The sequence below is a fragment of the Narcine bancroftii genome, chromosome 9, assembly GCF_036971445.1.
Source record: "Narcine bancroftii isolate sNarBan1 chromosome 9, sNarBan1.hap1, whole genome shotgun sequence".
In the NCBI taxonomy this organism is placed as follows: Eukaryota; Metazoa; Chordata; class Chondrichthyes; order Torpediniformes; family Narcinidae; genus Narcine; species Narcine bancroftii.
The window spans coordinates 92,370,801-92,442,889 of record NC_091477.1 but is presented as its reverse complement, the minus strand read 5'-3'; positions in this window follow the sequence as shown (position 1 = coordinate 92,442,889).

Genomic DNA, 72,089 nt, shown 5'->3' with positions numbered 1-72,089 from the left:
AAATATTATCAGATATCCTTGCTGGATGGACCCTTTTTTCTGAGACCCCTTTTGCACATGACACCATTATAGCTTCTGGCAGATTGGTCGCCATATTTTCCTGAACATGCTGTGCTTCTTGTGGAATTATCTCAAGAAGTTAATTGGGTTTAAGTTGGCCGGCATGGCTTGTGGGCCAAAATGGACTGTTACCATTCTGTATGTCTAAATTTAAAAAAAAATAACAGCTTTCTATTAAAGCCTGAAGTCAGCACATATTCACTTTCTTCCATAAAACCAACATAGAGACCAAAATTGCCACATTTACTGGAAAAAGGCAATGTCAATATCGTCAGGATAATGTGAAATATTTTGTTACTGCGTACACCCTTCTCAATGTAGTAACTGTACACTGTGGGGCATAGGTATTTGTATATGTGAGTGTGTGAACAGTTCCCTGAGATGGTGGAAGACATCAGTAGGTAAAATTCTCTTCTGTTATTTGAATCTTGCATTTTTAGGTTATTTAAGAAGCCTCCCAAGTAACCCAGAGACTTAACAGGCACCAATGCTTACTAAATCTGCAAATAATTGATAATACGTTTAAATAATGCTGATAAATTCCTTGCTCTTGCTAAATGAAGGTGCTATCTCTGATGGTTGAATGTGTATGAAGTCCAATTTGATTGCACTGAAATGACATCAGTTTTACAGATTGAATATCATTATTTTCTACTCATTTCATTAATTAGCATGTGTGTCTGAGGGTCACATACACTACTGCCCTTCCCAACTTCAAAGAAGATGAATATTTTGAACCATCTGTGCCCATTCACATTGAGCAAGAAACCAGCAACTTACTGGAAATTATTTGACATCTCCAAATAATGTCAGCAAGCAAGTGGTCCTAAATATTTATAAACTGCTGATTACCTTCTGCTGAGTGCAATGTCTTCTTTTCTTCATCTTTGGCTTGGCTTCGCAGACGAAGATTTATGGAGGGGGTAAAAAAGTCCACGTCAGCTGCAGGCTCGTTTGTGGCTGACCAGTCCGATGCGGGACAGGCAGACACGATTGCAGCGGTTGCAAGGGAAAATTGGTTGGTTGGGGTTGGGTGTTGGGTTTTTCCTCCTTTGCCTTTTGTCAGTGAGGTGGGCTCTGCGGTCTTCTTCAAAGGAGGCTGCTGCCCGCCAAACTGTGAGGCGCCAAGATGCACGGTTTGAGGCGTTATCAGCCCACTGGCGGTGGTCAATGTGGCAGGCACCAAGAGATTTCTTTAGGCAGTCCTTGTACCTTTTCTTTGGTGCACCTCTGTCACGGTGGCCAGTGGAGAGCTCGCCATATAATACGATCTTGGGAAGGCGATGGTCCTCCATTCTGGAGACGTGACCCATCCAGCGCAGCTGGATCTTCAGCAGCGTGGACTCGATGCTGTCGACCTCTGCCATCTCGAGTACCTCGACGTTAGGGGTGTGAGCGCTCCAATGGATGTTGAGGATGGAGCGGAGACAACGCTGGTGGAAGCGTTCTAGGAGCCGTAGGTGGTGCCGGTAGAGGACCCATGATTCGGAGCCGAACAGGAGTGTGGGTATGACAACGGCTCTGTATACGCTTATCTTTGTGAGGTTTTTCAGTTGGTTGTTTTTCCAGACTCTTTTGTGTAGTCTTCCAAAGGCGCTATTTGCCTTGGCGAGTCTGTTGTCTATCTCATTGTCGATCCTTGCATCTGATGAGGCCAAAGGGAATAAATAGGAAGTGGAGCAGTGTTTTAGTTTTCTGTAAAGGATGGCCAAAAAAACTTATTAAGATAAAGGAGGAAAATAACGTGAGAGAAAATTGGAAAGAAACATAGAGAAAAGATAGTTGAAGTTTCTATTGATGTGTACATTGAAAAAGACTAACATGGGCCAATCCAGGTTGTTTATAGGCAGAGGTAGAGGATGATGGCAGGGGAATTTTGTCTGTTTTCATGGAGGAGGATATATAAAATCCTCAGAAATATTGGAGAACAAGTTCAATGCAAGGAAGTTAACAAAAAGAAATGGTATTTGTTTAAAAAAAACGTGACCAGAGAATATAATGAACATAGAGGTAATACAAATGCCTGCAGATGCTGAGATTAAAGTAGCAACATAATGTTGGAGAAATACAACAGGTCAAACCCCGTATTTATATAGCAAAGATACATAGCCAATGTTTTGGGCATGAACCTTTCATTAAGGTAATCATGATGAAGAGCTCAAGTCCGAAACTTTGGTTATCTTTATCTTTGCTATATAAGATGAGCTGCTTTACCTGCTGAGTTTCTCCAGCATTGTGTTCTCACTTCAATATAATTGAATTGAGCTTGGTAACTAATAAATCCCAAGGATCAGATGACCTACAATCCAGAGTTTTGAAAGAACTGGGTTATAAGAAAATGACATGATCTGGCTAGCATCTTGCAAAAATCTACAGATTCTGGAATAGTTCCGAGAGGATTGGGTGTCTCTAATGTAACTCAACTATTTAAGACTGGTGGGGGGGGGGGGGGGGGGCGGAAGAGAGGAGTTAAAAAAATGCTAGAATCTATTACAAGGTAAGTGATATCAAATGATAATATGATTGAAAAGAGTCACCTTAGAGTTTAGAACAAAAGAAAATCATATTTGACTAATCTTCCCGGGGAGTAACTGAGGGGAAGCCAGTGGATATGATGTATTCACACTTTCAGAAAGCTTTTGATGAGGCCTGAAAGTTTAAGTCAGTGAACAAAGAAAAAAAAACTGAAGTGGGTAAGAATGTAAGAGTGCATAATTGACTGAAAGCAAAGAACAAAGAATCAGAAGAAACTTTTTCTGCTACCAGAGATCACAGGCTGCCCATTATCTTCAAGTCTCCAAAATCTCCTGTTTCCTCAGCAATGCTTTTCTGCCTCACTGCATCTAGTGACTGTTCTTCTATAAGCTGAATCAAGGACAGTATATAAATCACCTACACATAGACCATTTGGTTTCTATCAGTATATTATAAAAGATTGCATTTTAAAAAAATTATTTTTAGCAGTACTGATATCCTTTTTCAAGAGTGTGTAGCTTGATTTGGAATGCTGAGGCAAGCATCAATTTCATGTGATTTATGAAGTTCTAAACCGATTTGAATTGATTCTGTTAATGACTATCTCACAAGAAACATAATGATATCATATTCATAGTGGACTAAACCTATACGTAAATGAAAATTGTATGTAGCTTGTTCTTGGGTTATAGCTTGGTATTCTGGTAGCACTGAAGTGGTTTCTATCTGAGGGAGTCATATGTTTCAATTGTGATAAATTGAGTACTTTGATGCAGCAATTATTTTTCTCTTAAGTTACTTAGTGTATGTCTGCTCCAATTGGTTGTGTCTACTTTTCATAGTTGAAACACTTTCAGTTTGGATACATTTGCAGTAATTTAATTTACAGGATTCCATGTCCTGGGATATTGATTAGCAGTGCTGAGCAGTTGAAATTGGATGGTGCCTGAATTGTTCCAGCAGTTTATTTTTAACTTTTTATTGCTGCCTAACAGGAATACTCCATTGGGTTTTCAGAGGAAAAACTCCACCAAGAACTGATTTTAAAAAAGTAGCTTCAATTAACAAGATATTTAACCATTTTCATTGAGTATTGAGACGAGTGTGTAATAAAATTAGTAAATGCCCCTGAACAATAAAGTCAGCTAATAACCAGCCTTTATACAATACATCAGAATTTTCAAATATGAATTGGCTCTTTCAACCATCTCTGCTGTTCATATTTAAAAATGACAACGGAGACCAGTGGTGGTACAAGCAAAAAAAGTCCTGGTCTCAAAATACATTGGGATAGGTTGCAATAAAATATAAAGGGCCTAAAAATCCTATTGTTTGGAGCAACATTTTTGTAGGTTACACAATAGAATTTCTTCAAGATCCAAAGATCAACAAACAAGTGCACAGAAAATGCATTCCCAAAAATTAATTTTGCAAAGGAAAAATATAAAGTTGATGGCAGGACACTTAACAGCTTTGACCTGCAAAGAGATCTGGTGTCCAAATCCACAGCTTCCTGAAAGGGGCCATCCATACTGATAAGACGGTAAAAAAGGCAGGTGCATGCTTATTGGTTGGGGTATTGAATATGCAAGTAAGGAAGTCATGCTGCAGCTATTTAAAGCTTTGTTGGGACTGCACTTTCTGTGCTGTACCATTTCATGTTCTCCATGTCTTTAATTTGTATAATGATGGAAGCTGGTGAGAATCTGCAGTGGTATTAAATCCTGAGTAATACATATATTTAGTGTTGCAAACAAAATCCATCAGCATAAATGAGGCATGTAAATAGACTGCATTCCCATGCTGAAGCAGACCTTAACTTCAATTAGTTAAGGGGGTCTGAGCTTATCAGGTGAATTCTTGGTCATCCAAGATGCCCTTCATCTTCCAGATAAGCCTTGTTTTATCTTATTTTCTTAATGTTTGCTTCCACCTATCAACCACACATATACCTTCACTGCTCTTTGTAATTTTTTTAATAAATGACCTGGATGAAGAGGCAGAAGGATGGATCAGTAAGTTTGAAGATGACATGAAGGTTGTGGATGGAGCTGAAGGTTTTTGAAGGTTGCACGAGGATATAGACAGGATGCAAATTTGGACAGAAAACTGGCAAATGGATTTCAATCTGGATAAGTGTGAGGAGATGCATTTTAGAAGGACAAACTAGAAGACTGAGTATAGGGTTAATGGTTAGTTACTTAAGAGTATGGATGAACTTTCTCTGCAATTTTAAAAGTTTTCTTATGGCTAAGCAGATGTGTTGCTCAGATGGGGGACGTTACCTTGCCTAATCATGCTTAATGGTTATGTGACATCATGTCATGTTTAAACTTACAGAAGATTAGATTCTCAATTTCTGATTTGAATGTAAATTTTCAAACACTGTGGGGACCTTTTTTTGAATTACTTTTATAATCTTTGATTTGTTATGAAGGTAGAAATGTTGACTAATCAGGTAATTTATCACTGATAAGAATTCTGCCTTTTTTTTGGTCTTACAAGTTCTTTCTTAGTAGTGGGTTCAGACTTTCCTTTTTTTAAAATAATATAATGTCAATATAATATAATCTGTTTGATTAAAATGTGGAGTACCTTGGATGAAATTATATGATTTAAGTATAATGTATCTTTTTGAATTTTAACATATACCAATATGTACTCTGTATTTTTGGATGTGAAATTTCAAGGTTAATAAAAATATTGAAAAAGAAGAAGGGTGTGGAGGAACAGATGGACCTTGAGGTCCAAATCCACCCATCTCTCCAAGTTGCTGTGCAGGTTGATAGGATAGTTAAGAAGGCCTATGGGATGCTGGGAATCATTAAAAGAGGAATTGAATTCAGGAGTAGAGAGGTCATGTTACAACTCTACAAATCTCTGGTAAGACCACAGAGTACTGTTCTGATCACCTCATTATAAGAAGGATGTGGAAGCTATGGAGTGGATGCAGAGGAGATTTCCCAGAATTATGCCTGGATTGGGAAATATTTCTTATGAAGCAAGGTTAGCAGAACTGGGACTTTTCTCTTTGGAGCATAGAAGGATAAGAGGAGACTTGATAGAGGTCTAGAAGATTATGAGAGGCATAGAGAGAGTGGACAGCTAGTACCTGTTTCCCAGGGCATGATCAGCAAACACCAGAAGATATATGTACAAAATGAAGGGAGTGAAGTTTAGACGAGACATCAGGGGTAAGTTTTGTTACACAAAGAATTGTGCATGCCTGGAATGCCTTGCCAGGGATGGTGGTGGAGGCTGAAACATTGGAGGCAAAGAGACTCTTAGACACATGGAAGAAAGAAAAATAGAGGGTTATGGGGAGAGTTTAGTACTTTTTTAAAGAGGAATATATGGGTTGGCACAATATCAAAAGTCTTGTACTGTGTTGCATTGTTCTATGTTCTATATATTCCCTATTCGACCTGTTCCCCTATTTACTGTTTGCATGAACACTCAGATCCTGACTTTGTTCCAACTGTCCCAATGCTCCAACTATTGAAAGATTGACTAAAGTCATCTATGCAGCTGATCGCACACCTTCTCTGAGTTTAAACATGAAATAAGGAATGATTATATTGCACTGTGAGTTGCTATTGTTGCAAGCCCAGAGGGCCCCAAAACCCAGCAGCAATAGATATTTACCAACAAATGGTTACTTAAACAAAAGTTGTTTTTAATTATCTTTAAACATGAAAACATAGTCACACTTTAACTTAACTAACCTAACTTAACCCCTTTCTAATTCTAAGTGCATGTGTATGAAATGTGTGTGTAAGTCCAGAAAAGTTCTTTGGTTCAGAGTCCAATCTCACTTCTCACTCCTCCAAGTACACTGGTTGCAGGCAATTCTTATACTACACACAGAATTTAACATTTATAAAGTTCACCAGGCTTTGGTGCTTGAAAAGTAAATGGTTACCGTTCAGGAAGGTTGTTGTTGGTTTTCAGAGAGAGATTTGTTGTTCCTTTTTAATCAGCCACTTCAGTGTCTTGCCAAAGAAACTTGCCCCATCAGGGTTATCCAGATGATAACCTCTTTTTTTCAGATCACCACAGAGTTCCGTTTTGTTTCTCTTATTTCAAGTGAAACATTAGGCAACCAGTCCTCTCCTCTTTTATGGACCACAAGGGCTTTGACCAGGCTGAATTAAGCACTCACAACCCATCTTCAAAATGGGGTTTTTCCACAGGCTTGCCAGGTTCAAGTAACAGCTGTTGCTGCTAAGAAAAAGCATGTTTAACTCTCTCTGCTTGCAAAACTCTTAGAACAACAAGTTATCTTCCAGACAATCTGCAGCTTCAACAAGATCTTTCATCTGTTGCCTTTTGTAAACAACAATCAATTTGTGAAGTCTCTTGAGCACTCTTCAAAGCTCTTGCAAAAGCTGTGGAGCCAACATGTCTAGCATGGGGCAGAGCTCCTGTATTTTAAATAAGATCTGTTTTAAAGTTTTTGCATATAACCTACTCTAACAAACCTTTCCCAAATTATATCCCAAAAACATATCTATATCTGTCACACAACGTTCTGGTGCTACTACTCCCAAACTACTTACAAATAGTTTTCACCAATTTCATGTTGACAAGGACATGAACTTTGTTGGAAAGTGTGTCTGCAATAAAATAGGAATTCTCTGGTGAGATAAATCTGACTGGTTTTTTTTCTAATATGTCATCAGTAAATCACAAGAGGTTTTTGAATGTGCTTTTATTTAATATTATTGACTAAAATACAAATTTTGTTTAATATCATTAACATATGTGGAGAAATTCAAAAATAGGTTTATGCACATATTACAAGCCTATTGGAACTCATTTTTGTGACACTGAACAGCTGAATCTAGGTCAATAATATAAACTGAATGGCTAATATGAGGAAGTATTCTGTGTAAGTATGCCTAGGATATGAAGAATTGAGATAATAACCTAGATTAAAATGGGAGTAACATTTCTGCAAGTAGTCATGGAACATGACTGTCGAATGAAAAATATTTGCTATTATTTCCAATATTTTTGTAATCTTTTGTAGAGCACATACACTATAGCACCTTGCCATAAATATGAGTTCATCATTTTTGCAGCACAAAGATTAGACTCTTGTTGAAATATGACATTCCAGTTTCGCATTAAAGTTTTCGGTAAAAGATCCATCTCAGATAACTTCATAATATATTGCAAATTACATTTCAGTATTTTTCAAATTGCTGTTATTTCCAAATCATATTACTAGATATACAATCTGAAAGGTCAACTGAAGCACAAACTCCAAACTTCCACCTTCAAATGTGACAGATAGGACAACTTATGTAAACCTCATGCTACAGACTGATGTAGCATGCTGAATTACTCTCAGGAAGATGTTTAATGGCCTATTGGGAATTTCATTGAGCTTAATTGTGAAAAGCTTTGAAGTAAAGCAATGGTAATAAAAGACTGTTCATTTTATTTGACACCTAATAATATAAGACCTTCATAAAATTAAGATGAAGCAGACAACATATATTTTGAAAAGTGACTGCAATGTATTCTTTGTCAAGATGGTAGCTAATGAGAGCCAGTGGTGAACCTTTCCTGAGACCAAGGATCATTCAGCTTCACAAATTAGGGCATAATTTCTGAAAATATCCATCATCATGTATACTAATAAAAGACATGATGGAAAACAAGTTATCCAACACCCTGCCCCTCCATCCCCCGCCCAAAATACCTGGATTCTCTGATTAAAAATGTAAAATTTACTCTTTTCTTTTCTAATCTCTTCACTGATCCTGCCCAACATTTTGTATATTTTGCAGCGTGGTTTGTCTCTGATTATAGAATTTTAATATAACAAGAAGTCCAGGTATGACCTGCGGAAGGCCATCTCTGAAGCAAAGTGGCAATACCGGAGGAAGCTAGAGACAGAGACATGTCAGCTATGGCAGGGAGTACAGGACATTACAGCCTACATTAAGTCCTTAATGCACTGAAGGATTGAATGACAATTAAGTTTTGAACCACTGTCTCAATGAAACATATTTTTGGAGACTTTTTAGAATGCTTGAAAACAGGTCAATGTTTATTGTCTCCATAAACTATTAAGGATCTTATTCGAAAGGCAAATTAAAAATTCAGTCTTATTTAATATTCAGTCTAAAATCCAGTTGCATAATTATCAATAAATTAGGTACGATTTGTCCTCAAACTTTTCTGTTATCTCCTCATACAATACACATTTTCATGACAAGGAAATCTTTATCCAATGCTTTTTTTAAATTATTCTTGCAACCTTTGCTGCAGCTTCTTAATGAATGTCTTCAGGAAGTCATAGAAAAGTACATTCATCAATTACTCCTCACTTTAAAGCTATATTTTCCATTAGACTTAAGAGCAGCTTTGAGAAACTGTTTAAGTTACCATTCTGGAAAATTTGTCCATTTCTATGCAGAAAATAATATAGATATACGTTACTTCTAAGCTGAAGTTTGGGTAATCAGTCAACATCTATCTGACTTTGTGAATGGGAAATTGTGCTAGATAATTATTATTATTAGGGTTCTTTGAAGGAGAGGAGATTCACCGGACGATTAGTTTGAATGGAAGAGAAGAGAATGGGGAGGCTGAGTTTATTTTCCTTGGAGCTGAGATGGGATCTGATAGAAGTGTAAATAATTATATGTGTGCATAAGGTAGATAGCAAAAAATAACATTTCTCCATGGCACAACTGTCTAACGGAAGGCATAACTTTAAGGTGAGGAGTAATTGATGAATGTACTTTTCTATGACTTCCTGAAAGCTTTCATTAAGAAGCTGCAGCAAAGGTCGCTGTGGAAAATTAAAGCTCGTGGTTTTGGAGTGACACATTGGAATGGATAGTAGATTGGCTGCCCAGCTAGAAATAGAGACTCGGCAGAAATCAGTCTTCTGACATACAGCAAGATGTAATGAATGGTTCTCAGGCCTCAACCTATAATTTATAATTGGAACTTGGATATAAGCACAAAAGAAGCGGTTCCTTCCTATTCTAATGACACAGACAGAGTAGGAAAAACATTCTGAGTTGGACATAAGGAGGTTACAAATCAGTTAGATGAGTGGGTGAAGATCTGGCAAATGGAGCATAATGTACGAAAATGTGATTTTTAAAATTAATTATTTATGATTCAATCATATTATAAGATTGAAAGGAACAGTGCACAGACCATTTAAACATTACAGGAACTATCATCAGCGGACCCACAGGCCAGGTAAAGAAGGCCCGACCAAGTGGACGTGGGGAGAGGGGGTGCTACAGGTCAAACTGAGATGCTGGGCCCCGAGGCTTCCACTCCCCACTATCCTCCTGCCCAAAGTACAATCCTTGGAGAACAAACTTGATGAACTCCAAGCCAGACTTCAACATCAGAGAGTCATTAGGGAGTTCTGTGTGATGTGCCTTATGGAAACATGGCTGAACGCAGACATTCTGGACACACCACTGCAGCCCAAGGGCTACACCCTCCATTGTGCTGAGTGAACACTGGCGTCTGGGAAAACCAGGGGAGGCAGCGTTTATATCATCATCAATTCATTGTGGTGCACAGACATGACAGTTATGTCACAGTCTTTCCCCCCACCCCCCCCTCCCCCACAACCTTGAACATCTGGCAATCAAGTGTCGCCCATTCTACATGTGGAGGGAATTCATCACCATCATTCTGGTCACAGTGTACATTCTGGGTCAGGCTAATGTCAGAATGGCACCGGAGATTAAAAGCCATGAAACAGCACATCCTGATACCTTCCCATTAATTGTAGGAGACTTCAATAAAGCCAACCTGAAGAAGTCTCTGACAAACTACCACCAACACATCACATGCGAGACCAGGGGAACGAACACACTCATCCACTGCTACATCACCATGAAGAATGCACACAACCACACATTAGCAAGTTTGATCACGTGGCTGTACTTCTACCACCGGTGTACAAGCAGAGGCTGAAGACCACAGCACCAGTGGTGAAGATAGCGAAGGTATGGTCAAGGGAGGAGGAGAAGCATCTGCAGGATGGCTTTGAATTGGTGGACTGGAACATATACAAGAACTTATCCATAGATTTGAATAAATATTCAAAAGGTGTCATCAAGTTATTCAAGACCTGTGGGAATGAATGTGTGCCCTTGTGCACATACCGGACATTCCCCAACCAGAAGCCCTGGATGAATCAGAGAATTCACAACCTGCTGAGGGCGAGATCATGAGTGTTTAAAGCCGGGGATCGGGATCTTTACAAGAAGTCCAGGTATGACCTGCGGAAGGCCATCTCTGAAGCAAAGTGGCAATACCGGAGGAAGCTAGAGACAGAGACATGTCAGCTATGGCAGGGAGTACAGGACATTACAGCCTACAAAGTGAGGGTGAACACTATAGATGGCTGTAATGCTTCATTACTTGATGAGCTGAATACCTTCTATGCCTACTTTGAGAGGGAGAAGCAAACAATGCCTACTAGAATCCTTGAAAAGGCTGAGGACTCTATGATATCTGTCTCTGAGGGTGCCATCAGAACATCATTCAAGAGGGTGAACCTTGTAAGGTGTCAGTCCCTGATGGCGTACCTGGCAGAGTACTGAAAATCTGCCAACCAACTAGCTGGAATGTTCATGGACATTTTCAACCTCTCACTGCAGCAGTCAGAGATTCCCACCTGCTTCAAAAGAACATCAATCATCCCAGTCCCCAAGAAGAGTACCGTGGGCTGCCTCAATGACTACCGCCCAGTACCACTAACTTTTACTGTGATGAAATGCTTCAAGAGGCTGGTCATGGCCAGAATTAACATGTACTTAAGCAAAGATCTGAACCCACTGCAAATTCACCTTTTGTCACAATCGCTCCAAAGCAGATGCAATATCGCTGGCTCTCCGCTCAGCTCTGGATCACCTCGAAAGCAGCAATTCATGCATACGACTGCTCTTCATCGACTACAGCTCAGCCTTCAATACCTTTATTCCCCCAGTGCTGGTCAAGAAGCTACAAACTGTAGGCCTCTGTACCCCCATCTACAATTTGGATCCTTGACTTTCTCATCGGAAGACCATAGTCATTATGAATTGGAAACAATGTCACCTCCTCACTGATTATTAACACAAGTGCACCCCAAGGATGTGTGCTTAGCCCACTGCTCTACTCATTATACACCCATGACTGCATGGCCAGCTTAATATCTGGTTCTACAAGTTTGCTGATGGCACCACGGTTGTCAACAGAATCACAAACAACAATGAGGAAGTGTACAGGAGGCAGATAGATCAACTCATTGAATGGTGTTATGATAACAACATTGTGTTCAACATTAACATAACTAAGGAGATGATTGTGGACTTCAGAAAGAAATCAGGAGAACACGGACCAGTATTCATCAATGGTTCAGTAGCGAAGAGGGTCAAGAACTTCAAATTCCTGGGTGTCAGTATCTTTGAGGATCTATCCTGGAGCTCCATGTTGATGCAATCTCAAGGAAAGCTCGCCAGTGGCTATACTTCGTGAGGCATCTGAGGAGATTTGGCATGTCACCAAAAACTCTTGAAAACGTCTGCAAGTGCATTGTAGAGAACATTCTGGCTGTTGCATCACTGACTGGTATGGAGGTGCCAACACTTTGGACAAGAATAAACTCCAGAGGATATCACAGACACCAGTCTTCACTCCATCAAGGGCATCTACATGAGGTGATATCTTTAAAAGAAACATCCTCTATCCTCAGAGATCCCCACCATTTAGGTTATGCCCTCTTCACTCTGCTACCATCAGGATAAAGGTACAGGAGACAAGCACTCAACAGCATAAGGACAGCCTCTTCCCCATTGCCATCAGATTCCTGAATAATCAATGAACCAAAAACACTGCCTTAGTTTGCATGCACTGTTATTTTTTAAATTTATAATGCAAGATGGTTATAATATGAATGTTTGCACCATGATGCTGTCGCAAAACATCGAATTTCATAACTTGTTCATGACAATAAATTTTGATTCTGATTCTGATTTTTGAGGGATTATTGACTTCCAAGATTAAGGTTCCAGTGCATTATTTCCAAAATACTGGCATACAATGTGTACTAAGTAATTAGAAGAATTTAAAGACAATTGAAAGTAAAAGTGGGAAAGTTTTCCTTGCAATACACAGGCAGGCGACCAGTGGGACTACATCTACCATAGTGTTTTGTACTGAAATCTCTATTTCATTGCATGAATACTTTCTGACATAGATCTTGTCTTTTTGTGATAATGTGAAAAAGATGTTAGCAAGTTGGAAGTATGTTTTTATTATCTCTTCTGATTTCATTTCCATTGTTTTTGAAACTGATAGCTTTACTGAAAGAAGATTAATATATGGAAAACAGTTGGGCAGAGTTAACTAGAACTGGAATGAGCAAGCATTCTCTGAGGGAAGCTTATTTCGTTTGTAGTTTAGAGTGAGAGGAAACAAGATTGAAACATTTAAAAATCTTACGAATCTGGACAGGATTATATGAATGGGATACTTCCTCTTGTGTAAAACTAGGGATGCAGTTTAAAAATAAAGGGCTATTAGGCAGAGATGATAGCACCTAAAGCAATATGAGTTCGGAGGAGGTGATTGTGGATTTATCACTCCTGGAAGGTCTGGATGTTCCCACGTTCCCATTGACATTACTGGGGCTCTGTTCTTGCATTTTCCTTCAACTGACCAGGTTCCTGTTTTCTGTGCTCCTGTTAAACCAGTAGTTCTCAACCTTTCTCCTTCCGCTCACATACCACTTTAATCAATCCTTATACCATTGGTTCTGTGTGATTAGCAAGGGATTGCTTGAAGTGGTATGTGAGTGGGAAGGGAAAGTTGAGAATCACTGCTCTAGACCCAGTTGTTACTGAAATATTTTGCTTGAGAAAAATTGACGTTGGCCCATGCACATAACGAGTCAATTAGGCAGGATTAAAAGTGGTTTTCAAACATTTTCTTTCCACCCACACCGTAAGCAATACCTTACTAATCACAGAGCACCTATGGCAGAGGGAATACTTAAAGTCATATGTGAGCGGAAAGAAAAAATATTGAGAACCACTGCTTTAAACATACCTTGTGCTCTGGAAAATGAATTATAATATTGTAAAACATCTGAAACAAGAGAATAAAAAATATGCCCTGGGACATTTGCAGCAGGAATAACATCCAATAGTCTAGAAAATGTGTAAATCTGGCATTACCAAATTCCCGTGTAAGCCAGATTAATGCAGTAAAACTAAACCATTTTGCTATTTCAAGTCATTCCAACATTTATAGGTGAATGGAAATAAAAAATATTGAGAACCACTGCTTTAAACATATCTTGTGCTCTGGAAAATGAATTATAATATCGTAAAACATCTGAAACAAGAGAATAAAAAATATGCCCTGGGACATTTGCAGCAGGTATAACATCCAATAGTCCAGAAAATGTGTAAATCTGGCATTACCAAATTCCTGTGTAAGCCAGATTAATGCAGTAAAACTAAACCATTTTGCTATTTCAAGTCATTCCAACATCTATAGCTAACATAAGAACATCAGAAGTAGGAGCAGGTGTAGGTCATCTGGCCTGTCAAGCCTGCTCCACCATTCAATAAGATCATGGCTGATCTAGCCATGGACCCAGTTCTATCTACCTGTCTTTTCTCTATAACACTTAATTCCCCTAATATGTAAAGATCTATCTAGCTCTGTCTTAAATATATTTAATGAGGCAGTGTCTATTGCTGCCTCATTAGTGAATTCCTTAAATTCACTGCGAGAAGTACTTTCTCCTCATCTCCATTCTAAAACTACTCACATGAATCTCGAGGCTATGGCCCCTAGTCTATTAGCACCTAGCAGTAGAAACAACATTTCTCCTTTTATCTTATCTATCCCATTTATAATTTAATATCCCTCTTTAATATCCCTTCTCAATCTTTGAATTTCCAATGAATATAGTCCCAGGCGACTCAATCTCAACTCGTAAGCTAGCCTCATCTCTGCAATCAACCTTGTGAACTTCCTCTGCACTGACTCTAAAGCCAGTAAATACTTTCTCAAGGAGACCAGAACCTTACACAGTACTGCAGTTGTCTCTAGCACTGAAGGCCAACATTCCACATACCTTCTTAACTTGTTGCCACAGCAAATCAATGTTTTGTGATTCATGCACAAGCACTCAGACTTCTGTCCTGAAAACTTTTACCATTTAAATGATAATATGATCTACTGTCCTTTTTTCTAAAGTTGATAACCTCACATTCACCAACATTGTACTCCATCTGCCAGACTCTTGCCCACTTAACCTCTCCATACCTCTCTGCAGACCTCTTTGAAAAGCAACTTGGAAGAGGTGAATACGTGGTTCTCATTTCTGGAAAATTACACTCCTCACTTTTCCCACCAAAAAAAAATCTTTACATCTACCCAAGCGAATATCCATCATTTAAAAAAAAGTTGTTAAAGTAATCTCTCAACCTTCTGAAATCATGGGACTAACCAGATGTAACTCATCCTCAAATTAATCCTTGAGACTGTTGTAGGATTCTTTGCAGCCACTTAATGCTCCAGTCAAAGATGCTTGGGAATTGTTCAAAGGCTGTTCTGCTTTGTGACTGAATAAATGAATGAAGTTTATTGTCACATACAAACTACAAAGGATAGATATAATGAAAGTGCTTCACGCTGTAACTTCCATGTAAATAAAACACACAACACATATGTATAAGTCAAAATAATATATATGTAAAAGGAAGAGAAATATAATAAGTATTCATATTTGGTCATAGTGCAGACAGATCTTGAAAATTATGGTATGGTTTGACTTACGTGCTCAGGTTCAAGTGCTTGACAGGTGTTGAAAAAAATACTGTTCTTGAACTTGAGGTCCCACACTTCTTGCTTCTGTATATTCTGCAAAGAGAGCATAGTCAGGATGATGGACGTCTTTTATGATGCTGGTTAAAAAATATTATTTTTTATTTTAAAATTTAAAATCACATAACATAACATTAATTACTACATATTGATACATAGTGTGATTAGTTATTTATATAAAAAAAACCAACCTCACTAAACCACCCTACTAATACCCTCCATCCTCCCTTCCCCACCAACAAAGAAAGAAAAAGGCGATTATCATCTACTACAATCACATTTAAACTTTTTGGCTGCAAGAACAGTGGCATCTATCAGAGCGGACTGAGAGATCAAATTTTAACACCAATAATTTTCAAATAAGGGCTCCAAACATTAGTAAAGAAAAAATATTTATCTCTTAAATTATATGTAATCTTTTCTAAAGGAATACAAGCTTTCATTTCATTACGGCAACTTTTCATACCTAAAAACGAGTCAGATTTCCATGTAATAGCTAAACACTTCTTAGAAACATCCAGAGTCAAATGCAAAAATACAATTTGATACATAGTCAATTTCAATCTTAAAGCTATCGACTTAATATCTCCCAATAAAAACAACAATGGATCAAAAGTTCACTTTTAATATCCGTTCCAAAAACGATTTAATTTGAAACCAAAAATTTTAACCTTAGTCCATGTCGAATAGAAAAAAAAATCTGCTTCTCGACCACACCTATGGGTAAAGTGGTTACTAACAGGCAACTTTCTTTGCCTTTTCCTTTAACAAGGTCGGCAAGGCAGAGTTGTCCCTTATCTCCTGCGTTGTTTGTTTTAGCAATTGTGCCATTAGCGCAATTGAAAAGACAAGAAGCTGAAATTAAGGGGAATATAGTAAATAAAGAGGAATATAAAATTAGTCTTTTTGCAGATGATGTATTAACAGACCCACAAAATTCTTCAGCTACACTGTATAAAAAATTGCAAGATTATGGCATAATATCAGGATATAAAATTAATTGAGATAAAAGTGAAGTCATGCCATCGATAGAAGGAAATTATGAAAAATGTAGAGGTTGTTCAACTTAGATGGACAAATAATCCAATTATGTATCTAGGTATAGAATTGATAAAGTTGGTAACTTTCTTGAGGCAGTGCCTCATGTCAATGTCTTCCATGGCTTGGACTTGAAGCCTGTGATAGAAATGGCCAAATTTGCCTCTTTCTGAACCCTTTTAGTGTTTCTTTGCACCCAAGTGTCCAAACCAGGCTGTGATGCAACCAGTCAATACTCTTTCCACAGTATACCAGTAGATGTTTGATAGAGTATTCATCGAAATGGATAATCTTGTCAAACTCCTGAGAAAGTTGGGGAATTGGTGTGCCTTCTTCACAATTGACTTGATGTCTAGGTCCCAGAAGAGGTTCTAGTATATGTGGACTCACAGGGACTTGAAGCTATTAACCTTCTCCACCACCATTCTGTTAAAGAATCCAGGTGCATGGTCCCTCAGCCTTCCTTTCCTAAAGTCCGCGATAAGCTTCTTGGTCTCACTGATGTTGAGAGAAAAATTGTTGTTCTGGCACCATACAACCAGATTGTTGAATTCCATCTGATGTTCTGATTTTCAGTCAACAATGCTGGTATCTTCAGCAAATTTATACAAATATTTGGAGTTGATCTTGGCTGCACAGTCAAGTGTTTAGAGGAAATGAGCATGCAGGCTTGATTGTCTGGTGATGAAACAGGCTATTCAACCCAAATTTTCCATGCTGACCAAGCTAGCCCCATTTGCTTGCTTTTATTCCCCACATCCCTCTAAATTTTCCCTTTCTATTTACCTGTCTGTTGTCTTTTGGACATTACAATTGTACCTGCTTCTATCACTTCCTCTGACAGTTCTTTCCATATAAGCGCAGTCCTGTGTGTGAAGAAGATGCCCTATAGGGCCCTTTTAAATTATTCTCACTCACCTTAATTGAATGCCTTCAAGTTTTAGATGCACCAACTCTGAGAAAGAAAGGCTAATACTATTTACTATACCAATGCCCCTTATTTAATAGCCTCAGTGAGGTCCTTCCTGAGCTCCAGGGAGAATAGAGCTGGCCTATCTAGCCTTTCTTTATAATTCAATCCTACCAGTCTTGGCTACATTTTCGGAAACTTTTCTGTGTAGTGGCAGCTGCACTGCTATTGAAAGAACACACAACCAGATGGATTGACCTCAGTGAGCAGAAAACTGGTTTATTGCTGGCTGCTGGGCTGGACTTATACTCCCATCCTGGACCTGGTTGAGAACTGCACTTGGGGGCACCGATGTCACTTGGGCATCACGTGGTCCCCCAGCACGGGCTTCTGAGCCTGGTGCTAAGAAGAAGGGGAAACCCCCGACAGCACCATTTTGGCCGGTTGTCCCGCCGCGTGGATTACAAGCGGGGCCGGTTTGCCTGCCTAGTGCCATGCTGCCACATCTGCACCTTTTACAGCTTAATATCTTTCCAAAAGCTAGGTGACCAAAAACTGAGTGTAATACTCTAAGTGTGATTTCACCATTATCTTATATAATGTCCTTTTAAAGCAGGTAAGGGACCTCAATCTTAGGAACAAGAGGTTGAAAAACTTTGCAAAAATTCCAGCCAGTTGCTCCATGCAGGCTCTCACTCAGAGTTGATGTCTGTGCTCAGCTTCCTGGTATTAATGTTGATCCAGGAACTTCGAGGAGTTAATCAGCTAACTGGTTGGCTGGATGGTAAGATTTTTTATATTGACCCATTGCCTATTTCAGATGGATGCCTGGGATGCCAAATGAGTACCTTAACGAATAATACTAAATGTAAGAGACAAAGGCTTTTTGTTTACCGTTGTTGGTATGGCTGCAACCGTTGGCAGCGTCCTGGGGTCTAGAGGCTGTGTGAGTTCTGTTTGTTCAATGGGCACACGATATTCACTGGTGTTGTTGGTGTATGCACAAGGGTTCCAGTCAGTCAGCTTTTAGTTAGCCCACGTTGACTGATATGGCAGGATAGACAGTGGATGAGTGAAGCTCCAATATTTTCTGTTGACCGTTACATGTCACCAAAGAGACTGATCGTTACTGTTAGTCATGTTAGCAAGGATGTTAACATTACCAAATTATAATGATCATTACCACATTATCAGTAATTTTGTGTTCACTAATAAATCATTTTAAAAAGCATCTGGACTTGGTTAAGTATTTAATCGAACATATCACAGTAAAGAGCCCACTTAGCCTCCGTGGCTTTTTTATGGATAGTAATCGCTACATTTTAGTCAACAGAAAATATTGAACAGGAATGAATTGGACATTGTTGGAGCATCTTTCTTTGGTTTAGAGCAATACTGAAAGCAATATGGTGGCCATGCTGGAAATGCCGAGCACAGGCCACTGACAGCAATCCATCTCCATTGGTCTGAGCTTCAGTCACAGAGGAGTCCAGGGCTTCTAATCCTAGAGCAGAATATCCTTGAACATGCTAGTAGAGTTATTTGCCAGGAATCACAGCACTATCGTTGACAGCAGCGCATCACAGCCATCAGAAGTGATAGGATTACATTTGTTGATTGCTTTTGTGCATTTCTTTACTTTGAAAACAGTTTGGAGGAGCTGCCACTCGTCCATTGGGGATTCGTTTGAAAATGGCAGTAGCATGGATGCTCAGACTTAAAGGACTGCTTCTGCATTGTAGCAGAAAGAGGAAATGAGCACACACTGTTCTTGCTCAGTTTCATCCAGATGAGATCCATCAGAGATGTCTGCCACAGAAGGAGACAGGAAATCTTGGTCTCACAGTTGAAGAACTGCCTGATGCTGAAGTGAAAATAATCTGGTTTTATCGGAAGAAGAGATTTGCCTGATGAAATCTTAAGTCTGAGAAAGGGAATGAGTGTTAAGAGGACCAGCCACATTCATAAACTCCACCCCATTCTAGAAAAGGGTGTAGTAAGAGTCGGGGGGTAACTTAGCAGACCAGCAATGCCAGAAGAGATGAAACATCCTGTCCCATTGGCCAAAGATTTTCACATTCCTGCTCTAATTCTTCAACATGTTCATGAAGAGGTGGGTCATGATGGTCGCAATCATATGTTATGCAGACTACACCAAAAATATTGGATTCCTGGTGACACTGTCAATCAGAAAAATTGTGTCAAAATGTATTGTGTGTTGTTGTATAAATGCTACTCCTGGACAACAGCAGATGGGCGATTTCCCTCTGGACAGAGTCTCTCCTGATAAACTTCCCTTCACATATGTTGGAGTCGATTATTGGATACCCTTTGGAATGAAGTGTGGAAGGAGTGTTGTGAAGTTCTATGGTAGTATTTTCACATGTCTAGCTTTACGAGCAATTCACATATAAGTAGCATTATCACTTGACGCAGACTGCTCTGGAAAAGATGGATTGAAGAGCATCTTCCCCCACTGCAGGAATGACAGAAATGGACTAACATCAGATGCAACTTTACACCAGAAGGCACTACGATCATTATGGATGATTCAGCACCGTGAAACACCTGGCTAACTGGAAAAATTGTTGAGACCATTCTGGACAAAAAGGGACTGGTACTTTATGTTCAGATCAAGACCAAGACTGGCTTTCTGAACAGACCCATCAACAAAGTTTGCCTTCTACAGGAGAGAGAGGAACTTTGACTAGCCCAATCATGACTTTATTTTGCTCTTTTTTGGACCTTGCACCTTGCTCATTACACAGACTACAGAGTTTACTGGTTGTGATGCACGTCGAAAGAACCAAAGACTTGTTGATCCAAACCAAGGCTTTTGTTAACTAAAAGACTGGAGCATATCACAAGTAGGTTGACCAGTCCAGAATGACCTGGTCTGGCTAGGAGCAATCCTTTAAGACTTGCCAGTAGGTGTGGCTACCCTCTCAGCCAATCACAGTCATCCTACACTACAATCTATACATGTACACATTGGTGATAGAATCTGTACTATCACACTGGTTCAGAGTGTAAAGATCACTCTTTTCAAGGTATGTGCTGGTATCCTCTGCTCCATGAAGAATGAAGAAATAAGATCTACATAATATTGGAATTTACTGTATTTGATTGTTAATTATAATTGTGTAAATATTATTTGAGACATTAAAAATGGGCTGATATAGGAGCTTATGTTTACCATTGTCGGTTTGGCTGTGGGCGTTGTTGGTTTGGCTGCGGGTTTCGGCAACATCCAGGCATCTGGAGGCTGAACAAGTTCTGTTTGCTCCGGTATGCACATGCTATTCATTGGGCTTGTTGGGACATGCGCAGGGGTTTCTGTCGGTTGGGTTTTAGTTAGACCATGTTGAGTGGTATGGCGATTGAGGCTCAATATTTACACGTTACTTTACCAAAGAGACTGGTTGTTACCATTTTTCATGTTAGCGAGGTCGTTATCGTTACCACGTTATGAGTCCTTTTTGTGTTCACTAATAAACAATTTAAAACACATCTGGACTTCGCTAAGAATTTATTTGAGCATATCACAGTAAAGAGCCCACTTAGTCTCCGAGCAGCTTTTTACTGAAGCTCCTTTCAATCTGCAATTCTAGGGCAGAATGTTTCATCATATACTTGGTGAGTAGAACATATGTACTTTGCCTGACAGCTGAACAAGATTCAGTATGTATCATTTTTTTTTATTTTTAATAGATCAATAATCATGGAAAAATTTGGATAACTGAGTCTATGTATTGCTCCAACTGAAGTTTTGAGTGAATTTGCCAACCTTTAGCTTGCAGGGGAAAGATGTTTTGCACCATATTTGATGTTGATGCTGGTCACAAGACAACAAAAAATAACATCTGTTTTTTTGAAGGTATCTTTCTCTTTGGTAGAACTTTAAATGAAACATAGAAAATTGCTAACAAAGCACAGAATTATGTGGCAAGAAGGATTTTGATTCAATCAATATGTATGAACAATCAATGAAACCTTGAAGCTGTAATTCATTGTAAAGGACTCTCTGCTACCAAGTGGTATTTATGAACTGAAATTCTAAATGCCTTGTGGATTCTTACTATCTTGGTGGAATTGCCTCATTTAATCCAGCATTATTATTAAAGGTCAAATAATGCAGCTCTGAAAAATTAAATTAAAATGATTTTTTTTCTACCAAACTACATAAAGTCAACAGGATGTCAGATTGATTTTCATACCAGTATTAAATGAAAACAGGTTACACTTTAACCATTTCATAGGTGTAATTGCATTTCAAATCTGTAGTGACTACTTTCTTTTATAGTTGCTTGGAGGGTAAAAGAATGTTGTTGTCTATGTCTCATTCAAACAAATTCGCACTTAAGTTGAGCTTTCCAATGTTTATAAAATGATATTAACATTGTTAATGTTATTATAAGTGGCTAAACATTGTTACAAGCTGTTACAATGTTGCTTGGTGTTTAGCAACATTGTTTAATATCATTTAATAAACATTGGAAAACTCAAATTAACTTCAGTACAAATTTGTTTGAATGAGACATAGACAACAACAACAACAACATCCTTTTATCCTCCAAATGACTATGAAGGAAAGTAGTCATTATAATTAAGTCAATAGGAAATGTCAGAACATTTCTCTGGATCCTCCATTTCACAGAACAAAAGAAACTAAACTAACCCTTATCTCCCCAGCTGAGAAATGAGCTGTGACCCTGACTCAAAAATGTTGCTAGGAGATAGCATAAAAATATGTTAAACCAAAAACCACAAAAATATTGCTTGTGAACATGAAATGCATGTTAACCCCACAACATCAAAAATATTAGTCATTTTTATTGAATTTTCAGAAACACACTAAAATAATGAATTGGAGTTTGTGGATAAATCCTCACAGCTCCTTGTTGAACTGTATATAATTCTCTATATCAGTGGTTCTCCTTTTTCTTTCTGCTCACATACCACTTTTAATATTCCCTATGCCATAGGTGTTTTGTGATTAGTAAGAGATTGCTTTAAGGTGATATATGGGTGGAAAGAAAAAGTTTGAAAACCACTGTTTTAATTGTACCTAATTGACTCATTATGTGCACAGTTTCATAACTCCAAAGGAACTGGACCAATGACAATTTTTCTCAAGCAAAATATTTCAGTAACAATTGGGTCTAGAGCAGTGATTCTCAACCTTCCCTTCCCACTCACATACCACCTTAAGCAATCCATTACTAATCACAGAGCACCGATGGCATAGGGATTACTCAAAGTGGTATGTGAGTGGAGAGAAAAATGTTGAGAACCACTGTTCTATATCTAACTCTCCCTCTCTCTGATGGGAGGTAAAAGTGGGGTGGGGGGGGGAGTTACATTACTAGTCATCTGTAGAGGGAAGGATGCTGTGGAGGGAGTGTCGAATGAGTCAGTGTTAGTAGATGACAGAAATAAGAAGTGAGCAATCACTGTACTGGGAGTAGTGTTTTGGTTCCCAAATAGCCCTCAGGACACTGAGGAACACATATTTATGCAGATTTTAGAATGGTGCAGAAATAACATGGTTGTTGTTATGGGAGACTTCAACTTCCCAAATATTCACTGCCATTTCCCTACTGCAAGAGAGATAGATGGGGGAGAATTTGTCAGGGGTATCCAAAAAGGATTCCTGACACAGTATGTGGATGACCTGAATAGAGAAGGCAGACTGGATCGAATCCTGGTCAACAAACCAGTTAAGGTGACAGAACTCTTGGGGGACATTTCAGTGATAATGATTACAGCACATACCTATGGACAAGCATAAAATAAGACAAAATGGTGAAGGGTTACTTCAGATGGGACTGGGCAGGTATGAAGGAGAGCGAATTGGGAATAGATGACCTCAGGAGTAAGCACAGAAGTAAGCACAGAAGTAATGAGGGAGATGTTTAAGGACTACTTCTGCAGGGTTCAAGTTAGGCTTGTCCCACTGAGACAAGGAAAATATGGCAGGAAAAGGGAACTGTGGGTTGACAAAACAGGTGCGGCAACTGATTCATTGGAAAGAGATTTAGGAAGTTAAAAACAGGAAGGGTTCCTGAGAATTATATGGTAGCCAGAAAGAAATTTAAGAAAGGACTTAGGAGACCTAAAAGGGGCATGAGAAGGCCTTGGTAAGTATAATTAAGGAACATCTTAAGGCATTCTATGCATATGTAAAGATACGATGGAAAACAAGAGTGAAGATGAAGGAGGCAACATGTGCCTGGAAGTGGAGGAGGATGGGAAGGTCCTAAATGAACACTTTGCTTCAGTATTCATCAGAGAAAATGATATCGGTCAAGGTGAAGTCGGAATAGAACAAACGTATGTGCTAGAGTTAGACCCAATTGAGGTTAAGAAAGAAGAAGTGCTGAATCCTGTTAAAAATATTAGGATTGTTAAATCCACAAGACAGGAGGAGATACACCACAGGTTGCGACGGAGAGGGAGGGAAAAGATTGCTTGAGCATTGGCAATCATCTTTGCTTTCTTCTTGGATACATGGGAGGATTGGAGAATGGCAAATGTGGTCCCTTTGTTTAAAAATGGCAATAGGTAGACTGGTCAAGAAAGTAAGGGCAAAAATGTCTGTTGGCAAACTGAATCCAAGATTAGCTTGATAATTGGAGGCTGAGGTATATTTTGTGGGCTGGAAATCTGTAACCAGTGGTGTACTGCAGGGATATGTGTGAGGACCTTTGTTGCTTATATAATATACTCTATATAAATTACCTAGATGAGAATATTGGTAGATTAATTTGCAATTTTGCTGACAACACAAACATTGGTGGAATATTAGGCTGCCAAAAATGTTGGGAAATGATATAAAGGGGAACCAATTAGTTCTAAAGGTAGATGGAGTGGGAGCAGATAAATTTAACCCAGATAAATAAGAGGTAACATATTTTGGAATGTTGAATGCTGCAAGGAAATATACAGTAAATGACACAAATCGCAGGAGTGTTGACGCATGAGGGATCTTGGCATGCATGAAAATGATGACACGGGGTAGAGAATTGAGAAGGCATGGAGAAGGCATGGAGAAGGCATTGAGCAATCTTGCCTTCAATGACTGAGGGATGGCATACAATAGTTGGGATGTTATTTTACAGTTGTACAAAATTTTGTTCTGGCTGAACATGGAGTACTGTATACAGAAGAGATTCCCATGGGTGTTATGCAGAACTTGACGCAAGTATAGATTGAATAGTGTGCTCATTCTCACTGAATGAGGGTGAGTGGTGATTTTTCAGAAAAATAATATGGCAAGTATTGGTCGGGACGATGGTCAGAGGCTTTATTGTAGGGTGGGGTACTTTATAAAAGGACACAGGTTTAAGGTATAAGAGAAGAAATATGAAGAAGGGAGGGGCAGGATTTTCACAGAGAGAGTGGTTCCAGAGGATGTGGTAGAGGCAGATCTTTCACAACTTTATTTATTCTTTCAACAAAGTTATTACATACATACATTCCAATTTAAAAAAACCATACATAAAAAAAAAGAGAAAAAAAAAGAAAAAAAAAGAAGAACCCCTCCCCCCTTCCCCTCTCAGCCAGCTCTCTTTAGGAGAGCCAAAGAGAAAAAAAAAACCTGAAATATATTTACTAAAATCTAATCAAATTTAAATGTAAATATTCTGAATATAAAGACCACTTATTAAGAAAAAAAAGAATTATCATGTAAAACATAGTGATTTTTTCCATTACCAAAGAAGTTTTCATCTCATTATGCCTTCTATTAATATCAATCACATTAGCATTTTTCCATGTTCTTGCTATACATTTTTTTTTGCCACAGATAAAGCTAAATACATAAAAGCAATCTGAAATTTATCTAATCCCAAATCTTTCAAAGTCGAACTTACCCAACAAAAATATTGTCGGGTCTAAAAGTATTTTAATCTTATACAAATGTTCCAAAAACAATTGAATTGCTTTCCAAAAATATTGTTTATGTACACATAACCAAACAGCATGAAAAAATGTTCCAACCGAATTACCACATCCAAAACAAGAGTCTGATTCACTAAAACCATTTATATTTTTAACTTTTCAGGTGTTAAATACAATTGATGTAAAAAATTGTAATTAACGATTGCATAATGATCATTTATCAATCTAGTAATGCTATCATGACAAATATCTAGCCAGTCATCCTCATAAAAAATAAGATTAACATCCTTTTCCCATTTAATCTTAGATCTATCCCATCCCTTTTTTTCCACACTCTCCTGTAATATTTGGTAAATCAATGAAATATATCCCTTATTTGGTACAATCACAAGAAAAGATTCAAATTTAGTAAATTTAGGTAAAATCATATCTCTACCAAATATTTGTTTTTCTAAGGATCAAAGTTGATAATAAACGAATAAAGAATTCTCATTAATACCAAAATCTTCCCTCATTTGATTAAAGGATAAAAAATTACCTTCTTTAAAACAATCCCCCAAGTTTTATATACCTTTAGATTTCCAATGAAATAATCATTGATTATACATTGATAAAGGAATGAGTTGGTTATTATATAACGGTGTTAAAGTATATAATTTACCCTTAGAACTTATCGTTGTATTTTTCCTCATCCATAACTTCATTAAATGTTTTAGTATAGGCACATTATATTGTTGTAATAAATTTAAATTCCACCGAAACAAAAATTGATGTATTTCAAATTCAAAAATATTCACTATCTCAATTTTAGCCCAACTAGGGGGCTGTTCCAAATCCATTAATGAACTAATAAATTTAAGTTGAGCTGCCTCTTAATAATTTTGAAAATGTGGTAAACATAATCCCCCTAATGCATATTTCCAAGTTAACTTATTCAAAGCTACTCTCGGAAATTTATCCTTCCATAAAAATTCCCTAACCATTTTATTTAAATCTCGAAAAAAATTCTTATTAAGTAAACACGGAATTGACTAAAACAAATATTGTATTCGTGGAAAGATATTCATTTTAATTGTATTTATTCTTCCAATTAAATTTATAGGAAGATCCTTCCACTTAATCAAATCAGCTTTGATATTTTTCATTAACGGTACATAATTTAATTAATATAAAGATATATAATCAACATCCACATTTATATCAAATATTTAATTCCAACAGACCACTTCAAATTAATAATATTCTTATAAACTGAATAATCTCCTTCACCTATCGGTAAAAATTCACTTTTTTCTCAGTTAACTTTATATCCAGACAAAGATCCATATTGTGTTAAACATTCCTTCAAGTGTAAAAGTGACTGAGCTGGGTTTGTTAAATACAGCAAATAGATTAATTTTATACTCCTCATCTAAAACTCTCATACCTTGTATCTGTGTATTTTGTCGTATCAGCTGTGCTAAAGGTTCAATTACTAACTCAAACAAAACTGGACCAATTAGTTCTAAAGGTAGATGGAGTTGAACAAATTAATTTAAAAGGTTCCGAGATCTGACCATTTGTCAATACCCTGGCTATTGGTTTATTGTATAAAGCTTTAATCCAACCAATAAAAGAAGGACCAAACTTAAATTTCTCTAAAACTTTAAATAAAAAGTTCCACTCAACTCTATCAAAAGCCTTTTCTGCATCGAGAGATATCACCATCGGATGGTCAGGGCACTGTCGATATTTATTAATCAAACTAATCACTCGAAGAATATTATCTGAGGCATATCTATTCTTTATGAAACCTGTTTGATCAACTGGTAGAGGCAAATCTAATTCCAGTGCTTAAAAAGCATTTGGACAGATAGTTGGATAGGAAAAGAAGAATATGGGCCAAATGCAGGTAACCTAGTAAAGAAAGAAATGTGTTTATTTGCATCCTTTCATGATCAGATGGGTCCAAACTCTTTTCCGTCAATCATGAATATTTGAAATGAAGTCAGTGTTGGAAGAGAGAGAAGCAGTAATGATAATAGGAGACTGAGGGGTATCATAATCAGTGAGGCATATCATATCGTAAACTCCTCTTTGAATTGTAGAACAGACATTTTGAGAAAAAAAAACTCATTGAAACATCTAATCAAAAACATGCCACTGCACAGTGCAGCATTCCTAAAAAAACTGTTGGCCTCCATCAGGCGCTTAATTTTCTGGAGGAGCCATGAATTGAAACTCAAATCTTCTGACTTAAGTATGAAAACATTATCCATTTACAGATGACACCTTGCTGAAATTGTTACAGCTCCCATTTAAATAGACGACAGGTGCAAATTTCTCATCTGGAAATTTAAGCAAACATCTGGAATATTAAAATTCCATGGATGCAAGAAACAGCGTGTTCTGTCAATTCTTATAATTTCAATTAAATTCGCTTCAAATGGTAATAACAAAAGTTTCAGTGTTGATGATTCTATTACCACACAATCTATTAACATGCCTTCCACAGTATTTTTTTCATATTCTTTCTCTTTTCTTAATGTATCAAAATTCAATGCACATATTAAACTTTCATGAACTAATAATGACTCCCTTATAAGCATTCCTACTTATAATGGTGAAACCAAAACATATTCAAATTGTTAACAGGACAATTCATTTTATTAATTATTATATTAAATTCTGTTCATAATTATGGGTTGACTTGCCTGGATAGCATGCAAAAGAACCTAGTGAATTTGACAGTAAGTAATTCAATGCAATGTAATCTTGCTAATACAGGAACAGAATATCCAAGCCACCACTTTCCAGATATTAACTATTGCAATATGTGCCACTTGAGAGACAAAACCTGAAGAAATCCTCGCAAACTTTAGCAATTCCTTCCACCAGCAAGTCACCTGTCATGTTCATGTCATTGGCATGTTGGGGATATCACTTGACCAGTCCTCATGTGTGCTAATTATATCAGCCTTAAAGTTTTACTCCCAAAAACAAGTTATTCAATTCAAGTCCTGTATTTGTAATTTCAGATTTGCTGAGTGAATAGATTTGATCAAACCCATCTATCTCTGGTTGAAACAAACAGAAATCCAGGAAAATTATCTTCCTAGCAGAGGATGCTCCTTGTCTGATTTTCCACTGCATGTATTTCAATATTATGGAATGTCTCACAAGATATACTTTTAGTAACAGCTTGGCCATTTATATCACCACTAGATCTGTGACTCCGCCCCACCCCCCCAGCTTGTTTCCATCGTATTTTGTTGAATGGTTAAAAAATTGCATGTGTACATCAGGGTAATCTGGGATAGGAGCACCTAATTAAAATTATGTGTACCTTAGACGAAAACTTACATTATCTCATCTCATTATTTTGAGTCCATTAATCAGAAAAACAGAGAAAGATCATTCTAACAGCTGAGAGAGGTATAGGGGTCAGCTTTATACTTAACAGTTTAAACATTTTATAAATGCCATACCCAATTATTTCAGAGCTTTAACATACCATAGAAAATGCCTCAGAAACTTGTGATTACCTACATCCCACAGAACTACCACTGGTCCACAAATGTTGGACCAAATGCAACTATTGACAAACCAAATTTACATGGATTAATATTTGTTCAAATGCCATGATAGTATACAATGACTTTAATTGTCCAATGTTCATTTTGGAAGAACAACTTAATCATGATTCTGAGGTCAAGGGAAATAACTGGAGCTTGAATCAACTTGCCCAACAAAATCTTTTGACTCAACTAAGCTGCTTAAAGCTGCTTCCACTTTGATGTGATGGTGTCACATCACTCTTATGCAAATTTTGGTTGATGTCAGTGTCAGCGTGGCGGCTAGAACTACCCTATCACAGTGCCAGAGACCCAGGTTCGAATCCATCACTGTCTGTGAGGAGTTTGTACATTCTCTTCATGACCATATGGGTTTCCTCTGAGTGCTCCAGTTTCCCCCCTGTTCCAAAGATGTGGGGGGGGTTAGTAAGTTAATTAGACACATAGATTATATAGCAGCTAGAAGGGTCTAGTATCATGCTGTATACCTAAATTAAATTATCAAACGCCACTGTGTCAAAAAGAATGAATTATGGCTCAGAAGCTAGATTGACCCAACCACACCGAAAGCCCCAGACTGATTCAGACTCCAGCGTCCAAGTCATTCAGACGTAGTGTTTCAGCAGTCCAGCTCTTACAGCTGGTAGCACCAGTTGCTTGCCCACACAAAGGCTGGGAGCCTTTGTCACAGCTGGCAAGCTCCCAATGGCACAACTATGGGTGGCCTCATCAGTTTCACAAGGAAGGAGTCAGGGCTGGGGGAAGGGGGGGTGGAAGATGGGTGTTTGAGGGCTATGGGCTCCCTGTTTACATCAGAGGTCCTGAACTAAAGACAGTAAATATCGTACATATCTTCATATTCTTGGGGATGTACACATCCAGTGACCTGAGCTGGACCAACAACATTGACAGACAGTCAAAAAGCATACTAATGTCTCTATGATTTCTTTGAAATTTAGACAAAGAACATGGTAACAGGGCCTTCTGTCCTACATGCCTGTGGTGCCCAAATACCCCAATTAAACTACAACCCCTATACATTTTGAAGGAAACTGGGGGAGATATGCTGAGAATGTGCAATCTTCTTACAGTGCCAGATTGATTCTGGTTTAATGGTAGTGTAACAATGCTTTAGAAGGCTAAAGAATTTCATCCTATCCCAGACTTCCTTCAAAAAACTTTGACAGGTTCACCATCAAAAGCAGTGTAACATCTTGTTGAATTAATTGGGTGATCCAACCACGCTATGACCCAAAATGAAGACGAATACAGAGAGATAGACCAGCAGTGCTGATCTGTGCCTCACTTTCAGAACATATCCCCCACATAATGTCACAACAGAGTGAATCCTAAAAGGAGAGAAATGGTGAGGTGGGAAAAAATGTGAATTGTAATGAAGTAAAACTCCAGGTATTGGCACTTATTGGGATTGGCAGATGCCAGATAAATGAGTTTTCAGATTGCTTGAGACTCACTTTTACAGTGTCTAACTAATACACCTCCATTAAGAATAAACAGTTTAAAAGAATACTGTATTTTCACTAAACAAACTTCATTTGCATGAATATAAGAACCTTAAAGCATTTTACTTTGTTTTCAATCACATTCTTTGAAAGCATTTAACAGATGCTGCATCTGCAGGTTCCTCCAACTCCACGGAGCTGCCCGAAAGATGAATAATTACATTATAGATAATTAACACCCCCTCCACTGAGTTTATAGATAAAGCCTTACTACTAATAATATACTAAGAAGGAGACACTTTAAGAAAGTCACCCAATGGCGAGCAGCATCAGTCAGAACTTCATCCTAGGTGATGCCATTCTATTCAAACATAACTTTATTCAAACAGCAGCTCCGAGAAAAGCACAACCAAGGCACTCTGCTGGCTAAGTATTCGTTCCCATCTTTACCAAAGGTTTATGCCTCACTTCAGATAACATTTACTTTTGAAATTTTAAACTTTAAATTTGTGGTTTCTGATGGCTTTAATTCTGGACAAAGTATTTTTTGAAGAAATCTTTATGATACATTTTTTGTATTCTTTACACACAAGAAGAATCTGACCCAGTTGTTCTGAATTGTAATAGTATTTTTTTGAAACCTTTTATGGTAGATTTTCTACATTCTTCACACACAAGAGGAATCTGACCCAATTGGCTCATTTCTTTTCAATCAAGATAAATCCCCGAAGCCAAGTAGTCCTGCCAAATCATAGGTCATCTCAGACTGACAAGCACAGCAGGCACAGAAACAATACTTGATTCAAGTGTTCTCCATACAAAAGCCTGCATTTCTTGTCATTTTTAATTCTCAGAAAAATTGCCTTGATGCCAAATTAGATTTATCTATTTTGCAATGCATTTGTGTCATAATAAAGAAACAACGAATAAACCACAGAATTATTTCTCCTTTTCAAACTGATCATGTGACTAATTTTCATCTCGTTTTTCAGCAGAAAATGCAGTTGTATTTTCTATATGAGAGTTGCAATTGTGCTGTAACATTCATTTTGTAGACTATCTGCTCCCTTAGAAAATACGATAAATTGAATTTTGAAGTCTGAAATAAATGCATTAGAAAAGCATCTGAAGTCAAGGAATTTGTGCTCTTCCATGACAGGCATATCATATTATCTATGAAGTCTGAAATGTTGTGGAACAGTCCTCTTACACAATTAAACATGGACAAATGTTTCTCATTCACAAACACCACTATTGCAGTTGTAGAAGGAGAACTTAGTAGGTTGGATCATGGGTTATGGAGTGGATTTAATGGATGAAAGAATTAGGTGATGGATGAAAGGCCAGAGATCTAGTTGGGGGAAAGTGTCCTGGTATATCAAGTGTATTATTGGAATGGGTCTGTCTGCATTGAGATTATAAATGGGCCTTGTTCAGGTGATGGAGAGAGGGGTGGGAGCGATGATTTACTTGAAAAATGGACTTCATGGATTCAGACCAGATCTAAAAGGTCCGACTGAAGTATGCTGTACATGTATTTTAGTGCTCTGCTTTGATGATAGAAAAAGCAATTGTAAGTGATTGATATCTAACTGCATATAAGATGCTGTCACACATGTTCAGACATCTTTTTGTGTAAACTACCACAAATAAAGAGAACCTGAAAGCATTTGGAATGGGCAAAAGTTGGGGGTGGGTGTGAGTGGGGAGTTGAGGGCTGGGGACTATCAGTCCACATCAGTGTGGACAGTGAAGACAGTACAGAGCTTCAAGTTCTTGGGAATAAACATTTCCAGTGACCTGAACTGGACCAACCGCAATGACTTACAGTCATGAAAGCACACCAATGCCACAACTTTATTAGAAGACTAAAAAAGTTAACATACCAATATACCATCCTAAACTGATACACCACTGTGAGACATGGACCTTGCATCTCTGGCCAGCACTGGTAGCACCAGCAGGAGGTGGTGAATGTAGCTCAGAACATCTTGCAAACTTTCCTACACCACCTCTTTAAACTGCATTGACTTCTCCCACTGCATAGGAAAAGCAGCAAAAGTACTAAAGGACCCATCCTAACCTGGACACAGTCACTTCACCTTCTTCACATCGGAGGAAAGTTTCAAGAGTGCAAAATCCATACTAACAGACTTCTGAATGAAACTTACAACTGTGCCCTTCTGCTGCTCTTGCTTTTTACCGATTGATCATTTCACTTTACATATATTCTATAATTATGCTCTTGATCTCCTAGTTTGTATATTTGTATGCATGTTAGAGTTGACTTTAGATTTTAGATTTCCAATTTACTGACAAAGAGCATACATGACATCACATACAAACTTAAAATTCTTTTTCCTGTGGGTGAGGCAGGATTATCACTTATTTGTAGTGCAAAAAAACTGTACACACCATATATATTAATAGATAATGAATGTAATCGAACTGAATGTTCAATACAGAAAGAAAATAATAAATCTTAAGTGTATAAGTAAGAGTCCTTAGATGAATCCCTGATTGAGTTTATTGATAAGGAATCTGATAGTGGAGGGGTAGAAGCTGTTCCTGAACCTGGTGGTGTGAGTCTTGTGACACCTATATCTCTTTCCTGATGGCAGCAATGAGAACAGAGTGTGTGTTGGGTGGTGTGGATCCTTGATGATTGCTGCTGCTCTCCTACGGCTGCGCTCCCCATAGATGTTCTTGTTGGTGGTGAGGGCTTTGCCTGTGATGTCCTGGGCTGTGTCCATGACCTTTTACTCAGGAACATTGGTGGCCCAATGCCAAATAGTGATGTAGCTAGTCAACACACTTTCCACCAGACATCGGTAGAAATCTCCCAGATTTCTTGTGTCATGCCAAACCTCCGCAAACTCCTGAGGGAGTCGAGGCGCTGATGCACCCTGGAGGAAATCCAGGAAATATCCTCTGAGATAGTGACTCCCAAGAACTTCAATTTGCTCATGCTCTCCACCCCTGATCTCCCGAAGATCACTGGACTGTATACCTCTGGCTTTCCTTTCCTGAAGTCAACAATCATCTCCTTAGATTTGGTGACAATGAGTGCAAGGTTGTTGTTAGTGCACCATTCAATCTCCTTCCTGCTAGACTACTAGGAGAATGAACACAAAATTCAGAAGCTTTCTCTTCCAAAAGATCAATTTTAATTGCTCTAGATGAAGTTACATCACTTTCCTCACAGGGAATTTATAGTCATTTATAGTCATATAACATGGCACACTGTGTGTGCAGTGACCATCAACCTCCCATTTACACTAATCTCACCTTCATCCTTTATTTAATTCTCCCCATGTTCTTATCAACTCCTGTCAGATTCTACAACTCACCTGTACACCAGGGATGATATAATGTAGTCAATCTAGCATCCTACACAGTTTTGGAAGTTTGAGGGAACTGGAGCATCTGGAGAAGGTGCAAAGTCTGCAGAGATTATCTGCACTTCAAAGTGAGCATGGTTCTCGCATTATGGGGCAGTGGCTCTTCCAGCTGAGCCACTACACCACCATTGAAGGAACTGATGGCACCACAAGGAGTGCCAACAATTCCTTTGATGAGCAAGTGATTGGAGTCTTTACTGATCTTTTATTGATCAAAAGTTTCTTTGAGAGAAATTAGAACTTGGAACAATACAGTGCAAGAATAGACCTTTCAACCCATGTGTGTGTGTTGAACATGATGTCTAAATGAAACTCTGCTGCTGGCATTTGGGTTAGGATAAAGGCTAGGGATAGGGTTATACACGTGTCTATCTGGAAAGGTCTTAAATGCTGCTATTGTATCTGCATCCACCCGTGTCTGTACAAAAAAAGATTGCCCACGTATCCTTTAAACTTCCTCTCACTCACCTGAAATGCATGTCTTCGAGTGTGTGATGCTTTTACCCCAAGAAAAGACTCTGACTGTCCACCCTATTCATAGCACTCATAATTTTATAAACTTATATCAGATCTTTCTTCTGCCTCCTACACTCCAGAGAAAACAACCCAGGTTTATCCAACCTCTCCTTGTAGCTCATGCCCTCGAAACAAGGCAATGCCCTAATAAACTTTTTCTGTACCCTTTCCAAAACATCCACATCCTTTCTTTAATGGGGCGACCAGAACTGCACATAATATACCAAGTTTGGTTGATCCAACGCTTTCAATAGGTGCATCATGACTTCCTTTCTTGTATCCTACAACACCTAATAGCCTGAATGTGCCTGGGATTGTCTGATCTCAGAAGCTAAGCAGGCACAGGACTGGTCAGTACTTGGAGAGGAGTCCACCTAGGAACTCTGGGTGCTGTAGGTTTCTGGGAGGGACACTGGGCACTGGGCAAAGTGGTGACTCTATAAGATGAAAAGGGTGAGGCCAGAGAGAACAGGAAATGTCTGTGATGGAGTGGATTCACATTCATGTTTATTGAGACATGTGCCGGGATACAGTGAAAGGTTTGTTTTGTGTTCTACCCATCAAATCTATATACTACGCAAGTTGAGGAGAATAGTATACAATCCAGTGGGTAAAGCTACAGTGAGAAGTCAGTTCAAAAGGAGTAGGGTCAACATTATTTTGCTCCTGTGTTATTCAATTAGTAATCTGATTGTAGTAATCTGCTCGCTCTTGTGGGTTTCGGTGGAACAGCATTCATTCCACGCAGAGATGCTCTGTGACTGGATACCCTTGATATTCCATCTGTAGAAGTGATCAAAAGATACCAGAGGCATGGATATCCTCAGGTGCTTGAGGAAGTCGAGGTGTTAATGTGCCTTCTTGGCCATCACACCAATGTGGTTGATCCAGGATAAGTCATTGGAGATATTTATTCATAGAGTCAAACAGCACAGTCCATTTGACCCAACTCATTTATGCTGAACAAGTTGGTATTCTTGTCTAGTCCATTTATTTGTGTTTATTCAATGTTGCTCTCAGTCTTTCCAATCCATATGTGTTCAAATAAATTTTTAATATCAAAATTGTTACTGCTTCTACAGTCTCCTCTAGCAATTCATTCTTGTAGGGTCATATCTCTCTGTTCTCCAACTCTCTCTAGGACACAGCCATTTACTCTGCAAATCCTACCATGGTTTGACTTCCTTAAGTTCAACACCTCACTCAATACAGTTAATTTTGATTTGACACTCCATGGCCCACATTCCCAATAGATCCAGATCCTGATGTAAAGTTATTCTCTGTGCAGTACAGTACCAAGTTTAATGTCATCTACAAATTTCCTTATCATGTTAACCATGCAGCCATCAAAATTGTTAATATGGATTCTCCTTGGAACATAAAGCTGTCAACCATTTCCATCTCAGCCCCATTGATACAGATGGAATGAGCCCTGCTTCTCTTCTTGAAGTCAGTGACATTGAATCTTGCTGACATTGAGGGAAAGTTGTTGTCCCAACACCAAGCACTAGACCCTCTATTACCCTTCCATGTTGAGTCTCATTATTGTTTAAGTTCCGGTCTACAACAGTGGTGTCATCTACAAACTTGCTGATTGAGTTGGAGCAGTGTTTGACGATGCTGTCTAGGGTATCCAGGAAGTATACTTCTTTGCAGGTTACTGATGTTGATGATGATCGTGGAGGGGTCTCTAATCCTCACTGTTTACAGTGTGGCAGGACAGGAAGTGATGGATCCAATTGCAAAGGAGAGGACCTGGAGTTTGGATATGAGTTTACTTTGGACTCTGCTGCTGAAAGCAAAGCTCAAATATGTTGGTATCCTCATTGTCCAAATGTTCCAGCAGTAAATGGAGGGCCAGGGAGATGCCATCTGGTGGGATGGTAAATGAGGTGGTGGATCAAAGCTGGTTGAGAACCATCACTAGCCTCTCAAAGCACATCAGGATGGTGGACATCAGAGTAATACCATCAAAATGCTTTTCATTCCTTTGTTCTCTGAAGCCTGCAACTAAAAACATGCATTTTCTTATTTTCCCAATTCTGATTGAAGGTCATTGACCTGAAACATTGTTTCAGAGATGCTGACTGACCAGCTGAGTATATAGAGCATTATTTATTTTTATTTGCCTTTAACTAGCTTCTTTCCAACAATCTGTTTTATCCTGATTTCATTTTACTGCCTGCCCTCTCTAATTTGTATTTTTAATCCTAAATCTTTTCAATTAAATGTTTTTAGCATTTGCTCTACTTTTAAACTGACACTTTGCAATCTTTAACCTGTGCTATTAAATATGTGATATTGATAGTCTCTTCACATTTCTTGTACTAACAACAACCTTGCACTCAATGTCACCAAAACCAAGGGACTGATTGTAGACTTCAGGAAGGGAAAATCAGAGGTGTATGATCCAGTGATCACTGGGGGATTGAAGGTGGAGATTGTAAGCAAATTTAAATTTCTGGGAGTCACTATCTCAGAGGACCCCACACACTAATGCCTTTGTGAAGAAAGTGCGTCAATGGCAATACTTCCTCTGGAGTTTGGAGAGGTTTGATTTGACATCAAAAAACTTGGTAAACTTCTACAGATGTGTAGTGGAAAGTGTGCTGACTGGCTGCATCACAGAGTCATATGTGGACACCTATACATCTGAGCGGAAAGCTCTGCAAAATATAATGTAGACAGCTCAGTACATCACAGGCAAAACTCTCCCCACGATTGAAACAATCCATGTTGGAGAACAGTAGTAATCATCAAGGATCCACACCACCCAGGAAATGCTCTGTTCTCCCGGGTGCCATCAGGAAAGAAGCCACAAGACATGTACAGGTGGCACCATATTACCACAGTTGGTACCTCTCCACCATCAGACTCCTAAACAACAAACTCATCAGCGATTCATTTAAGGACTTCTACTTTGCATGTTATTTATCATTGAATATTTATTATTTTTTCCTGAATTGCACAGTTTACATTTCTTTCATTGTTTACATTTCTATCTTTTGTATACATATCTTTGTTTGAGTACAGTTTTTTGTATTACCAATAAGTAGAAATTCTGTATGGCCCACAGGGAAAAGAATCTCAGGGTTATATGTGATATAATATATGTACTCTGACAATAAATTTGAACTTTGACTTTAACTTTGACACTTTTGTTGTACACTTCTGCTTTACTCATTGTCCTCAATGATTTTGAGGAGAGAGATAAATGGTGTTTATTTAGCATTTCCAGCTAGATGGTGCCATTACACCAGTATTTCCTGAAATTTAACTAACAATGGCTGGAAAATATATGTCATAACAACAACATCAGACCAACTCCTTTGAAATTTGGCGCTGATGTAGTAGTCCTGGCCATTTATCAGCTCACACCATCTAAGTCTGAAACTATAGTTTGCAACCAATAAATCTATCTAAGTTTCATTTCTTTTTCTTTCTTCTCGTGCCATGTTCCCCAATCATCAGTTGAGTTTTCACATCCCCATTAGGCCTCATCTTCACTGCACCTGAATCCCACTTTCACTTTTTCAACCTTCCTCAGAAGCTTTTTCCATGGTAATGCACAAAGCCTCATGGCAGCACATTACTGCCAGCTGGCCTCTATTAAGCCAGACAGTTTTTAATCCACAATATGAAGCAACAATGTAGGGAAAAAAAAACAGACCACTTTGAATGATATTTTTCTGGTCACCAAACACAGGTACTACGTCCAAACAGACCCAATATTCAGGACCCTCTCTGAGACTTTTAACTCTTATTTTACAAATAACTTTATATTTAGCATCAAGAGCAAACATGTTACCTCTTTTGATCCAAGGAAGGAGAAGGGTGTAGGGAGGCTGTGTGACAGGGTATATAGATATGTTTTTGGGAGATAAATTGGGAAAGGTTTGTTAGAGTAGGTCACATACAAACACTTTAAAACAGATCTTATTTGAAATACTGGAGCTCTGCTAAATCTTTTGCAAGAGTTTTAGAGAGTGCCTAAGAGACTTCACTTATGGATTATTGTTTACAAAAGAGCTTGCTATTCTAAGAGGATCATGTGGTTTTGCAAGCAGAGAGAGTCAAACATTCTTTCTCTCTGAGAGAGAGAGAGAGAGAGAGAGAGAGAGAAAAATCATTCTACAGTGTTACAGCCAGCAGAAGCAACTGGGACTGGAACAGGACAAGCTGGCAAGCTTATGGAAGGCCCCATTTGGAAGATGGCCTGGTCAAAGCCCTTGTGGTTCATGCAAGAGGAGAGGACTGGCTGTTTAATGTTTCACTTGGAATAAAAGAAACAAAAGGAATTCTGTAGTGACCTGAAAGAAAGAGGTTATCATCTGGAGAACCCTGATGTGGCAATTTTCGTCAGCAAGACACTGGAGTGATTGATGGAAGTACATCAGTTGTGGACGTCCTGGAACAACAAATCTCTCTCTGAAAATTGACAAGAACCTTCCTGAGTGGTAACCATTTACCTTTCAAGAACCAAAGCCTGGTGAACTTTATAAATGTTAAATTTTGTGCACAGTATAAGAAATGCCTGCAACCAGTGATCTTGAGGAATGAGAAGTGAGATTGGACTGTGAACCAAAGAACTTTTCTGAACTTACACACACATTACAAAGATAATTAAAAGCAACTTGTGTTTAAGTAACCTTTTGTCTTGGTGAATATATATTGCTGCTGGGTTTTGGGGTCCTCTGAGCTCGTAACAGCCTTTCAGTCATCTGTAACTCTTTTGCATTCCTTCCCTATTGTCTATGCTCAAGTGTGGTAACTTTATAGGTAAATTAAACAACGAAAGCTGGATGAACTCAGAAGGTTTCGTAGTTTCTCTGGGGACATTAGTCCAGGTGTGATCTCTCATATGGATTCCCACAACCTCTCTGCTTCAACCAGCTTCTCTAGGTCCAAAATTAACATCTTTATTTTTCATTATCTAAACATTTACTTCTTAGTTCGTGCTACTTTAAAAGCTCCAGATCTATGAAAAGATAATGCAAAGATGTATTGTATAATGGTCCAATAGGTTTGAGCAAGGGAAAGCTAATATCATAATCCACAGGCCTGTCAAAAGGTGAGGAAATAATAAGAAAATATACAAATCTTCACATTTATTGTTTTCCACAGTCGAATGCTTTATTGAGGAATTTGACCTTTAAAACAATGATGTAGGTGATTTCAATTTGTTACAATTAAGAACAGAATGTTACATCCTTGAGCAAGTAGGAATAGAATTTACCTTTTTCCTGCCTGTGTTAGCATCTGACAGGATGGATCATTCACTCTTTATTAAACTCAATATTTTTTACTTCATTGGAATGACAAGTTTTTGAGAATGATGTTGCAAGAGGTTTTTTCTTGTAAACAGTAGGGTGGTTACAAGAAAAAAATATGCCTTCCACATTTCATAACAGAGTATACAGCAAAGGAAATCTTGGATATGAAGAGTCTGGTATCCCTTCCTTCAGTTTTCTGACCCTGAGCCATGCTTTTGTGGAAGCACCCAGATATGGAATTAACACAATGAGCAAGGTTCTTTTGAATCTCGATGAGGAACTGTGGGAACAGCTGCGAGTGAGGGGTGGAGCAAGCAGGTTCCAAGCAACTAAATCGGCAGCGGGATCAGTAAGTGTTCTTTTGGATCTTGACTAGAGATTGAGGGAATAGCTACATGTGAGGGGTAGATAAATCAGCAGCGGGATCAGTAAGTGTTCTTTTGAATTACTCCATTGACCAATTAGTTCCAGCCATTAAAAAGAGAGGTAGCTCAAGTGGATCAGCCAGTGAGGAGTGGCCATTGTGGGAGTGGGACTTTGAGGTTTTGGCAAGCAGAGACTGAGGAGAAGGTGCTGGAGTTGTGGCAAGGTAAGGACATGTTTTTCTAACTTTATTTTCCAATTTCAGAGATAATGGGAATGGCAGCCAGGGCAGGGACCAGGGTTACCTGATTAAAATTTTTAAAAAGGTTGTAAAAAGTGCCAACAGAACTAAAAGGAGCCTATAAATCTCAGCACTTTATGCCACCAACTAATTCAAGAAAGTGCTAGATTTCTGTTGTTCTGTGCCAAAGGAGCCCAAATCTGGCAATCCAGGCAGGAACATACTCCTCTTGCAAGATGTGGATGGTTAGGGAAACCAACAGCATCCCTGATGATTTCATCTGCAAGCCGTGCACCCAACTGCGCTCCTTACAAACCGGTTTTGGGAACTGGAGCTGGAGATGGATGAACATTGGAGCATTCAGAAAGCAGAGGGGTGATAGACAGGAATTACAGAGACCCTATCACACCTAGGAGCAGGAGGAAAGTAGCTGGGTGACAGTCAGAAGAGGGAAAGGGAAACCACATTCAAAGCAGAGCCCCCCTGTGACCTTTCCTCTTAATAATACCATTGTAGATATTGTTGGGGAGAGGGGGATGACCTACCAGGCTCAAGCCACAGCAGCCAGGTCTCTGGCACATAGACTGATCTTGTGGCTAGCAAGGGAAGGGAGGAGAAGGGAGCTGTAGTGATAGGGAATTCCATAGTTAGGGGGACAGATGAGAGGTTCTGTGGAAAAGATAGATAATCCTGGATGCTATGTTCCCTCCCTGGTACCAGGATCTGAGATGTCTCAGATCGAGTTCATGCTATTCTCAGGAGGAAGGGGTGAGCAACCAGATATCATAGTCCATGTAGGGACCAATGACATTGTTAGGAAGGGTGAGGAAGTTCTGCAAGGAGAGTTCAGAGAGTTAGGCACTAGGTTGAAGGATATGACCTCCAGGGTTGTGATCTCAGGAATGCTAACTGTACCACATGCTAGCGAGAATAAAAGGAGCATAACACATGTCTAAAGTCATGGTGCAGGAGGGAGGACTTCTAGTCTTCACTGTCTTCTAGTGAAGGTGGGAACTGATCTGACAGGAAGGTTTGCAACTGAACTGGAGGGGCAGGAACATCCTTGCAGGAAGATTTGCTAGTGCTGCTAGGAGGATGTGATGGTGGGTGGTGTTTAAACAAGATAGGAGATTGGAGGGGGACAAAGATTGCATGTAACACCATAAGTCAAAGGGTTGTACGATGGTAGTGTTCTCAGGTGTATCTATTTCAATACTATACATTTTGTAGGAAAGGCAGAAGATTGACACATGAAAATCGACATTGTGGCCTTTTGTGAAAGGGGCAGAACTTTTGGGGTTCCATTGTTTTAGCTGCAATAGAATGGGGGGAATGAAAGGGGGAGGAGTGGCATGGCTCATCAGGGAAAATATCACAGCTGAGCTCAGGCAGGACAAACCAGAGGGCTTGCCTACTGAGGCTATATGGTTGCAAATGAAGAACTGGAAAGGTATGATCACACTCATGCAGTTGTACTATAGATTGCCCGATAGTCAGCAAGAATTGGAGGAACAAATATGTAGAGAAATAGCAGACAGCTGCAGGAAACATAAGGTTGTTATACTAGGAGATTTTAACTTTCCACATATTGACTGTGACTCCCAAACTGTAAAAGGGCTGGATGGCTTGGAGTTTGTCAAATGTGTTCAGGAAAGTTTTCTAAATTAATATGTTGAGGAACCAACTAGATGGAGTACAATATTGGATCTCCTGTTAGGGAATGAGACAGAACATGTATTGGGGAACATTTTGGCTCTAGTGATCATAATGAAATGAGTTTCAAGTTCATTGTGGAGAAGGATAGGTCTGGGCCTCAGGTTGAAATTCTAAATTGGAGAAAGTCCAATTTTGAGGAAATGAGAAAGGATCTAGTATGTGGATTGGGATACGTTGTTTGATGGAAAGGATGTGCATGGAAAGTGGAAGACTTTCAAAGGTGAAATTTTGAGAGTACAGAGTTTGTATGTTCTTGTTAGGATTAAAGGCAAAGTAAACTAGTAACTAAGGCAAACTTTAGACATGATTTTTGAGGGATATTTGGGACCTGTTCAGAAGAAGAGAGGTGTATAGCAGGTATAGGCAACAAGGAGCAAATGAGGAACGAGGAGTATAAAAAACAAAAGCAATAAAAATCTCAAGAAAGAAATTGAGAAAGCTAAAAGAAGGCATGAGGTTGTTTTGGCAGACACTGCAAAGGAAAATCCCAATTAAGAACAAAAGGATAGTAAGGGACAAAATTGGTCCTCTTGAAGATCAGAGTGTTTGGCTATGTAAGGATCCATAAGAGATGGGAAAGATCTCAAATGGGCTTTTTATATCAGTATTTACTCAGGAAATTGGCACAGAATTTAAGGCAGTGACAGTGATGTCATGAAATCTATACAGATTAAAGAGGAAGGGATGGTTGCTGTCTGAAAGCAATTAAGGCTGGATAAATCCCCAAGGCTTGACAAGACATTCCCTTAGACATCGAGGGAGGCTAATGTAGAACTTGCAGAGGCTCTGATTATGGTGCTGGAAGATTGGAGAGTAGCTCATGTTATTCCATTATTTTTAAAAAAAATTCCAAAAGTTATCCTGTAAATTATAGGCCAGTGAGCCTGACGTCAATAGTAGGTAAGTTACTGGAAGGTGGTCTTAGGAATCAGATAGCCAGGGACTGATTAGGGATAGCTAACATGGCTTTGTGCATTATATGTCGTGTTTAACCAATCTTATAAAGATTTTTGAGGAGGTTACCAGGAAATTTGATGAAGGAAAGGCTATGGATGTTGTCTGCATGGACTTTAGTAAGGCCTTTGACAAGATCCAACATGGGAGGTTAGTCAGAAAGGTTCAGATGCAAGGTATTCATGGGAAGGTAGGCAACTGGATTTGACCTTGGCTACACAGAAGAAGCCAGAGAGTGGCAGTGGATGATTGCTTCTCAGACTGTGACTAGTGGTGTGCCTCAAGGATTGGGGCTAGGACAATTGTTGTTTGTCATCTATATTGATAATCTAGATGATAATGTGGTAAACTGGATCAGCAAATTTGCAGTTGACACAAAGATCGAAGGTGTTTTGGACAGTGAGGAAGGCTTTCAAACTTGCCGCGGGATCTGGATCAGCTGAAAAAGTGGGCTGAGAAATGGCAGATGGAATTTAATGCAGACAAGTGTGAGGTTTTTGCATTTTAGAAGGACAAACTGAGAAAGGACATATATGGTAAAATGTGGGGCACTTGAGAATATGGTAGAACAGAGGGATCTGGGAATATAGATACATAAATTACTGAAAGTGGTTTCACAAGCAGGTAGGGTTTAAAAGAGAGCTTTTAGCATATTGGCCTTCATAAATCCAAGAATTGAATGTAGGAATTGGAATGTAATGGTAAAGTTGTATAAGACTTTGGTGAGGCTAAATTTGGAGTATTCTGTGCAGCTTTGATCACTTAACTATAGGAAAGATGTCAATAAGATAGGAGTGCAGAGAAGATTTACTACGATGCTGCCCAGACTTCAGGAACTGAATTACAGGGAAAGGTTAAACAGGTTAGGACTTCATTCCCTGGAGCATAGAAGACTGAGGGGAGATTTCATAGATGCATTTATTATTATGAGGTTTATAGACAGAGAAAATGTAGGTAGGCTTTTTCCATTGAGTGTAGGTGAGATGCAAACCATAGGGCATGGGTTAAGCGTGAAAGAGGAAAGGTTCAGGGGGAACGTTAGGGGAAAACTTCACACAGAGAGTGGTAAGAATGTAGAATAAACTGCGAGTTGAAGTGGTGAATGCAGGCTCTGTTTTAATATTTAAGAAGAATTTGAATAGGAACATGGATAGTAGGGGATGAAGGGCTATGGTCGGGATGCAGGTCAGTGGGATTAGGTAGAATAATAGTTTGGCATGGATTAGCAGGGCCAAATGGCCTGTTTCTGTGCAGTAATGTTCTATGGTTCTGCAGTTCTATAGGTCTACACAAAGACCTTCCTTGCCTTAAACTTCAGGCCATGACATATAGGCATTCTACACAATCCTGTGCTATTACATTCAGGAATCTTTGGTCTTCTACAACAAGGTTCCTTTGTTGCTTAATGCACCCAGGACTCTACCATCCATATCATATATCATGTTTCATCCCATATTCCTAAAGTTTCAGTACTCATGCAAGTGTCAATAAGTGAAAGTCCAAGACGATCCTAGACATGGCATGAATTCCAAAAGTGGTCCAGGAGTCTCCTAAGATTCCCTCAGCACTCATTTTAGGGAATCCATTTCCAAAGCCTGTTCTACCCCAAGACATTCAGCAGCCCCAAATCACCTTAATAGCTTTGACAAAAAGCAAAGCAGGAGGCAGATCTTTGGTGGCTGTCAAGAGATCTCCAGAAGAATTTCTTAGGCAGAGTTTGATCTAATCATCCATTTCATCTGATAATTTCACTGCAGGTTTGGCTGCTCATTTCCAAAACCCTTGAAAGCATGATCTTGAGTTGACAAGTGTGGGGCTAAGGAGTCTATGAAAGATGAATCAGGAAAATGTGGTTATTTTTATTGTAAAATGTTTAAAATTTGAAATAAATTGTGAGGACAATTGCATCACAACAGAACAATTCTAGGTTCAGGAGTAGAGCATGTTAAAAAGTGATCAGGATGCAACAGGCCATTAAAACATCACTTGGATCTCATGTAATAAGTGTCCAAATTTTTAATTGGACTATTTTATGCTAATTAAATTGCTTTTCCCCAGGATTGTGCTGCATATTTACAGCAGCATGAATCCTGGAGCCACTAAGGTCAAAGTCACTATTTCCTTGTAAACTACATGCACAAAAATCCCAGTTGTTATCGGTTTCACAGTGTAGTGTTACAGAGTTCTGTGTTGTGTATTGGCCTTTGTGTTGTGTGGTTTTATGTTAAAAAATAACAGTTTGCCTTAGAGAGCTAAAATGAAGGTGGACTGCTGAGAGAGTGCGAGACAGACTGAGCATGTGCAGAAAATGATCTAAAATGTCTGGACTTGGATGATAAACTACCACTGGGGGTGCAATGGAGTAGAAGAAGGCCCAGAGCATGAGTCATGGAGGACAGTTTAGAATGTTGGGATTTCATAAAGGATGAACCTTCCGAAGGCAGCCAGAAGGATCCGGACCAAGCCAGTGGTTCCTCTCTCTGCAAGCAACAAAAGGCAACTTTGAATTTTGTGCTCTCTCAAAGATCTTTTGGTTTCAGTTTACCAAACCAACTGAATTTTGTTTATGATCTTTGCTTCAGTTGAGATCGAAGTTTTGTGAGTCTTGTGTGTTTTGTGTCTATGTTTTTCTGTGGGCTGGTTGGAAGTGTAGCTTAGACTTTGATTACGTATGTTATATTTAGGCTGGGGAATTTATTAATTTTACACTGTTATAGAGATTTGCATAGTAACCAGTGGGCATTGTTATAAAAGAGAGGATTTTGAATTAAAGTTTGAAGATGAATTTTTTGTTAATAAAGTAATTGTTCATCTTTATGTCTGTGTGATATGCCTTCTTTGTGGTTGCTGGTTTGATCTTGTAACAGTAGTGATACGGAAAACTGAGAATGTCAATATCTTTATCAGTGAAAAATGCTGACCTTTATGTGAATTGTTGTAGGGTAATAATCATAATCAATTAACATGTTACTTAAACAGAATATTTAGTAATTTGTAACAAATACAAGCCTGGATTTTCATTGGCAATGAGAAAGTTAAATGGAACTATGGCATATGACTTGTCAACCATTTTTTTTTGTGGGCCAGCATTGCCAAGGTAGCTGTTACACATTTTCTTCCAGATGCCTCATAACACTTATAAATCTGGGGATTTTAGTGGAGAAAGGTTCGGTGTCTGGAGGTTGGTTTTAGTTCTGGAATGGATGGCATGTGTTGGGAATTGGAAGTTACTTAAGATCAAATTTGGGAGAACTCGGAATATTGCAGAAGTTGTGGTGGACGGAGTTGGGTGGCAAGTTGGAACTGTTTGGGGACAGTGGCAATGTCAGGATATCTGGCCAATGAAGGAAAGGACAGGTTGGCATCGTGAGAAAGGGGAAACGGAACCCTTGGGAGAAGTGGCATATTGGGGAAAAATCAGACAGTGATTCTGACTTGAACATATCTGTGATGACGGTGCTTTTGAAACATATTTGCCCTGAAATTTTCAAACGACATCAGACTTCAGAAAATACCCCATTTTCCGGCAATAGGGAATATAATATTTCCAAAAGGATCTGACCAAGTGGTGTCAACAGGATGAGTAGCCAGAGTGGGCTGTTGAATTTCAGGAGAAATATAATCTGACCAAGAAATCATCATTACTTCTTTCCTTTCTGGAAGTAATTGCTGACAAAGTTCAGCACCGAATAAATGAACTTTTCTGAAAGTGGTACTTTCCTGATCACTCTACTTTAAAAGTTCTATGACATTTTATCTGAGAGGGAGCATAAAAATGAAAGGCTGCAGTTATCAGTAATCCTATTCATACCTCCATGATTTGGCAAAAAAGCATTTTACAAGGATAGTCTTACATGCTCTTATTGAGGCATATGAATCCAAATGAAGATGGATAAGTTCATTTAGTAAACATCCTTGTAGGATGATGTGACACAAAACTCCAGACAAGTGATAACTGGAAATATGGCAGGATCCTGAGAAAATATTAAATACATTGACCATAACACTATATCAGGACTACCTGCTTCATAACAGGATGTAACATAATGAGATGAAATCAATATCAACTAACATCAAGACTGAAAAACTTCACCACAAGTGAAAATACCAGCTGGTTACTGTTCTGAAGTTATTGTAATTGCAATGAACATTAGCTTGATGGTTGGAGTCTATTTATTTTTTGTGATAAGAAAAATATTGAAATTCAATTTGGGCCCAATCCTGTCAAAAGGCAGTACCAATCAGATTTACTTTATTGACTGACTGCCGACAGAGGGAGATGAACTGAACTCATCGCTGATGCCACAGCCTGTCACTCAACCTCCACCCACTTTAAACTTCATTGAAACTAACTCCTTCCTCTGAACTCCTTGTCAAAGGTGGATTTCACATCACAGTGGTTGGACAAACTTTCTGTGTTTCTCTAGTAATGTGGGCTTTAAATGGAAGACAAAACATTGTGAGCAGGAGTTCAGGCACGACTTTCCTGCACAGCGGCAGTGACTGTGCTTGGAAAAACAAGTTTTCAAGATAAGAAATGCCATGCTGATGCAGCTTCTCACCTGGATGGAGTGGATATTGTGAAGCATGATGTTCACAGAAGCACTCTTCCAACCTACATCAAATAAGCCATGAGTCAGCAAAGGGGTATGGCAGCACAAATGAATACTTCATTCTGTTTGTGACTCCCAACCAATCCTGAAAAACCAGGAACCAAAACAACAGCAACAAGAGCAGACAAATGGGGTCAAAACTGCGCTCGGTCATTTGAGCAAGAGACCCTTGAACTCAAAGTATCTGTAAAGCAGTACTCAACCTCTCCCTTTACAGCCTCAAATCTGTGAAACCGAACTCCACTCCTCATCAAGTTCCTGAAAGAATGCAAAAATGTGAAGGCTAAAGAGAATGATGGTTGAAGGAGGGGCATGAGGTTCAGAGAAAAAAATACACCATCATGAATCAGCTCGTTAGACAAGCTACTCAAGGCCCTACAGAGTCAACCAACCCCAAGATTCAGAAGCACTCGAATTGTCCAGTCAAAGAATGACTGGTGGAACTGCATACTAAAAGCTTACAGCCCAAATACTCAATGGGAAAAACTTGGGGAAGAGGTGAGGAAAATTGGAAATTTGAGTATTGATAATTAATTGCATGTACGTTTCACCCCTACCAAAAACAGATCAGCTCTTCCATGAATGCCTTGCGCTGATAGAGGTCAGGTGAGAGCACAACATTGGACAAGATTTAAAATTTTTTGATGCTATGTGTCAAGTCAGTTGTAGTTAATCTGTCCAGGGAGTATACTAGCTTCATTACACTTGTACAGTATAAGCAAGTTCTTGCAGTATCACCACAGTTTAACAGAACATGATTAGTCATCAAGTGTTTAAAACATTTTAGCTGAGGAAGTAGTTACAAGGTGTGGTCCAATGATTGCTTGATGCGATTGTAATGTGCACAGAAGCAGCTCATTATCTCATTCATGTTTTTACGTAGTCCTCTGATTCACTACAATTTGACAATCATTGCAGTAGGTTCATGGCAGATACAATCTCCCTGGCCCTGGCTCTATCCTGGAACATTTAAATGTCAAGGACACATTCTCCAACTTATTTATTAACTGTAGCTCTACTTTCAACACAATAATGTGACATGGATACATTCCAATTTGCCTATCATAGTAACAAGTCTACAGCTGATTCCATCTCACTGGCTCTACATAAAGCCCTGGAACACCTTGATAGAAAAGATGTATGCATCAGGATGCTTTTTATCAACTAAAATTTGGCATTTAACACTATCATCCCCTCAAAACTGATCAGCAAACTCCAATACCTGGGTGTTAACTCCCCAATGTGTAATTGGACAATGGATTTCCTCACCTCCAGACCACATTCTATGAAGATTGGTAAGAACATTTCCTCCATCCATACCAGAGCACCTTGCTCTACTCACTTTATATCTATGATTCAGTATACAATAACACTATCTGCAAATTTCCCCACTATATCTCAGTTGTGGGTTGTATAAAGGAAGGGGATGAGTCAGCGTACAGGATGGAGATTGAAAACTTGGCTGAATGGTGCACCAACAACAATCTCGCACTCAATGCTAAGGAGCTGATTGTTGACGCCAGAGGGATACTATCCAGTGATCGTTGGGGATTGGAGGTGGAGAGAGTGAGCAAATTTAAGTTCCTGGGAGTCACTAACACACCAATGGCATCATGAAGAAAGCACATCAGCACCTCTACTTCCTCAGGAACTTGTAGAGGTTTGGAATGACAACAGACAGTCTGGTATGGGACACAAATACCCTGAGTGTAAAGCCCTCAGTCCAGGATATCACAGGCAAAACCCTCCCCAGCATTAAGTACATCTACAGGGAACGTGCTGTTGGAAAGCTGCAGCAATCATCAAAAACCCTCACCACCCAGCACATGCTGTGTTCTCACTGCTGCCATCAGGAAAGATGTAGAGTTGCCACAAGACTCACACCACTAGGTTCAGGAACAGCTGCTACCCCTCCACCATCAGACTCCTTAATGACAAACTCAATCAGAGACTCATTTACTTGTGCACTTTATTGATTTCCTTTTTTGTTCTCTCTATATTTTACAGTCAGTTTTTTTAAACATTTGTTATCTGTTTATTGCTCTTTGTTTGCATGATTACGCTGTGCACAGTTATTTTTGCACTACCAATTAGTGGTTATTCTGCTGTGCCTGCAGGAAAAAAATAATCTCAGTGTTTTATATGATGGCATGCATGTACTCTGACAATAAATCTGAATAATCCCAAAACTCCAAGACCTAGCACACTCTTCTGCAACTAGAACATTGACTTCCTGACCTGATGACTGTAAGAAGTAAGAATTGCTGACAACACCTCCTCCACAAGAATCCAGAACATCAGTGCCTTACAAGGCTGCATATTCACCTCATTTTATGCTCATGACTGTGTGGCCAAGCACTGTTCCAACTTCATCTGCAAGTTTGAAGATGACACCATTGTCTTTGGCAGAATCTCAAAAAATGTGAGATGGAATACATGAAGGAGAGAGAGATGGCACAGTGTCAGGAAAACAACCTCTCCCTTATTAGCAAAACAAAGGATTTAGTCATTGCCAAAAAAAGATAGAGGAGCACACATCCTAGTAAATATCAAGAGTGCTTGAGTGGAAATGGCAGAGAGTGTGAAGTTCTTCAGAGATGATGATATTTTATTGTCATTAACTAAGTACAGAATATATGTTTTGGAAAATGTTTTCAGATTTGCTCTTGAGACCCAGTCCCACTAAATTCAAAATTGGTTTATGGCATAGTCTAAAACACAACTTTATTACTGTTAAATCAATAACTCACCTTCAAGCCCAATTTTGTGTGTTCAGGTTTGCTGAATTACACTTTACAAATGAATTCAAGAGGTGGTCAATTTTTGGTCACATATACAATATAATACACCAGATACCTGGATTCATCAGACATACATGAATTGACAGGTTTCTTTATGTTCCCAAGCACTTCAAGTCAAGTTGAAGTGTACTTGCAGTTTCAGAAAATACAGTACACAATGCTCACATATTAAGCCCCCCAAAATAGTATGAGATTTACAAAGTCCTTTTTGCAATGTTAATTCATGGATAAATATTGGCCAATACATGAGAAATAACTCACCTATTCTTCTTCTGGATAGTGTCATGGAATATTTTTTACTTCCCTGAAAGTGCAAACTTGGGCCTCAATTTGAAATCTTCACCTGGAACACAGCTCTTCCTCAGTACTGCATTAGAGGGGCTGCCTAATGATTTGTTTTCAACACACAGAGAATTGGGATTTTATTCTTTAGCATTCCTGCTTAGAGCCAAGAATACCATCAAAAGCAAAATAGTGTACATTGCAAAATTGAAATATAAACTGAAAATACTGTAAATAGCAGATTCAGCACTATTTGGTGCAGAGAAAAACAGAGTTAATGTTTCAAGTTAATGAACTGGGAGAACTTTTGAGATGTAGAAAAAGTGGAGATAGGTGGAGGAAATAAAGGGGAAAATCTATGAAGGGTGGTACCCAGGACAGATTGAATGACCTGGAAGTAGTTGAAAGAAGATGATAGTGAGTAAACAACAATATTTGTGTCTAGGAGAGCTGTAATTTTAAGGAGACAAATGAAAACTGAAATAACTTAGGAGGAGAAAGACAAAAATTAAATGTTGCCAATGTGGAAAGCATGGCTGAATATCCATTAGATACCACTGTTAAGTCAAGGGTCATAATGTGTGAAGAAGAAAGATATGTTACAGGTTATATTATATTTAGATATATCTTTAAAAGAGATAGATTATGGGGGTTTAGTGTAGGTTGCTTCACAAAAGCCATCTCATTTTAAATGCAAGAACTTTGCTGAATCTAGACATTCAGGCTCCAGGTTGGCTTTGCAAATGACAATAGAACTGCTTTATAAAGAATTTCAAAAGCAGGTGTAAATGGAAAAGTCCAGACTCAAGTGCTGACAAGATTAGGTTTGGAGCCTTGGGAGATATTTTGGTTTCTTTCAGGCAGAGAGGAAAGAACAAACAGGATTCATTTGGGTTTGTGTGTGTGAGAGAGTGAGAGTGAGAGTGAGAGAGAGAGAGAGAGAGAGGGAGAGGTCAGCTCTACAGTAGCAGTTGAGGCTGAAAAATGGCAAGCTAGCAGGTGTTGAAAAACCCTGTTTTTGAAGATGGGTTGTGAGTTCTGAGTTCAGCCTGTTCAAAACCCTTGTAGTCCTTACAAGAGGAAATGGCTGGCTAGAGTGTTTCTCCTGAAATAAGGGAAACAATAGGAATTCTGTGGTGATCTGGAAGAAGAGGTTATCATTTGGAAAACCCATGATTGGGCAAGTTTCTTTGGCAAGACACTGAAGTGGCTGATTGGATGAAATCAGTTTGTGTGTGTGTCCAACGAACAACAAATATCTGTCTGAAACCAACAAAAACCTTACTGAATGGTAACCATTTAACTTTAAGCACCAGAGCCTGGTGAGGAATCAGGCATGTTAAATTCTGTGCACAGTATAAGAATTGTCTGATACTGCTGAACTTGGAGAAGTGAAAAGTGAATGATTGGACTGTGAAACAAAGAACTTTCCTGAACGTGTACACATTACACACATGTGTGCTTATAATTAGATGGGGGGGGGATTAAGTTAGGTTAAGATAATAGTAATAAGCTAAAGATTGATCCTGTTATTATGTTTAAAGAAAATTAAAAGCTACTTTTGTTTAAGTAACCATTTGTCTTGGTGAATTTCTACTGCTGCTGGGTTTTTTGGGTCCTCTGGGCTTGTAACAGATGACTTTACATTGTGCATCATGCTAGGAATATAATAGGCTCAAAACAAAGATCAGAATGGGAAAGGAAGGGTGAATTAAATTGAAAGACAACAGTTGGTCACAACTGTATAATAGTATAATAGGCTCAAAACAAGTTTGCATTTGTTTTCCACAGAACCGAAGAGACCACATCATTAAGCAATAAAAATGCAATACATTAAATTTAGAGAAGTGATTAGTCTGTAGGAATGCTTGGGTCCCTAGATAGTGGGAAGAGTCAATATGACAAATTTTATACTTGTTTGCAGTTGTTCTAGAACATCACAGAGGGAATGGTCCCTTCAAAGTGCTAAAAATGCTGGAGGATAGAATTTAACCAGTGGTGACATCACACTGGAGGTGTCAGAAATTACAGAGGCCAATCCATTGAATTTCCAAGCAGTCTAAGAGGAAAATTAACATGTCGTCAAATACGCTATCAAATTTCTACAGATTGCATCACAGCCTGGTTTGGAAACATGCCCAGAAATGCAAATGGCTACAGTTAACATAGGCAGGTCCATCACAAGCTCTGACTTCTTATTCATCGAATAAGCCAACATCATAGAGGACTGCCATCATCCTGGTCATAACCTGTTCTCACTGCTACCTTTGGTTCTTTCCAACAGCGATAATAATCATAAAGCCCTCATTAATGCACTAGTCAGGCAATGCTCTGACATCACAACAGGACTGTTTGCACCATTGCAAGTCACTTTTTCATACTATTATCTTTGTGAATATTTATTATTTATCTTCTATAGTTATTCTCTTTTAAGTTAATTTATTTACTATTATAGTTTTTCTTTACAAGTACCTGTTTTGCTGCAGTAAGAAAGAAATTTGGCACATCTGTACATTGTACAATCAACTCATTATGAATGTGGAAGTTGGTGGAATGTAGGATAGAGCTATCCATGTTCTTAGGGGAACAAGAGGGGTGGAAGTGTGGGATATGGAATAGATGTGATTGAGGGTTTGTCAGAGTGGACAAGAACAAGATATGTCAGATGCATGGAAGATAATTCTATCAGAATGATGTGATGGAGATTGAGAAAATTAAATAATAGAATAGAGTCCTTACAGGAAGTAGAGTGGGAGAAGATATGAAGATAGTCAGAGGCACTCATGGGCTTGTAGGTCACACTTTTTATTGGCCTCCTAGGTGTAGATGGAAAACTGATAAAGGGTAGAATCAAGGTTAGGTCAGTTGGAAGTGAAATTAGCATTGAAATTGGCTCCAAAAGTCATGAAACTTTTAAGTTCTACACAAGAGCAGGAAACAGCTCTACTACAATCCCCAATGTATTTCAAAAGTGCAGGCAGAGAACCTGAATGGGGTTGAAATAAAAACTTCTATATCTCGCACGAAAGAACAGTTATTGCTTGGACACATGAGGTGATCCATAGCTACTCATGGAAGCATGGTTATTCATTCAGGATCCCTGTGGATGTGAAAGTCGGTTTAAAATGAAAGTGCATTTCTGATGATAGACTATCAGCTTGAAGCATTAACTCTGTTTCTCTCAACAGGAGTTTGCCAACCTGCTGCGTCATAGCAACATAGTCTTCCCTTCAAAATATACATAGTATTACCTTCTCTTTCATATATGATAAAGCACCCTTGCACACAATTGAACCTTGCAATCATGACAAGACACATGGCAGGAGACATCCCTAATGAGTTGCTCTGATCCAATGATATAGAAGGCACAGTAATTAAATTAAATTAAAATAGGTTAATCAACCCTTCAAGGTTGAACAAGATCATGGCTAATTCAATATGGACTTCAATATATAAATATATATAAAGATATTGTTCTCTGTTTTGGAAATGTATTTCATTGAAATAAATATAATTTATTCCAGAGGTAAGGTACTGCATAGTAATCTGATTGTTGCTGAAAAAGATGAGCTTCTAGCAAAGAATCTTTTCTTGCTGGTGTCCCCTTATTACCACTGAAACCAAAACTCTAGGTTCAAGAGCAATGTACTAGTGTTTTAATGACATATGAAAGGGCTGTTGTCCAAGACAGGATCGAAGGGAGTGCAACTGAAATTGTCTCCTCTTTCAGCCTGGTGTGAAGTGTGTTGTAAAATCCTTTTATATGAATGACTAAGTTCAATTAATTGACACCCTGCACCTAGCAATGACTGCAACAGAGGATCCAACCCAACAACTGGCTGACCTTTTCTGCTCTTCATTTTCAAAAATGCCACACAGCTCATAATTACTGTGTTTCACAGTAGGCCAAACAAGACAATGGTCATAGTTGGATACATTACATGAAGTGCACAGACAGTTTTTTTTTTCTCCCATTTGATCTTAGGATAGGTTTTGTGACCTGGTACTTTTAATTGTGTTCTTGAATTCTCCATTAAGCAATGATTCAATTGCATTTCTTCCTATAAATCCTTATCAGTCATCTATACTTGATCCCACCCTACCTTCCATAAGGAACCCATTCCATTTCACAGTTCCTTCATCTATGTTGCCTCCACTTCCACGATGAGACTTTGCACACAGATGTCTGAGAACAATGGCATTTCTCAACATTATTTGATAGCGCCTTTGATCATATCTCATCTATTTCCTGCAACTGAACTCTAATCCTTCTTCCTGCATAGAACAAAGATAGAAATCCTTTGGAAATCAACTTCCAACTCATTAATCTCTACATTGAATTGATAATCCTTCACTATTTCTCCAAGGTTCAACAAAATTCCACTTGCAGATGCATCTTTCCGGCTTCTCAACTTTCAGCATTTCATATTAACCTTCTTTTTGCAAAGTTCTGCTTGATCCTCCACTCTGAATGGAAGAACTCCTCATTTCATCACCCTTTTCCATGTTAGAACTTTATTCCCTGGAGAATAGAAGAATGAGGGGAGTTTTGATAGACTTATTTAAAATTATGAAGGGAATAAACAGAGTAGATATATGTAGGCTTTTTCTACTGAGGGTAAGTGAGATACAAGCCAAAGGACAAGGGTTAATGGTGAAATGGGAAAAGTTCAGAGGGAATATGAGGGGGATCTTCTTCACACAGAGAGTGGTGGAATGTGCTTTCAGCTGAAGTGGTGAATGCAGGCTCAGTTTTAATATATAAGAATTTGGACAGGTACATAGATGGAAGGTGTATGGAGAGCTATGGACTTGGTGCAGGTTAGTGGGCTTAGGGGGAAAAAATGGTTTGGCATAGACAATAAGACCTGAAGGGTCCTGTTTCTATGCTATAATGTTCCATGGTTCTATAGTTAGCCAAAATATGCCACATCTGTCCTTTTCCCTCTCCCCTTCCAGTCCTTCCCAACGAAAAAGAGATTTGTTTAAACTTATTCCAATCTGGTGTATTATACTTGGTGTTCTCAATATGGTCTCCTCTACATTAAAAAAAATACAGATCAGGTGATCCCTTTGCAGAGTTTCTGCATTCAGCCCCTGGGAGTGACCTTGACCTTAGATATTAGAAGTATTATTCTTGCTGGATTCTTCGCTGTTTAGAGCCAAAGGAATTTTATGGCTCTCCAGTAATTTAGAAAACAATTGCTCTGAGCAATTTAAATAACCATTCCAATATTCTGCAACTGATTGACCTTTTTTAATGAACATGATTTGTGACCCAGCTATTCTTCTTTATTAAATAATGGATGAAGTAATTTTCACCTGTCAAATTTAAATGCAATGATTCATGGATTATGACAAATGAGTTATCTGCATTATTTGTAATCATTAAAAAATTACAAAGCAATAACATTAATGTTTTGTCAGTTTGCATTTGAGAAGCAATAAGACTGCCATACAGAGGTGAAAATGATGCCTGCAACAACTCCTGCTAAAGTTGTAGAACATTTCAGAAAATGCAGTTCGATGTCAGCTCATGACAGCCTTGTGTGCAGACAGATAATATTAAGTGTTTTCATGAAGACTAGACTCTGACAGTTTTATTACTCTTCTCGCAAAAAGCAGTTTTTTAAAATTTACTTGAAATCTGATCATTACAATTTTTTATTCTTTATATTTACAGAAAAATAATAATGGTATGAAAAATGATAAGGTCTAAGTCACATGGGTAAAACATCTTGGGTGTTGCCCATTACAACTCTCAGTCTAAATGCTAAGATTAAAAAAGTATTGACCCAAGGAAAGAAAACAAGTCTTGCGACTTCCTTATAACAGCAGATGGATAGAAGGTTACCTGTTACTGTGGCAATTATGCGAATAAGGCAAGAATTCTAGTTTTAGTGAATCCCTTGTGATAGCATTAGATAAATTAACTAACTACCAACACTCCACTTTCATACACAAGTGAGGCTGGAACAGAAAAGTCTGCAGAGCCTTTGTGCTCTATTAGGATGCACTGTCAACAGCGGCAGAAAGATTGATGTTTCCTCTCCTCAACTTCCATCACACACTCTGAGCGATCACCTCAGGTCACAGCTAATCAGATTACAGAAAGATTAATACTGGAAAATAATTTACTTTCATTGATGAGGTACAACCACCTCTGAAAATACAGAATGCTTTCTAATAAGTCATCTAATGAAGAAAACAGCATTGCAGTAATGCTTTATTTAAAAAAGGTTTGCTGTGTCACTTACCAAAATAGTACAGTGTTGTTTGTTAATTCCTTACTAATGCAGAGAAGAAACTGTACATCCATTGCTTATAATAGATAGGATAAAATCCAGTGCAGGCAAGATGGAAAATATCTTCATCAAGCAGGGACAGTTTCCAATGTATAGGGTGCAACAATTAGCATAGCAGTTAGCTCAATGTATTAGTGACAGCAAACCAGGCTTGGATCCAGGTACTGTCTATAAGGAGTTTGTACATACACCCGTGTCTTCATGGGATTTCCCCAGGTGCTTCAGTTTCTTCCCACCCTCCAAAATGTATGATGTTATAGGTTAATTTAGGCATCATGGGTGTAATAGAAGCCAGAATTGGCTTCTATTATCGTGCTGTGGATAATAAAAAAATCAAAAAGAATTTAACACTGAAATGTTATCAGGTATGACTGATTTTTCAATATTAATCCTGATTAATTTTAATCTTTTGTCTACTTCTGTCTTTATATTAGTTGTTCTTGTGCACACAGAACAGGTCAGACTTTTCCTTAACAGTAATCAGGAATGATGCATCTCCCAAAGTTTGCTTTTGCATTTCCAACAACTATTTATCAGTAAAATTTATCACTAACTGAGGCATCAACAGAATGATGCATTGGCATAGTTTGTGTACTAAAAATATCAGGATGGTTCATAGAGGAGTGCCTGAGTAGAAGAAGAAGATGTGACCACAGATCCGCTTGAACATTTAGGTCCTAAGGCTATTGAATGCAAGGAAAGAAGCAGGAATATGAAAACATGTTTCAAAGCGTGGGCAAATATGATTGAAAGCTCCCTCACTGGAACAGAAGACTGGATGAAAAGTGAAGTTCTGTTACACATGGACTAAAGTTGGAGGAGGGTGCATGGGGAGGGGGCGGAGTGGGGGGGGGGGCAGAGAGATGTAGAGCTCAGTGATCAAGGCTGAATACATGAAGGATAGATCATTGTCAGATTGAAGTCAATATCACTGAAAGTTAGGAAAACATTAATCTAGAATTAAAACAGGAAAATCATTTTGCTCTGATTACTCGCTTTTGGAAATGACAAATAATGCCATAATAATGCAGTCGTACTTTGAGAATACAGCAACCATACAATGTTTTAACATGATTTGAGCAAACAAATATAATTAACTAATACTTCGATTAAAGGTTTTAAAAGCTATGTAAATAAAAACTCAGATAGGTAAGAGATTAAAGAGATTGATAATTTAAAGTCAAAAGTAACCTCCATTTGTGACAACATGGAATGCAACATCTGAGCAGGAAGAATACTATAAATACATGATATCTGCATACTACATAGATATAGTCGTAAAAATTCAATACTGTTGCACCTAATCTTTTGCATAAATACGCCAGTGACTTCTACGTGTAACATAACATAACAATTACAGCACGGAAACAGGCCATTAGGCCCTTCTAGTCCGCATCGAACCAAACACCCCTCTCTAGTCCCAACTCCCTGCACAATGCCCATAACCCTCCATCTTCTTCTCATCCATATACCTGTCCAACCTTTTCTTAAATAATACAATTGACTCCGCCGCCACTATTTCTCCCGGAAGCTCATTCCACACGGCTACCACTCTCTGAGTAAAGAAGTTCCCCCTCATGTTACCTCTAAACCTCTGCCCCTTAATTCTTAATTCATGTCCTCTTGTTTTAATCTTTCCTCCTCTTAACGGAAATAGTCTATCCACATCCACTCTGTCTATCCCTTTCATAATCTTAAATACTTCTATCAAATCCCCTCTCAACCTTCTACGCTCCAAAGAATAAAGACCTAATCTGTCCAATCTCTCCCTATACTCTAGATGCTTAAACCCAGGTAACATTCTGGTAAACCTTCTCTGCACTCTCTCCACTCTGTTTATATCCTTCCTATAATTAGGCGACCAGAACTGTGTAGTGATGAAATATGTTTTATATTTCAAATAGTTCTAAAGTTGATTGTAATCAAACCTAATTTGCAAATTAAGTAGTCCCTTTGTGGAAATAACCAGCTATTGTTGAACACAAGATTGGTTTCTGACCAAATATTTATTCTATTGCCAGGACAGCTTACTAGTATCTAGGAAAAAGACCTATACCTGCATTGTGCCACTCTGCTATTAACCCTGTGTTCACTGACTACTTTGGATTCTCTTGGAATAATTTAAAAATTGTTCTCAGTACAGATACTCTTCTAGCCCTTTTTCAGCAATTGTTGGTGCAAAAATTGTTTAAAATGCTGTTCCCAGACAAAATTATATTATATTCTCTGAAACTTTGCTTTCAACTCCACCCTCAAAATTTCAGATTTCACCCCAAGAAACTGTTAAAAAATCTTTGTCTTTGACCAAGGAATTGGTCGTCTCTTTTAAAACATCATTTATTCCTTGGTCTGTAATTTTGATTGATAATAGTCCTGTTGATTATTTGGAATATTCAGCAATATTAAACGGTGCAGTATATATGCCTGTGGTTGCTGATGTGTCTCATGAGATTCAGTCTGAACACAAGCAATACATGGAAATGTTTTTTTTTTAAATATATGAATATGCATGCAAAGGTTTGAGGTAATATTTATATGTAGAGGAAATGGGGAAGAGAAAACAAGATCATCAGGTCATTGAGTTGTGACGAAACAAACAATGGGAGGTGAAAACAGTACATGGAAATGTGCTGACTACCTGAAACAAGTTCTGGCGATACTGCTAAGTGTAGTTTCATAAATGACTCACTGAGAGGTAAATCAGAATCAGAATTGATTGTCATGAACAAGTCATGTAATTTGGTGTTTTGTGCCAGCATATTATAACCATCTTACAACATTACTAAATGAAAATAGTAGTGCATGAAAAGTAAGGCAGTGTCTTTGGTTCATTTGGGGAAGAAGCTGTCCTTGTGCTCGTCTTTAGGTCCCTGTATCTTTTTGCCAATGGTAACAGAATGAAGAGGACATGGCCTGGGTGGTGGGCATCTTTGAGGATAGAGGCTGCTTTTTTTTTTAATTGCTAAATTGTGCAGAAATTAAAAAAGGAAAAAAAAAGTTAAGGGCCGAAGGAACGTTTTGATGTGATTACAGTAAAATCCACATTATCCAGAATTCAAGCAATGGGGAGCCTCAAGCAACCAGCGAAAAAAAAAATCGCAGAAAAATAAAGAGGTTAAAAAATACAAACACTTAAAAATTGGCACTTCTTAGTAGTTAGTTCACAAATCATTCACCACACAATCTCAAGCAACTGGAAAATTCATTTATCATCTACTAATTCCCATAGGTGCTGGATACAGGGCTTTGTACAGTATTTTGTTTCTTACCATACATTTTCATCAAGAAAGATAATAGGTTCCATTTACTTTGACGATAACATTGATACATTGCGATGTGTTCATTAAATGAATGACCCAGTCTTTACATTGCTGAGATTTCAAGAGATCAATGGGTCATATTGATTACTGATTGGATTTGTCAAGTCAAGTTTATTGTCATCTGAATATAAAGTACTCTTCTTTGGCTTGGCTTCGCGGACGAAGATTTATGGAGGGGGTAAAAAAGTCCACGTCAGCTGCAGGCTCGTTTGTGGCTGACCAGTCCGATGCGGGACAGGCAGACACGATTGCAGCGGTTGCAAGGGAAAATTGGTTGGTTGGGGTTGGGTGTTGGGTTTTTCCTCCTTTGCCTTTTGTCAGTGAGGTGGGCTCTGCGGTCTTCTTCAAAGGAGGCTGCTGCCCGCCAAACTGTGAGGCGCCAAGATGCACGGTTTGAGGCGTTATCAGCCCACTGGCGGTGGTCAATGTGGCAGGCACCAAGAGATTTCTTTAGGCAGTCCTTGTACCTTTTCTTTGGTGCACCTCTGTCACGGTGGCCAGTGGAGAGCTCGCCATATAATACGATCTTGGGAAGGCGATGGTCCTCCATTCTGGAGACGTGACCCATCCAGCGCAGCTGGATCTTCAGCAGCGTGGACTCGATGCTGTCGACCTCTGCCATCTCGAGTACCTCGACGTTAGGGGTGTGAGCGCTCCAATGGATGTTGAGGATGGAGCGGAGACAACGCTGGTGGAAGCGTTCTAGGAGCCGTAGGTGGTGCCGGTAGAGGACCCATGATTCGGAGCCGAACAGGAGTGTGGGTATGACAACGGCTCTGTATACGCTTATCTTTGTGAGGTTTTTCAGTTGGTTGTTTTTCCAGACTCTTTTGTGTAGTCTTCCAAAGGCGCTATTTGCCTTGGCGAGTCTGTTGTCTATCTCATTGTCGATCCTTGCATCTGATGAAATGGTGCAGCCGAGATAGGTAAACTGGTTGACCGTTTTGAGTTTTGTGTGCCCGATGGAGATGTGGGGGGGCTGGTAGTCATGGTGGGGAGCTGGCTGATGGAGGACCTCAGTTTTCTTCAGGCTGACTTCCAGGCCAAACATTTTGGCAAACAGAGGAACCACTGACATGGTCTTTGCCCTCAGACAGCTCCAAGAAAAGTGCAGAGAACAAAACAAAGGACTCTACATCACCTTTGTTGACCTCACCAAAGCCTTCGACACCGTGAGCAGGAAAGGGCTTTGGCAAATACTAGAGCGCATCGGATGTCCCCCAAAGTTCCTCAACATGATTATCCAACTGCATGAAAACCAACAAGGTCGGGTCAGATACAGCAATGAGCTCTCTGAACCCTTCTCCATTAACAATGGCGTGAAGCAAGGCTGTGTTCTCGCACCAACCCTCTTTTCAATCTTCTTCAGCACGATGCTGAACCAAGCCATGAAAGACCCCAACAATGAAGACGCTGTTTACATCCGGTACCGCACGGATGGCAGTCTCTTCAATCTGAGGCGCCTGCAAGCTCACACCAAGACACAAGAGAAACTTGTCCGTGAACTACTCTTTGCAGATGATGCCGCTTTAGTTGCCCATTCAGAGCCAGCTCTTCAGCGCTTGACGTCCTGCTTTGTGAATATAAAGTACAATTCAACAAAAGAGCATTCTCTGGTCCTTGGTGCAAAACATGCATTCACTGAACCAGACATAAAACACGTGCAGACAAACAATACATATGCAGGACAACTATTTTATTCATATAAATGAATAAATAAATATTGACTCATGAATATAAGAGTCTTGGATAGTTAGTGTGAGCAGTTTGGTTGTTCAACATTCTCACTGCCCATGGGCAGAAGCTATTCCTCAGCCTGGTGGTGCTGGTTCTGAGATTCCTGTCTCTTCCCCAATGGGAGAAACTGAAAGATGCTCTGAGCAGGGTGGAAGGGGTTCTCAATGATTTTGTGCTCCCTCCTCAGACAACAATCCAAGTAGATCACATCAATGTGGGGGGGGGGGGGGGGTGGGGTGGTGTGAGACTCCAGTGAACCTCTCTGCTACTCTTATGGTCCCATGGATTGACCTCCGATCCATTTCTGTTTCTCTGCAGCAACCATACCAGACCGTGATGCAGTTGGCAAGGATGCTCTCAATACAGCTCCTATGGAAGGTTGACATAATGGTAGCTGCTAGCCTTGCCCACTTCAGTCTTCTCAGGACATGCAGTCACTGTTGCACCTTCCTTTTAAGTGAGGAGATGTTGAGTGTTCATGATAGGTCACTAGTTAAGTGAACTCTAAGGAACTTGGTGCTCTCCACTCTCTCTACTACAGAGTTGTTGATGTGTAATGGAGGATGTTGTTCCTTGTTAACTGTGCAAATACTCTAAATATAAAAATGGGGGCTTTTAACATGCAGAAAATATTTGTAACTGGTCTTGCTGCAAAATCTGCATTTTCATTTATAATGTATGGATTAGGGAACTTCTATTTAGTGTTGAAAGCATGCTCACCTATCAATGAAAAGATTATTATAAATTCAACTATTTAACAGCAAAAAAAAACAATCAAGACATATGGATTGCAATACTTAGCTTAAATGGAATAGATTTATTCAAATTACCTTTAAAAGAAATTAAAAATAAATGATTTGCATTTATATCATAACTTTAATAGATCAAGTGTTTGCTTTCATGTTTCTATTTTTTAAATGCGTTTTCACTATGTGCTTATTCTTTGTTCTCAATCCAGTTGTTCCTTCCACGTACTACATCCTAGCCCACCTGAAGGCTGCTCTTCCTCTCCTTCACTTTGTCCATGTTGAGACTCAGGTTGTTACTTCCGCACCATTTCATGAGTGTGACATATCATTGTGCAAATGAGGCCAACTACTCACGTGTGATCTGTGAATTTGATGACACTGTTGGAGCTGGATATGGCGATACAGTCATGGGTCAGTAGCGAGAACAGGAGTGGGCTGAGCACATAGCCCTGAGGTGTGCTAGTGCTCAGCTTGACAGAGCTCAACATTCTGCTGCCAACTCAGACAGACTGTGGTCTTTCCGTTAGGAAGACCAGGATCCAATTATGGACAGGAGTATTGATTCCCAGCATGAACAGCTTCTCCTCCAGCCTCTGGGGAAAAATCATATGAAACACGGAGCTGAGGTCAATGTATGTGGCGTCATTCTGCAGGTGGGCCAGGATGCAGTGAAAAGACAACTCGAATGGGGAAGGAACAACTGGATAGAGAACAAAGAGTAAACACATAGCGAAAACATATTTAAAAAGTAGAAACATTAAACCAAACATTTGATCTATTAAAGTTATGACATAAATGCAAATCGTTTCTTTTTAATTTCCCATTAAGGCAATTTGAATAAATCTATTCCATTTAAGCTAAGGTAGGTTTTGCAATCGTATATCTTGACTGATTTTTTTTTTTGCAGTTAAACAGTTGAATTTATAATAATCCTTGCACTGATAGATGAGCATGCATTCAACATTAAATAGAAGTTCCCTAATCCATGCACCATGAATGAAAAATGCAGACTTTGTAGCAAGATCAATTAATGTAATATATTTTTTCTACACTTTAAATGCCCCCATTTTTGTATTTAGAGTATTTGCACAGTTAACAAGAAACTAATGTTTTTTTAGACTGAAATATCAGGAAAAATCACTGAAAAAAATTAACATAATTACTGCCCATGTGGTCATTAACAGTGGATGCCTTTTTAGGCTGCAAGTACCTGAGTGCCACAGTCCCGGTGATTGGACATGCAATAAAGTGAATGACTGACCACGAATTTTAACAGTACGATTTCCACTGCAAGCTTCCTCCAAAGAGTTGTAGGGGTCCTGCAGGATAAATCGTGGTGCAGGAATTGCCTTAAAATTCCTGCACATTCCTTTTTAGACTGCCCACGTTGCAGCAAAATTCCTTGATTGTGTCATTACATGCCTGCAGTGCACATGAAGACACAGAGAATGCTTTATGTAAATAACGATGGTCTCATCAGTTTTTTGTTTTTTTTTATTTTTTTTTCACACTATGAACCATACTGACCAATATACAGTGTCATGTTCTCCCCTTTTTTCCCCTCCCTTCCCTCCCTCTTTCACACCCCCTCCCCACCCACTCAACATTCAACATAAATGAAACATTAAACAATGTCATCACACAATGAAAATAAACAAGAAAATTGTGTCATCTACTTTTACATACTGGGTCAGTTCATTTCGTCTTCTTCTCCTGTTATTTTAGGTGGTGGAGGTCCGCGGTAGGACTTCTCTGTTGTGTTCCATGTACGGTTCCCAAATTTGTTCGAATACTGTGATGTTATTTCTTAAATTATATGTTTTTTTTTCCAATGGAATACATTTATTCATTTCTATGTACCATAGATGTTTTTGCTGTAAGAAGGAAACGGGAACAACAGTACATGCAATTTGGGCATGTGAGAAAGTGGAAAAGTTTTGGGAAGATCTAAATCAGGTATTAAATAAAATTTAAAAAAAGCAACATATCAAAAAATCCAGAGATCTTTCTTCTAAGTAATATAAGAGGTAAATAACTTGGACTCGATTTGGATGGAGCACAAAAAAGATTTATTATGATAGCCTTAGCTGTCGCAAAAAAATGTATTATGTCAACCTGGAAATCAGAAGATATCCTGAGGTCTCATCAGTTTGAAGCAAAGTTAAACATTAACCTCTTGGGAGGATATTTGCATTTTAAGTTAGAAGGACAGGGAGAGTTAAAAAAAAATATGAAACACACAAAAACAAAGACCAAAAACAACTACTGGACAGTCTGAAAATTACCCCTGACAACTAGATCCATTTCTCCAATTCTAGAACAGTAAAAATGCAGGTTTTTTTGGATGGAGATTGTCACATGAAGGCATTATCTGAACATCCATTTTCACGTCGGGGATAGGGCGGTTATGATGCACCATAACGCTCAGCACTTGTTCATTACATTCTATACTTACTTCACGTACTAGTACTTACAAACCGTTCCTTAATAACTTTATCCAAAAATACAATGGTCTGCTGAATTCTCCATATTGGAATAATTTTGTATAAACTTTTGCTTTGGCGTCTTGAATGTATTGCCTACAGTCCTGGTGTAAGCAGGTTCCATTGTAACCTTCAGGAAGGAATTAGATAAATACATGGGAGGGAATAATTTGCAACACTACAGAAAAGGAGCCAGATATTGGAATTATCGAGTTGCTCTGGTAAAGTAATGATATAGAAATAAGCAACTAAATGACCTCTTCCTGTGCTCTTTGCAGACTGACTGTGATGGTCATATTCTTAATATTCTGCTCAATCTTGAATTGAAAAACCTCTCCAAGAATATCGACCAGAAAACTATGGCATTTAGCCAAGTTTTTGACATGTTTTACATGGCAAACTGGTCTGGAAGGAAGATTAATTAACACCAACTGATTCACTACCTTCTGCAGCTTATTCTGATCATGAGCAGAGAGTTTACATAGCACGCTGATAGACATCCAGGAAGTATGCTTTTGATGGTGCATCTGTAGAAGTTGAAGGCCAAGGAGATCATGCCAAACTTCCTTGGTCTTCTAAGAAAGTAAAGGCAGTAGTGAGCTTTCTTGACGATGGCATCAATGTGCTTGTCCCAGGTCAGATCTTTGCACATTCCATCATATCCATACACTTTCACTGTCCTCTTAGATTGGCTGTATCTTATTGTTTCTCCAATCCATTCTGCATTTCCAAGATGCCCTCTTGTGTTCCTCTCGCATAAATGGGTATTATGTCTATCCTATTCTCCTGTATTCAAAATTTTAATCATTCTTGCTATGAAACTTTCATGAATTTCACTTTATTAATGTTACTCTTTTCATGGTGTGACATGGAATAAAGTATTAATTTTTGATTATATTTCATGACTGGCCTGTAATTACTTGGACAAATAGTTAATTTGCTTGAAATGAATTTTTCCCCAATATGTTCATGAATACAATGCAGAATTTTCCCCTTGAGTTTTATAGGTTTAATTAAATTACATTTTTCATCTTAAGCAAAGCTAGTTCCTGAAATTTCCACAAATTTATTGTTGTCCAACATTTTTTGCAAGAGTGAAGGGACTTTATAAATGATGAACCTGCCTCAAAGAATGCGGCTCATCACTGTGCGGCCAATACACCTATATCTGTCAGAATTGCCACCTGTTCTTCTCCAACAGTGACCACTGGACTCTTCAAAACAAAACTCAGCACTGAATCGTCACTCCACCTTCATTCTTCTCATTGAGAGCTACTTTGACACAGATGGAAGCAGTATTTCCCTGATGGCCAAGAGAAGAGTTAAAATATTACCAGCATTGCTTCAGAGTGGAAAACCACCCCCCCCTCTCCCCACCGGTGTCCTGAGTAAATAAAAAGTTTCTTCGGTTGCAGTTTTTTTCCCCCTTCATGTTTTACAATAAACTACTCAACACCACATTTTAGGCCCACAATTTCAAATTTCAAATGACCCTGAAACTGAGTTAATATGAAAAAAAAGTTTTTATTTCATTAAACCAATCACTCAGACCCTGCCACTGATGTTCATCTGAGGTTTACAAATGAGTAAGCAGAAAGCTTTAAAACTATTACATAACTGCACAATTTTGCATCTATTAAGAATTGAATTAAACATCAATTAATTTACTGCATCTGTAAAGCTTAAAAACTAATTGGATAACAATAAAAGCTGCAAAAAGAGAGAAAAAATGAAAACAGAAAATATTTAATTGAAGGTTATCAGGTTAATTGTTTCTTTCTTAAGGTAGAATACTATTTAATATATGTTATTTTATCCAAAGAAAGAAATACAAAGAAATAGAGTAACACTCTGTGATAGTACAGGATACTATCACCAATGTATACTTGTATATATTTGCTTATAGTCTCGTGATTGGCTGAGAGTTGTAGCCACATCTAATGGTAGGTCAAAGGGCTGCTCAGTCTGGACTGGTTGACCGTGCTGTAATACGCTCCACTCTTTTGCTGATTAAAGCCTTGGTTTGAGCTAACAAGTCTTTGGTTCATTCGATGCGCTACACACTCTAAAATTACAAATAGCAAAGAGAGTTGGAAGTCGTGGTGTTAAGAGGCTGTGTGTGATGTGTGGAAGAGCTTGGCTAAGGTATGGTTTGCAAACTTTAGCTTGTGAATGAAAAAAATGTAGAAAATAAGATCACTACATTGATATTCCAATCAAGTGAAAGCATTCACAGTGTGGAGATAACTGGAAGGACAAATGTGTGAACAACTGGTAGAAGGAAGGACAGAACAAAGTGATAGATCTCAAAAGATTGAGAGGAATTTTTTCATTACTTTGCTGCTTTTGTGAACCTTCCCTCAAGAGAAAGTACAAAGTTCAAATTTAAGAATTTGGAGTTTGTAATTTCTCATAACCGCTCCTTTTCATCTATTTCCTGGCCTTCTATAACTTATTTCCATCATTCTATTGTCCATGCAGAGAGATGAATTTCAGATGGAATAGTTAGGAATGCCAACGATGCCAGGCACTTGTGTAAATCTGTGCCTACCTGAAAATGAGTAAAATGATTCAGGATCTCCATACCAGACAGTGCTGCAACCAATCAGAATGCTCTCCAGAGTACACCTGTAGAAATTTGCAAGAGTCTTTGGTGACATACCAAATCTTCTAAAGCTCCTCATGAAGTATAGCCACTGGAGAGCCTGCTCCGTTCCACTCTGACCCCTTGATGAAAATTGGTTCATATTCTCCTGATTTCCCCTCCTGAAGTTCACAATCAGCTCCTTTGTTTTGCTAACTTTGAGTGCAAGGTTCTTGATGTGACACCACTTAACTAGCTGATCTATCTCCCTCCAGTATGCTTCCCCATTGCCGTTTGTGATTCTACTGATGACCATTGCCAAATTTGTAGATGGCACTCAAATTGTGCCTCGACCGGTGGTTCTCAACCATTTTCTTTCCACTCACATACAACTTTTAAGTAGTCTCTATGCCATTGGTGCTCTGTGATTAGTAAGGGATTGCTTAAAGTTCTATGTGAGTGGGAAGAGAAGGTGGAGAACCACTGCTCAAGGCCCAATTGTTACTGAAATAACTTGCTTGAGAAAAACTGTCTTTGGCTTGTTTCCTTCAGAGTTATGAAACCGTGCACATAACAAGTCAATTAGGTACGATTAAAACACTGGTTTTCAAACTTTTTCTTTACACCCACATACCACCTTAAGCAATCCCTTACTAATCACAGAACACCTATGGCATAGGGAATACTTAAAGTGGTATGTAAGTGGAAAGAAAAAGGTTGAGAACCACTGGCCTAGACACAGTCATGGGTGTAGGGTGAGTAGAGCTGTGAGCTAAGGACACATCCTTGAGATGCGCCTGTGTTTATTGCCATTGAGGAGATGCTGCTTCCATTTCGTACTTGTTCTGTTCCATGGCAGTCTATCCATTTTTTAATCAAGGATACCAAAACTGTACACAATATATTTCAACAAGGCTCCATTTAATTGTATGTTTGTACTTGTACTCAATTCCTCTTGTAAAAAAAGTCTGAAATACTATTTGCCCTCCTATTTGCGTGCGACACTTCCAAGTTAGTTTTCAAAGATTTACAGACAAAGACAGCCAGCCCTCTGATCATCTGCATTTCTCATCTTTTTATTTTTTGTTCAGCTTTTTTTTAAAATCAAAGTTTTAAAATAGAAGGGATAAACTTATTAATTACAGACCAGTCAGTTTAACTGGTGGTTTGCAAATTATTGGAAGGTATAACATAAATATTCATTTAGAAAGGCAGAGAATAATCAGCATGGATTTGGAAGTGAAATTTTCATTTGACTAATTTATTACATTATTGTAGACATTATCAGGGAGGGTAAATGAATTCAATGTTTTCGACATGGACTTCAAGAAGGTGCTTGATATGGTATCATATGACATAAACCTTTATCAGTGAGGTTTTGAAATGCTCAGTTCCTTACATTTTGTAATATGCAAGAATGATTTGAACTTAAATATAAGGTGGGGTCATCTACTGCATCCAGTGCTCCCGTTGTGGTCTCCTCTACATTGGAAAGATTGGTCATAGGCTGGGAAATCACTTGTTGAGCACCTCAGTTCTGTCCGCCGTCCCATTCCCTTGGTGACAATGGTCTCATGCATTACCAGTCTGAGACCACCTGCAAATTGGAGGAACAACACCTCATCCTTTGTCTGGCACCCTGCAACCTGATGGCCTTAGCATTGACTTGTCTGGTTTCTGTTAAACACCCCCCTTTTTCTTCCACCTTTTGCATTTCCCACAGTTCTGTCTCTTTCTCGCTCTATCCTTTTCCCTTTGTCTCCTTTCACAACTTTCCTCTTATCATATCCAATTAACTCCTTTTGTTGGTTGTACTCCTCCATTCCCATTCTTCAGTCCTTATTCTGACTCCTTTCTGCTCTTTGCTTATACCTTGAGAAAGGGCTCAGGCCCGAAGCATCAGCAATATATCTTGAACTTCAATGGACCCTGTGAGACCGGTTGAGTTCCTCCAGCATTTCTGTGTTTTTATTAAATATACAGTGTGCAACCTCACACAGCCATCTGAACTACTCAGTTTCCTGCAAGGACCCATTTTTATTCTCCCAGCTTCTCTAGTTCCATGGTTTCTGTTCTGTAAATGTCCTTCCACTCCAATGCTTCTGTGATGTCTTCCTTTTTCCCTCAGAATGTTTCCTCTATCATAGTTGTCAAGGATCCAGTTCAAATCCTGTTTTTGTAACAAAGGATTCTTCAAAAACTGATGAGTGACAGTAGGAATCAATTCAGCTCTGGAGAATTTAGTAAGTTTGCTGATTGATATAGATGCACCACTGTGATCTCATCACAGTAACACATGAGGGAATATAGTTTCCCTATTATTGTCAATAATTTGAAATAAGTGAGTGTACAGGTACAAGAGTCAAAGTGGAAAACTAAAAGGATGACATTGTGTATTACATAGAAATTTAATTTCATAGAAGCAGAGAGGTTATGCTTCATTCGTACATGACATGAGTGAGAAAACATCTTGACTATTGTGAGGAGTATTGGTCTCCTGACTGAAGGAACGATGTTCAAGTTCCTCAAAGCAGAATGCCAGATGACCGGAGGACACCAAATGTGGTACCTTTAATTAAAGTAGGTCAACTTGGATAAGCATGGTGCAGGCAGCCATCGAGTCACAGGTCACACGAAAATTACTGGGACAAATCTGAGGGATAAAATTAATCTACACTGGAAGGGCAAGGATTAATCAAAGATAGCTGGAACAATTTTCTAATGACCGAATTTTTGAAAAGCTGATTAAGTGTGTTCATGAGATCTACATGATCTCACCTGGGAGATTGGTCCAAAAGGCAAAGGCCTGTGAGATCTAGGGAAAAAAATTATAACTTGGATTTTAAATGGCCTTTTCTGATTTAAAAGGGAGGGTGAAGACATGGGTTGTTTTTGTGATTAGATGCCTATGACCAGCATGACCGTAGAAATTGTTCTGGGACTCTTACTGTTAGTTACATGAATGAACAATATGGATATGATGCAGGAGATGTTCAAGATTCAATATATTATTGTCATGAAATAAAACAAAAAATGTGATATTACACTACATTTCCTTTAGTCTACAAAGATTCAATATCAGCAGAAATTGCCCAGCGCCCCTTACAGCCATAGAAAGAGAAGCAAAACAGAATATCTCCAGAGCCCATGGTTTTGCCTCCAGTGCTACTACAGCCTCCACAGCCACACAGCCTTCAGTCCCAAACATCAGCAACCCAGGGGCCAGATGCACACGTCTAACATGATCAACAAGCCTCTATCACCCTCTCGCATCCTGGATCCCTGAAGCCAATGGCACAAGGAGATAATACAGTTAAAGGGGAATAAAAATACTTAGTTCATTGCCTGGGATATTGAATAAAAGAGCAAGGAATACATTTGATATAGTTTAAAAAGTGTTATTTTGGTTATAGCCGTAGTACTGTTTGTAGTTATGATCACTACATGACTGCTTTGGGGTGGATGTAGAGGTGATTCACTGGAATGTTGTCTGGGATGGAGCAATTTGGCTATAAGGATAGATTGAATGGGTTGTGTAAAGTGTTCTTTGCAGCAGAAAATGCCAAGGGTAGACATGATTGAGGAGTACAAAATGATGAGTAGTAAATGTATGATGTGTAAATGGTGAGAAGTTTTTTCCCTTAGCAGTATTGTTTATGACCAGAAGGCCCACATTAAATGGAAGGGTTAATAAATTTAGAGGGGATTTAAGGAATAATGTGTTGATTCTTTGTGTGGTTGAAATCTGGAATGCACTACTTGAATAAATAGTAAAGCCTGGTTCCCTCACAATATTTATGATGCATTAGATGAGCACCAGAAACAACAATTGCAGAAGGGAATTCATGTGATGACATAGAGCAAGGACAGGGTATCTGGCTCCTCTGAGAAAAAGTTTAAAAAAGATTGTAAAATTTAAAAAAAAATAGGTAAGAAGAGGGAACTACCCTGAAATGTGAAAAAAATGCCACTCAAAAAGGACAGAGAAGTAGAAACGATGAAAGAAGATGGAAAAGAATTACAATTGAAAGAAAAAGAACCTACCTTGGAAATGAGACCAGGGACTGGACTGGGCTTGGCTCTTTGTTAAAAATGAGCTCCCTGATCTGCCACACAGCGGATATTCTGGCAGAAGGAATGACATTAATGCGCATGCATGAACAATGGCAGAAGTGAGCCCTGGCAAATTCGCTCACAAAATCGGTGAGACAGGACCCAATATCAACCAGGAGAGCGACATCCTTACAAATTATTAAGGAAACTGAAGGATATATGGAAGAAGAGGAAGAAGAAAGACAAGAAGAATTGGAAGAGGATATTATACAGGAAGAAGGAGAAGAACAGGTAAATTTGGAAGAGCTGTTGGAAGAGGGAGAGGAAAGGGTTAGGTTGAAACTTTTATCAGCTACAGCTGTTAAAGATCCTTTAACTATTATAATGGAAGAATTAAAGTAGGTAAGGAAAAATATTAAA